At 47.1% G+C, this 61626-nt stretch overlaps 1 protein-coding gene and 1 long non-coding RNA gene across 4 annotated transcripts; one reads left to right on the plus strand and one right to left on the minus strand.

Annotated features, from left to right (window-relative positions):
* The first annotated feature begins 11582 nt into the window (after nt 1–11582).
* LOC120986311 lies at nt 11583–14408 on the plus strand. Its single transcript, XR_005775667.1, has 2 exons — nt 11583–11652; nt 11684–14408. It is a non-coding gene; the product is annotated as an uncharacterized LOC120986311 (long non-coding RNA).
* Nucleotides 14409–14688: 280 nt separating this feature from the next.
* KAT6A (lysine acetyltransferase 6A) lies at nt 14689–59985 on the minus strand. 3 transcript variants are annotated; one of them, XM_040414820.1, is made up of 17 exons: nt 59892–59985; nt 57636–58454; nt 34685–34793; nt 33430–33545; nt 33238–33319; nt 32960–33095; nt 31765–32054; nt 31525–31631; nt 29409–29524; nt 28788–28929; nt 26092–26253; nt 20676–20769; nt 20313–20544; nt 20006–20204; nt 18739–19260; nt 17547–17826; nt 14689–17464 (listed from the first exon to the last, which is right to left on the minus strand). In XM_040414820.1, the coding sequence occupies exons 2-17, from the start codon at nt 58227–58229 to the stop codon at nt 14937–14939; spliced, it is 5709 nt and encodes a 1902-aa protein (XP_040270754.1). In that variant the 5' UTR covers nt 58230–58454; nt 59892–59985; the 3' UTR covers nt 14689–14936. The 3 variants fall into 3 exon arrangements, with proteins under 3 accessions (XP_040270754.1, XP_040270753.1, XP_040270755.1); XM_040414819.1 differs by having other exon boundaries at nt 18739–19263; XM_040414821.1 differs by lacking the exon at nt 14689–17464 and having other exon boundaries at nt 17694–18463; nt 18739–19263.
* Between the last annotated feature and the right edge of the window lie 1641 nt (nt 59986–61626).

Raw genomic sequence — 61626 nt, forward strand, 5'->3', positions numbered from 1 at the left:
TCCAGGCACTATATAGTAGTATTATTTGGATATTGTATGGTATTGTTTTGAGAACACTATATAGTAGTATTAATTGTATACCTTATTGCAGTGGTATGAGAACACTATACAGTGGTTTTATTGGATACTGTATGGCAGTGTTATGCGAGCATTATATAATAGTATTATTTGGATACTGTATATGGCAGTGTTATGAGAAAACTATATAGTAGTAGTATTTGGATACTGTGTGGCAGTGTTATGAGGGCATTATATAAAAGTATTAGGGTCCATTCACACGTCCGTGGTGTGTTGCAGACCCACAACACACCCGGCCGGCACCCGCTATAGAAATGCCTATTCTTGTCCGCAGCTGCGGACAAGAATAGGACATGTTATATCTTTTGCGGAGCTGCGGACCGGAAGTTCGGGGCCGCGCTCCGCAGATGTGGAAGCGGAGAGCACATAGTGTGCTCTCCGCTTCACGTCCGGGACCATAGAGAATGAATGGGTCCGCACCCATTCGGCAAAATTGCGGAACGGGTGCGGACCCTTTTGCGGACGTGTGAATGGACCCTTATTTGGATACTGTGTGGCAGTGTTATGTGGACACTATATAATAGTATTATTTGGATACTGCGTGGCAGTGTTATGTGGACACTATATAATAGTATTATTTGGATACTGTGTGGCAGTGTTATGTGGGCATTATATAATAGTATTATTTGGATACTGCGTGGCACTTATGTGGACACTATATAATAGTATTATTTGGATACTGTGTGGCAGTGTTATGTGGGCATTATATAATAGTATTATTTGGATACTGTGTGGCAGTGTTATGTGGACACTATATGGTACCATTATTTGCATAATATATGGCAGTGTTCTGTGGGCAGTACATGGTAGAACTACTTTGATCCTTTACGGCAGTGTTTTGTGGCCATTGTATGGAAGTAGTATTTGGCATGTTTCTTAGTTTTTTTTTTTTAGATCTACAGATGTTTAAATCTGGATTTCAAAAGCAATAACTTATTTTTATTTTTCTGTCAGCGTAGCCATATGGCCAAAAGCTAGCTCTAATGTGTACATGACAGGCCTGGAGGCCATTGTTAGGTGCCTTGTCCTGGTGCCTGAGGGGGCCCAAGGCTCCTCTGACAAATATGAAGACAATGGTGTACAATGGACAATTTATTATCTGCTTTGTTCCATAGAGTAAAATTCTGTAGGCTCCATCTGAAATGATGATGCTTCTGAAGTGTAACCACAAGTGTACTTTTCTTTCCCTATGCCAAGAACAGCAGCAACCTCAGCCACCGGGGACTCTCGTCTAAGATTAGATCCCGTGAAGTCACAGGCACTTGTGAGAGCTGAGCCAGCACAATATGCCAGGAGCCGCACTGGAACCACAGACCGAACGGTAAGGACATTGACATACTGGAGACCTAGACTCGAAGACATCACCAGCTACTTGGTGACGTTAAAGGGGTTATCTAAGCAAACTGAAAAATTAATTATAGTAATGCGGCTGTATACAATAATTGTTAATAAAATAACATCCCTCATCTCCTCAATGTCCTGCTGTTCCTGCATATGTCACTCCTAAGGCCAGTGATTGGCACCAATCACCACTTTCTGGAAATGGTGGGGACTGGAGATATAGGTCCGAGAACGGCAGGTCTTCCATAAGGTCAGTAAAGGTGAATGATAATTTTTATTATTATTATTCATGACGGGTGTATTGGTTATGCATAGTTCGCCCCCTTCTTACCTCATTACACTTTCTTGTATCTCCCCACCACCCCCATTACATCTCTCCGTCACCATCCCCCGAACCCACATAAGACTCGGACCACTGACTGGAAATGTAATGGCCACAGCAGCCATTTATTAAATAACAAATACATAGATAACAATAATAATAATAATAATAATAAATAACCTAATAACTTAACCCAATGAGGGAAGGTCCTTGAAGCCCCCAAAACATCGAGCTGCCGAACCAGGGTGAGCCATTCTTGCCTCCAGCCATTACCCCCAGCTCAGAGGCACCACCGAATGACCCCCCCCCTCAATTCACCACAACCGCTCGGTCCACCTGGGAGGCCAGCCCCACTGTGGGCCCCCCCCTCAACTCCGGGCGTTCCTCCACAACCTCAGGGCAACCTCAATGCCTTCCTGCAACGGCAAATTCCACATATCTAGACCTACGGCATTCAAGTGCACCCCGTCCGACCTCCAAAAGGCCCCCACTCCACTCTCCAACTCCCTGTGCCTGACCACCACCACCCCGTTCCGAGCCATAAAGCACCCTATCGCCCTATTTACCTTCACCCAGGCCTTATTGACCGCCTCCACTGATCGAGCGTCCCTCCAAACCCGCCTCGGGACTATGTCCGACCACACGGTCACCATACCGGGGAACAATGACCATAGCCGCAGAAAATCCCACTTGATCTCCTTTATAAACTCCCGAATAGGCCTAGCTGCCAAATCAATGCCTCCCGCATGAACCACTAACACATCAGGCGCCCTGTCCATCCGCACAAACTGATGTACCTCTGGCGCCACCCCCTTCCAGACCATGCCCCTGCGCCCAATCCATCTTACCACCGTGGACTCTCTGCCAAATCCCAACTGCTGGCTGGCCGTCCGGCCGAACCGCTGCCCGGACGGCCCCCCATAAGACGTATGAGTGCCCCAAGATCTACACCAGAGCAGGTGCCGCATCTGCAATGAGAAGATTGCAAGAACAATACCACAGCTTTTTACATGCACAAAACACACAATCCCCCATCCTACAAACTTCCCATTCCCACGAAACTCCTATAAGCGATCTAATCGAACGTAAGACCGAAACTGAGCCCATGCCCAATCCGCTTGATAACCTTCTCCCAGGCCCAACCTTGCCGCTTCCGTTGCCGCCCCAATCCTAAAGGAGTGGCTGGAGTACCCCTCCCATTCCAACCCCACCCGGTTCAAACACTTATCAAATACCACTGAAAACGGGATAAAAAAGTGCCATCGGCGTGCACCAACAAAGGGGACGACGCCCCAACAATCTCCGCCCCATAGTCCTGGAGAAATTGAACAGGGCACATATCACAACCCTCAATCCTGAAAAGCACCACTCTCCGACCCCGACCCACCACATCCGTCTTTGACCAACGGATCACAAACTCCACTCTATCCGCAAACAAATCAACATCTTCCCTCAAAAGCCCCCCCACCCTGCTCACCGATGGACAAACCAGTTCACCCAACCGCATTGCTCCAAAAAACGCTAAAGAGAATGCCAAACGAAACAACGAAACAACCGGACTTCCCACTCTGAACTACAAACCCCCCGTAATTGACTCCCCAGCTGAACCAATAACGCGAACGACACTGGCCTCCTACCATCCACCCCTGTCCCCATCCTTCGCCACCCTTTCAGTGCCGGAACCACCAAAAAAAACTTTGTGATATCAACCATTGATAACCATTGATTGCCGTAACCTAAAACCAAACGCCAACACTGCCATATAACCGTTAATCTTACTCACCGACCAACCCTCCTCTTTACAGTGGCCCAAAAACATTAACAAAGAAAACTCCAACTCCTCATTCCCCCCTCAGAAACTGGTACACCAATCCTCCCAAGCACGCCAGGCCCTCAGATACATGGCCCACATATCCGGTGCCAAGGAAGTTTGGATGAGCCCCGTTACGGTTCCTCCAACAGATCTTACAGGCAAGCCGGACACTCCAATCCAACAGAGTCTGCCTCCGGAGCCAACCGCCGAAACTGATCCCACTGCGAACGAGAAAGGGCGTCAGCAATACAATTGTCCACCCCAGGCACATGCACCGCTACAACCCAAGCATTCAGCGACAAGCACTCCAACACCAAGCGCTGCAGCAGCCGCACCACTAACGGCGACGATGCTGACAAGCCATTGATTGCTTGAACCACCCCCATATTGTCGCAGTGAAAACGTATCTTCCTATCCCGAAAATGATCCCCCCATAACAAAACTGCCAGCACAATAGGAAATAACTCCAATAAGGCCAAATTCCTCACCCAGCCACGCTCTACCCACACAACCGGCCAGCACCCAGCACACTATTGACCCCCACAGAAGGCCCCAAAACCCGAACCCCCTGCCGCCTCAGTAAACAATTCAAAATCAAATGAATCAACAACTTCACCCATGAACAGCGAGCGACCGTTGTACTGGTCTAGAAATGAACTCCACACCTGCAAGTCCACTCGCAATTCCCTCCCCAACCGAATGTAATGATGCGGGGCGACCACCCCTGCGGTCGCCTGCGCCAAGCGTCTGCAGAACACCCGGCCCATGGGCATGATCCGACAAGCTTCCCCAGCAGCGATTGAAGCTCCCTCAACTGTTACTTCTTCACCCATCTAGCCCTGGCCACCAGCCCCTTCAAATCCTCCAGCTTATCCCCCGGCAATCTACACTCCATTCTCACCGAATCGATAACTATCCCCAGGAAGCTCAACTCCGTTACCGGACCCACCGTCTTTTCCTTGGCCAATGGGACGCCAAACATATCGAAAAGCGAACTCAACGTTTCCAACAAAAACGCACAAACCGGCGACCCCGGGGGGCCAATACACAGAAAATCGTCCAGATAATGAATCAGCGATTCACAACCTGACAAGTCCACGACTGCCCATTCCAAAAAAAAAAAAAACCATCCCAAAAACACCCTAACAAATGTTGACACTCAGGATGAACCGGCAGCAACCTAAACGCCGCCTCGATGTTGCCATCAGAGCACCGGTTCCAAAACGCTTTACCCAACCCACGGCCACATCAAATGACGTATAAACCACTAAACAAACCGCAGGGGTAATACAGTCGTTGACTGAGGAGCTGATGGATAAGGTGAAACTTATTCGCCTCTTTTTTTAGGGACAACTCCCAACGGTGACACCCGCAAACTAAAAATGGGCGGCTCCGGAAACGGGCCCGCCATCCGCCCCAGCGACACCTCCTTCCCCAGCTTCTCTCCCACCACTTCCGGATGCACCCTGGCTGACCGCAAATTCCTCCTGAGCAACACAGCCCCCCCTGGCACGAACGGAATCCTAAAGCCCTCCGAAAACCCTGACCCCAACAACCCCGCTGCCTCTCTATCGGGGTACCTATCTAGATAGGGCTGCATCTTTTCCAGCCGCACCGGCGTCACCCCCTTTTCCATTAACATCCGCCCCTCTTTGCTTCCCGCTTCTAAAACATCTCACCGCCCCATGATTTCCCCCACAACCCGAACATTCGTGTTTAAATTTACATTTAACCCCGAACCGACAATTTCCATCGTTAAAGGCGAAACACAAGCCCTTAGCTGAGGCTGCTGCTGTATTGAGCGTCCCCCCGCACTTCGCTCAAACCTCCACAGACCGCCCTATTACAGCCCATCCCAGACGGTCTGTGGAGGTTCGAGCGAAGTGTGCCGGCCGGCGCATGCGCACTTCGCTAAACAAGGCCGATGCCAGTAGTCCGCACGGGTGCATCAGGTTATACCTAGTGCGCACGCGCGGGATCTGGCTGAGGCGAGCGGAGGTTACAGAGGCGGCCACGAACTGATGTAGGCGGATATAATAAAAGGGAGGGCGGCGATTTCACTTGTGGCGGCAGCACTGGGCACATAAACGAGATGGCTGCAGCCGGGCACCTTTCACCATGAGACGTCCCCTTGGACACATTTTGAAGTGATTGACAGGTGATATAAACCTCTTTTTTATGATTATAGAGCTACAGGGGCATTTGATAAAGTCACCTTAGAATTCACTGAATTACTAGGGACATCGCCATATGTTTAGGTTATCGGAGTAATTTCTGATGACAGAATCCCTTTAAAGCACCAACACATATGGTAACCTTCGTATACATAATACTAATGAGGTACTACCAAAGCTGAATCAGCAGCAGGAGGTGCAGTCAGCACCTGAGGACACAGCTTTACTACATCATCCTGTCCTTAATATGGCAAGAATAATGCTTTATATCTTGATAAATTATTTGCATCTATAAATACACTGCTGACGGTACAGGCGGAGGTGGCGCTTGAAGCTTTCTGATCAGCGGTATGTGGTCCCACCACCCAACTACCATGCCAGACACTCTACACCAATGTCCCTCCAAAATGTTGGCAAAACCACAGCTCCCAGTTGTAAGATCTTAATCTTGCCAGGACTTCAATATTTCCAAGTAGGAAAAGTGATAAAATTTCCAATAGGTTTGAATTTTTTTTTGCAATGGTAATTTTTTCCTTCTCTCCTTACAGATGCAGTAATTCCACAAATTTGAAAGCAATGTTGCATCACTAAGGAACCTTAACCTCAAGTTCTCTGATCAAATTCAGTATCCCAGACCTGGGGGTACTACAGTTTTGTATCTAGTTATTGTATTATATTATTATGTATTTTATTGTATGAATTTGGCCATATCTTCCAGGTAGGATGAGGATGGCAAGGGTTAAACACCCTGTTACTCCCCTCGTGGTGGGAGTGGGCTGGAGAGGAAGCACAAGCCTGAGCTCCTGCTCCTAAGTAGGGTTCTCCAGAGAGATCAACTTACTCAAAGCCTCAAGTGAAGTCTTGAAAGAAACACTAGACAGCAGAGTGAACTGCTATAACCAGCATCTAAAGACACTGCTGCACCCATCTCTGGGGCCCACTTCTATCTCAAAAACAGCGCCCAGAAGTAAATAGAGAGCACACTGAGCATGTGCACCATACTCAACATTCGCTGCTATGGGACTTCTGAAAACAGACGAGGGCTCGATTATTTTAAGAAGTCACATAGCAGGGTATGGAGAGCAGGCTGCTGCCATACCTCCATTTCCATTAACCATGAGGCGTCTTCCGAAAATAGCTAAGTCCTATTCCTGTCCACATTACGGACAAGGATAGGACTGCGCTATTAGGGGCTGGCAGTTTCCATTCTGCAAAGTGCGGAATGCACACTGCCAGTATCCGTGTTTTGTGGATCTGCAATTTGCGGACCACAAAACAGGCAACGGTTGTGTGCATGAGCCTTAATGGAAAGACTGTGTTTTGGACTCACTCCTGGTTTTGTCTTACAAAAACGGATGCAAAATATTAACCAATGTGTGAACAATGCCTAATGTGACTGTCCGGCCAGTATTGGAAGAGCTCATGAGTACACAGGAGCTGCGAGACAGGGAGCGGTGAGTGTATTGCTTGGTCTTCTTCCGGCAGCTACACTGTGTCTTTATTAGAAAGAGGGTTCAGTTTGAATGGATTCGGTGGAAGGAGGTTGCAATTTGCCTGCTCTGCCTGGCGCACAAAAATACCTTGTCCTGACCCTGCTCATTAGTACAGCTTTAGGGGACAGAAGGACCTCTGCCAGCGGCTGCCAACCATCCTGCCCCAAAATATGGTCACCCTATCTAACAACATTTAACTGATGGGATCGATGTCCAGTCTTCCGTATTTAGAATCTATTAGTAACTGCATTGTGTATAAGTCCCAATCTAAGAAAGCATATAAATCACTAAAACAGGAGAGTAGCACGGAAGAGGACAGTATACTACTACAGAGGGATCTGGATAGATTGGAGGCTTGGGCAGATGAGGTTTAACACTGACAAATGTAAGGTTATGCACATGGGAAGGAATAATGCAAGTCACCCGTACATACTAAATGGTAAAGCACTCGGTAACACTGACATGGAAAAGGACCTAGGAATTTTAATAAACAGCAAACTAAGCTACAGAAACCAGTGTCAGGCAGCTGCTGCCAAGGCCAATAGGATAATGGGTTGCATCAAAAGGGGCATAGATGCCTGTGATGAGAACATAGTCCCACCACTTTACAAATCACTAGTCAGACCACACATGGAGTACTGTGTACAGTTCTGGGCTCCTGTGAACAAGGCAGACATAGCAGAGCTGGAGAGGGTCCAGAGGAGGGCAACTAAAGTAATAACTGGAATGGGGCAACTACAGTACCCTGAAAGATTATCAAAATTAGGGTTATTCACTTTAGAAAAAAGACGACTGAGGGGAGATCTAATTACTATGTATAAATATATCAGGGGTCAGTACAGAGATCTCTCCCATCATCTATTTATCCCCAGGACTGTGACGAGGGGACATCCTCTGCGTCTGGAAGAAAGAAGGTTGTACACAAACATAGAAGAGGATTCTTTACGGTAAGAGCAGTGAGACTATGGAACTCTCTGCCTGAGGAGGTGGTGATGGTGAGTACAATAAAGGAATTCAGGAGGGGCCTGGATGTATTTCTGGAGTGTAATAATATTACAGGCTATAGCTACTAGAGAGGGGTCGTTGATCCAGGGAGTTATTCTGATTGCCTGATTGGAGTCGGGAAGGAATTTTTTATTCCCCTAAAATGAGTAAAATTGGCTTCTACCTCACAGGGTTTTTTTTTTTGCCTTCCTCTGGATCAACCCGCAGGATAACAGGGCGAACTGGATGGACAAATGTCTTTTTTTCTGCCTTACGTACTATGTTACTATACATCACTCTATTAGGGTCCTATAGCTTTATGGGTACAGCCATGTGTAGGGGTCTGGGGGATCAATCCCATATGTTACACATACCCTGGGTATATTGCCACTGCCAGAATAGTAGATTTTACTCTGGATAATACAGGGGGTAGAAACTGCTGTCCGCAGCCTACACTACATCATATCCGCCGCTCTGTAAAGTGCTGCATATTAACCTGCTTATAGCAGTAACGCAGCGCGATCCATAACTTGCTCTTTGAATTCTCGCCAGCTTTTTATTCAGGTTCTAGCTCAGCCATTTCTACGGATATTTATAGCAGCCGATCAGTCACGGAGAGGGGGAGAAGAGGCATGCACACACTGCTGCAGCACCTCTCCCCTGCACCGTCACTTGTATCCAGCGCTCCTATAGCAGTACGGAGGCACACAGCGAGATTTACACGTACGACCGCCATTTATTCCATGCATTCGTCTCCATACATTACGCTGGGACATAATAGTCAATATTCCCCTGCTTGTTAAATGTAAATGTTTATGCCTGAAGTACAAGATGGAGCTCTGACCACAGCAGTACCTCTCGATGATGTGAAGCTCCACGTAACCGTCCACATGTAGGTCTGTCTTTAAGGAGGAGGGGGGGGGGGGTTACTGGTTCTAATTAAAGAGACCCAGTGGGTGAATGGAGACTCGATTTCAGGCAATGCTCCATGGGACAAAACTGTCTCATGCGCATGTCCATATACATTCTGCGGTCTGCAAAATACGGTTCACGTCCGTGTTGCATCCATTTTTGGGCGGAACCATTGACTTCAATGGTTCTATGGACAGCAATTTGCAGCCAAGTATAGGATACGTTCTAACTTTTTGCAGAAAGGACACGGACGAGTCGCTTGCCTTCTGAATCTATATGTCCGTTAGGGCTCATGCACAGTGTCACAGCCGGCCCATACTGCAGCCTGCAATATATACGGGCACCAGCCGTGTGCAATCCGGAAAGTGCACTACGTTGTGCTTCCCTCCGTACCACAAGAAAATAGAACATGTTCTATTTTTTTTTTGCGCTGCAGAGGACTCATGGACGCATTCAAGTTGAATGGGTCTGGATCCGTCTGCGGAAACCACATGGATAATGCCTACGCATTGGGGACCCAATGCACAGAACAGCCGGGCAACGGCTGCGTGCACAAGCCCTTACACAAATGCTAGAACATGCCATGTTCTTGTCCACAAAATGCAGTCCACGGACCCATTGAAGTCAATAGAAGTCTGCAAAAAATTAAACGGATGCAATGGTGCGGTCTGACAACCCCCGCAAAATATATACAGTCGTGTGGGTGAAGCCTTACCTGACATCAGCCAAACCAGAGAGTGACCATTTGCAGACAGCTGTTTCGGGGTTCTGGCCTCTCATCAGGGCAGAGTAAGGCAGTTCAGCCAAACGCTACCCCAGTGGCACAAACCCTGAACCAGCTGCCGGCAGATGGGTCGTTCTTCTTGGAGCCAATTTACATATTAGGTCCAAGAGTAAATGATTTCATAGCAGAAACTGCACCCAGGCCCTTGTGCCAGAGGGGTCCCACCGCACCAATGCTGCCCAAGACGACAACGGTATTGTAGACCAAAGATTTTGCATTGGGGCCCAGGAACTTTGGTACGCTTCTGCATGGTATGATATACTGTACATCTCAAGGCTGAGGGTTGTACACACAGAGGTACTAATGACCCAGCCCAGCAGCATCATCATCGGGATCTAGGACCTGCTGTTAGCTGTAGCTATAAGGCCTCATGCACACGACCATTATGTACTTTGTAGTCCGCAAAATAGGGATGACGTCCAAGCTGCATCCTACTTTTGGGGACCCATTGACTATAACGGGTCCGTATTTGGCAACCAAGTATAGGGCATGTTCTTTATTGCTAAATGGAGATCCGTCTGCTTTCCGCATCTGTATTTCCGTTCTGGAAAAGATAGAACGTGTCCTGTACTTGGCCACAAAAATACACGGATGCAACACAGATGTCATGTTGATTTTGCGGACCGCAAAATACATAATGGTCGTGAGCATGAGGCCTTATAGGGATGCTAAAATGTGGCCATCTGAATGAGACTCCATTCAGAGGATTTTTAATACTTGTTTTCATGACCTCTGCTTGCAGTCATTGAATTGGAAATCTCCTCATTGACCTCCAAAAGCTGATCTATTCAGGCACATTCGCCAAAGCTTGATTCTTCACCACTGTGTAAAGAAAAAAAATTCCGCCGCCAACAACGCTTAAAGGGGCTATCCCCGTGAACAATGTAAAAACTGAAAATCATACATAATCTAGCACATGATAACCTCTTTCAAATACAGCTAGGACCGGCCCCCGTACCTCACATGGATCCAGAGATCTCCCTATTCATTGCTCCAATTATTCTGCTAGATTTATTTCAAGCTTTCAGCTTAGGGGGCGTGTCTTTAATGCTGGAGCTGGCGGCAGTTGAAGGATGGAACTGAGCATGTGCGGCCATCTCGGGGAGCAGGACAGAGAAAATTAGAAAAGGAGCAAACAGCAGGTGGCGCTATACAGATAGTAAAATAACTCAGGGACTATACTACATTTTTAATTCCATGCAATTACAGAAGTATTCAGATCCAGGGGCAGGTTTGAAAATTGTAGAATATTTTTTGCGAAAAAACTTCCTTTAAAAGGTAGTCAGTCACTCACTCAATGGGATCGTCAGGGATCACATTCTGTCTCGGATAACTCCTGTTGCTACTAAACTGAAGGCAGAAGTGTGTAGATGCGGGGGTTTGGGTAGAACGGCGGGGGAGGCTCCTGCTGCAGCCATCTGTCTTACAGCCAGAGCAGAGTCAGTTGTACTCAAAGAAAATGGAGTGCCCGGCCCCAAGCCTAAAAGTCATTGCAGGAGCGTGATCATCAAGCCCGAAACGTGTTCCAGTTGTACAGAGTTTTAATAAAAGTAACAATTCTTCATAGAGCCAGTGTCATCTGGGATTCGCCTTGGTGGCCTTGATAATTATGGTCATGAGATTTAGATAACCAATAAAAACTCTTAACACCGCATTTCCAAAATGTCTCAACATAATTTATTTTTTTTTAACGTTAAAATGTACAGTTTTTTTTCTGAAAGCACTTACTAGAAAGGAGGGAGAGGGGGGGGGTGGGGGGGGGGGGGGGGGGGGGAGGGAGAGAACCGGGGACTTGGGGTGAAAGTCTTATTACATACAAACCAGACGGGGCCGTTCAAACCCCACAACGTCAAGAAAAGGCCGGAGGAAAGGAAAATAAAAAAATAATAATAATAATAATCATAATAATAATAATACAATTACAATATGAGGCAGGAGGAGAAACCCATTTAAGAAACAGCTGTTATTAAAACCCTAGAAATGTAGAGGAGAAGAGACACGAGTCTTATGGACTGACTGCCTTCCGTAAAGAGTGCTATCCAGCAGGGAGTCACAGTGTCGAGAAGTCACGGGAACGGAGAGCACTAGTATGCACGGGTGGAGGACGAATGCGTCACGGTGCCACACCACAGACGACCATCTCATGACTGCTGCATCCTTGACTCTATAAATACTGCTCCTTGTAGAACTTATGTACAAACCGATTGTGCCAAGGCGACCTCATCCTATGGTCGGGCACAAGTACTACTTCCTGCGGGCCGTCAGCTGGACACCATAACCATGCGTATAAGGAGATCAGTGGCTGCTAGATACATTTGAAGACACTTATCTCCCAGGAACTAAAACAAAAAAGTTGACATTTAGTATGCCTGATCTTACGTTTAGTTGGTGGATCCTGCTGGCACTGGTGGGCTCCACCAAAACGCATTGAATGGGTATCAGCTAGGCTAGGGAATGCCCTCACTTTTTGATGGTGCGGTCTGACAACAGACAACCCCACAGCCCCCTCAGAACAAAGGGTCCACAAAGGAATTCTGCAGGTGACCGAAGGGTGTCCCACAGGCTGGACCCTCACTGATCATGAAGTGATGGCATATCCTAGCCCCAATATGATGGCACTACTTCCTTTATGCTGGTGATCTTTGCTGCCCATTGAATCCACTGGCAATCTAACATCTATGGTGAGGGTAGCAAATCCTACTTCAAAAGACTGGCTGCAGGGAAAAGTAAGGACCCCCCATATAACCGATTCCCTGGAGATAAGCGGCACGTGTTACTCCATGCAAGTTAGACTGAAACTGAAAGAGCATATCAGAAGTGAAAACACCATCCTGCGTCCATGACCATCCTAATAGTCACAAAGGCAAATGCCAAACGATTGGATGGCAAATTTGGCCAATAACCTCCTCCAACCAAAGATTGGCAGAAATACCGCAGCGCGACCCATTATGCTGGCGCGCACAGATAAAATGTATCATTGTTTTTACATTTCAGCTGCCATGTAATACCTGTGGCGCCAATGTTACCCGGTCTTTACCACCAGTCTTAGTGCTTTTTCCCCGTCGAACCAGAAAAGTGACTGAGGTCTCTGTCTATGTCTTGATCTTCGCGCAGGCAAAAGAAAAACTGAACAATTTTTGAAAACGTGATCGTATTTTTATGTATTCCTACATAAGCCTGACGCATCTAAGACGGCATGCCAGGGATGAGAATGAGAGGGGGGGTAAAGAGAACAGAAGCGGAGGAGATGAGGATTACAGTGGGAACATAAAGCGTCTGTATGGAGGCACTGGTCGTGTGAGGACGTGGGTTCGGCCGGCCGCTGTCACGTCACATCTGCGGGCGTTACAGGGGGCAGGCACACATTATGGCTATGACAAGGCACAAATCAGCACCGATGTCAACAGCATCGCCATACTACATAGTAATAATCCCTCCTCCCTTTATCCTATATGGGAAAGGGAGATGGATTAAAATGTGAACCTTGCCCTTTGAAAAGAAACCGGCTCGAGAAAACAGTGACAATATATAAATCACAATATATACATGAAGGGGAGGGTCTCGCATCTAAACGATGGGAAGAAGAAAGAAAATTATATAAAAAGTATGAAAAAATAGTTTCTACCATTTCACACTAAGGTTATCTCTGTAGTGATCAACTTCCACCACGGTACACGAGGGCGTGCATGAACGGAATGACATAGTATCAGAGACTGAACAGCATCTATGGATCAAGGAACCACCAAACTGTACACCCAACCTAAAATCGTTCAAAAAAAATTATTTGCCGATATCTTAATGGTGGCCACAGCTTCAAAAACCCCTGCATAGATATAGCTGTGAATGACAAACCCCATGATGCCTGCAGTCACCACTAGAAGTAGCTTGTGAGCTCCACCTAGTGGTGACGGCAGGCAGAATTTTATCACTGAATTTCTGACAGAGCTCCAAATCAATCCTCTGCATAGACAAACTGCGCTCTGGCCACCATAAAGATATATTAAGCACAGGGTTTTGTACCTGAACACGATGCGATTAGCGCTGGCGGTAAGAGACAAATGGGAGGGGGGGGGGGGGGTGACGGATGTGGCGATTCTGGTGTCAACTCCTCAAGTTACACGGGCAGTCAAATGAAAATTGGTCTGATAACAATAGACAAATTTTTCCTATGCATCTGCGGCAATAAGTGCTTATTATAGGGATGAGAGGTAAATGAGCCCAAGTGGTACACAAAAGAGGGGGATTAGGCCAACAGAGGGTATACTGAAAAGTGTACAAGCTATACGGTGTAGCAGGTGTGTGGCACCGAGCAACTCCTTATGCTACGTACCATAGCTTGTATATGGCTCAATGGCCTCCTCTATCTGTACTCTACCATGGCAGGAGACAAGGAATCTCAATATTTCCGCTCAATACCCCCTTTATCAGCTCCAAAAAAAAAAACCTCCCTTCAACCCTCATCCTAGAGACTGGAAATTAATGCAAAAAAAACAAAAACAAAAAAAAAGTAGCGGACGCACGGTTAATGTGTACAGTTGCCGTGGCTCAGTGAAAGCCCGGCGGAATAAGGCTACAGGGTTACATTTTTTTTTGTCTTTGTATTTTTTTTTTTTATATTTTTTTTTTTACTTTTAAATTTGATTTCTAAAAATGAGATTTGTCATCTTCCTATTTCCGTGCGTTTTTTCCACTACAACCGTTTTGCCTGCAGTTTTTTTTTGTCTTTTCTTTGCATTATCTTAAAAAAAAAAAAAAAAAAAACGGAAGGAATTAAAATAAAAAATAAATAATCCACCGACACTTTCATATAAACTGGAGAGTGAACGAGAAAATGGAGAGAAAAACAGGAACAAAAACCCTCAAAATGATATTTTTTTTTGCAAGGGGGAAGGGGAAATAAAATAACAATAAAAAACATAATATTAAATCTACAGCAAAGGGATATAAGGAACAGGGGATAAAAGTCCTGTCAGTATAAAAGGCCGTATTTATAGTCTGCAAGAGGACAACTTTTGGGGTAGTTCCGGTGCCCCCCTCATCTCCTCATATAGGGGGAGTTAAGAGTCTGTTTGGGGACAGGAGGGGAATTCATATAGGAGTGGTGAGTAGGAGGTGTGTACATCATATTTCCATGGGGGTTCGGCTGCATAGGTTGTTGGGTATAGGCCTGGGCACCCATCATGCCCATGCCAACCTGCATGGGGTACTGTGTTGTCTGGTTCATATAGGCCGCGTTGCTATGATAAGAACTGTTGACCATAGGTTGGGACATGCGGTACCCACCCATGGCGTTCAATGTGTTCATGGTGTTGACATTATACGGTGAGGTGGGCATAAGATTGACTCCCATGTTCATGCTCCGCTGGACGGCGAGTGCCCGAGAGGCAGGCTGCATACCTGGCGTGCTACGCCCATACAACTGCTGCTGGTGAGGGGATGGGGCAGCAGGAAGTGGTGCAGATTTTGAGCGGATAGAGATATGCCCCTTGACAGGCATCTGACTCTGGATACGCTGGCTGTGGGAGATGCCAAGGTTGCCTGCCGACATATTACACGGTAGTAGGTTCATAGCAGGAGGTGGGGTCATGGTGGCTTGTGCTTGGGATGCCCCTGCCAAAGGGTGTGAAGAAGTGAGCTGGGACAGGCCCGAATTTGAAAGGGACACGCTGTTTGCATAGGAGGTGACGGCCTGAGCGTGGCTGTAAGGCATAGGATGAGTGTCCATGATGGTGTTGGTAAGCTGCTGCAACTTTGCCAGGCTAAAAGTGGCTGAGGGCTGCGAATAGCCACCAGCCCCAAAATCCCCTGGGTAGATGCTGAGATTGCTGCCATTGTTCTGGTCTGGTATTTCCATGATCATTTGCGAGGGGCCAAAGCTGTTGTTCATGCTGCATTGTGACATTGGGGGCTGTTGCTGTGGTGGCGGCTGAGGCTGCTGCGGGGGCAATGGTGGCGGTGGAGGGGGAGGTGGCGGCGGCTGGTTGTTACTGCTGCTGCTGCTAGGAGGACGTTCTGAGGCACAACTCTGGGGAGACTTTATGCTACAAGCCTGGGTTGTCTGCAACATGCTTGCCATTCCAGCCATTTGCTGGCTCACGGCACAACCGTTCTGCGCCAAGCTGGCAGAAGACTGCAGCCCCCCTGCTCCGCTGCCGTTTCCACTACTGGCATATGAACAGCTGCTTTGTGAGGAAATGCTGCCGCCCCCCATGCTGGAGTCATAACTGCTGGGATTTTCATAGTTTTCAGTTGTGCTCTCAATACTGCCCAAGTCACTAAAGCCGCTATCCACCACTTGCTGTGAATGGTCCGACACGGAGGGCACATCCATCATTGGACTGGTCGTTTCCAGATTCTGCATAGACGGAGCAGAGAGGGAGCCTGCATCTGGGCTGATTTGAGGGTACCCGCCTGTTCCATTAGTCTCCAGAGCTGGAGGCACACTTGGGCTGCTTGCTGACCGCACGGACTGGCTAGGGTGTGAGTGAACAGAGGAGATTGGACTGTCATGTGCTGAGGGATGGCACTCGTCGGACAAACCCAGCTGTGGCTCTTCCTCAGCCTGTGTAAAACTCTGCAAAGTCTGGCAAGCTGCATGAGTCTCATCCTCACAATCCCCATAGGTCCCATCATCACGCTCACTCCCTTCTTCCTGTGTCAGTGATTGCACTGCCTGCACAGTCTCTAAATCGAGCTCTGTGTGGGGGTTTTCTTCTTCACCGTACTCTTCCTCCTCTTCCTCTTCTTCTTTGGGTTCCTCTTCTATCTTTTCTGGGCTGTTCTCTTCCTCTTCTAGACATGAAGGCTGATCATTGCTCTCGGTTGGTTCCTGCTCACCATCCGCCTTCTCCTCTTCTTCACTACTTCCCAAACTAGGTTCTTGTTGTTCAGATTCCTCATGCACAGTGTCCTGTGGTAACGTTTCCCTTTCATCTGCCTCTTTTGTCCCTTCATCCTCATCATCTGCATCATGATCTTCCTGTTGGTTAGATGCTGGTACAACTATGGGTTCCTTTTCATCAACCACCCTCTCTTCCTCCTCTTCCGGCTCTGCTTCCTCAGCAATAGGTTGGGGCTCTTCAATAGTGTCCCTCTGTGGTTCTGGAGATGCCGGATGGTTTTCAGCTTCCCGGGAGGAAATATCACTGCCACTGGTACTGCTGCTGCTGCTTTCAGATGGCGATGCTGGCTGCACAGTAGCAATGGCTGGCTCCTCTTCTTCACTAGCTTTTTTATCTTCCACTGGTGCCTCTTCCTCCTCTTCAGGTTCCTTTACTTCAGGGATCTTATCTTCTGCAGGAGGTGGTTCTTCTTCCCTAATCCTGGGCTTGCGTCCTGGTCTGGAAGGAGCAGGTTGTGTAGGCTCTGGTTCTGGTGGTGGATCCCGCTTCAGCTTAAATCCTGGTTTACGTCCAGGTCGCTTCTTCCAGTGGAGAGGTTTCCTGCTCTTGCCCTTCGGCCATCCTTTCTTCTTTACAGGAGGAGGAGGAGGATTAGGATCCGGCAAAGTAACTGCTTCATCTACAGCCCTCAGGTTTGCAGCAGGCGGTTGTACTGACGACACTGAAATGACAGACAGGAGACATAAAGGAACTGCCATACAATTACACACTGGAGTTAAATAAGAATGATCCTAGAATCTCACATTGTAACTGTTGACTGATGGATCTCCTTTTGCCTAACGGGCGGTTTCGTCTTAGCAGAGTGTGTGGGGTGAGGTAGGGGAAGTAATCTGGTGGTAAAGAGCCACCACGGCCATTGCTTTCTTCTTCTGGCTCCAGTCTTGGCATCGGACGCTCTGAGTCAGAGTCATCAAATGGCTCATCCAAAACTTGGGTGGTCTCAGAAATGGTTTCTGTAACAACACTGCTGTTGTGATGGTGCTTGCGCCTCCTCACACGTCTCCTGCGATGAGGTCCAGGTTTCTGGAAGGAGAAGAGTGGAAAAAGTCACCATAAACAATAGCTCAGCTTGGAGGTTTCTTGGTAGCTACACTTAAAAGGGCTAGCAAGACTGCATTCCTGCCAGGTACTTCCCTATTTGAGAGGTCAGCGCCTCTATAGAGTAGAGCAGGGATCAGCAACCTTCAGCACTCCAGCTGCTGTGAAACTACAACTCCCAGCATGCACACTTACTCAGCTGTTCTTACAACTCCCATAGAGGTGAAAGGAGGATTCTGGAACCCCCTTCTCACATCACCAACAGCCTCCTCCCCCCCCTGCCAGCTGTAAATGTAACCCCCTGTGCATTTCCAGTCAGCCTCCTTCCCCCTCTGGCAGCTGTAAATGTAATCCCCAGTATATTTCCAGTCAGCCTCCTTACCCCTCTGGCAGCCATAAATATAGCCCCCAGTAAATTAAACTGCAGACTGTTCTATATTAACTAAACCAAACCGTCTGGGAGCAGTGAAAATAAATCACAAGTCTCTCCTCTGAAGCAGTCTTCTCCACTCTGCGGTACACTGCTGCGTTCCTTCCCTGATAAAATTCATATCAGCAAATGTCATAACCCTTCAACGGATTGTTGCACGTATATCGGCAAACATTGTCAATTTTCCATGATCTGCACAATAAACACAACAGTTACTCGTGGGACAACCCCTTGAAGATACAATAGCAGACAAGGCCTAAGGACAAGAGAGGTGGTGTTCCTGGAAAAAGGGGGGAAAAAAAAAAAAATATACAAAAAAAACCCCATACAATTTCTTTAACATGGAGGCCGATCCCAGCAAAACATATCGCAATTCTCTCCCCATCCTCCACCAGCCAAATACTGCAAATATTCTGGAAACGATTGCCTTTAGTAAGGCTATGTATCAAGCAAGTGTGCCTCCTCACCTTCCGTTTTAGTGTGGGTTTGGTCAGTATTGGTGGGGAGTCAGAACGTAGACTGTGAGTCTCTTCATCCTCATCCTCCTCTTCCTCGCTGCTCTCGCTGAACCGTCTGAGCTGAGGGCGCTCCGTCTCGTAGCGCTGGGAAAGCCTTTGCTGATGTTCCAAGAAGTCCCTTCGCAGCACAGAATCTGCCAGCCTTTTCAGCCTCCCCCTGCGAGAGCCGGAGCGGCCACGTTCACCAGTCCGTCTAGGAGGTCCCGGGGCTTCCCTCGCCAGTAACCGCAACAGGTCAGCGCTTCTGTTGGATGCTCGTCCCCTTCTTCCACGTCTCCCTCGTCGCCCTCTACCTGCTGGTCGAGTGTTAGCCGGCAAACTGCATATTAAGTCTTGGAACTGACGGGGATGTGGGAAGCAGGGCTCTGGAGATAACGGACTGAGAGGACAGCTTGGTGGGCTCTTCTCTTTCTCCAGCGTGTGACATGTTTCTCTTTCCTTGTATTCTAAGGTCATACTTCTCAACACTGGCTGCTGAAGAGAAAAGGACAGGTTTGTAACGCAAACCAAAATGTAAAAAGGCCATGGAGCCGGTAGTATAGGACATGGCCAGATATTAACATATTAAAGGGATTGTCCAGGATTAGATTAACATGGCTGCTTTCTTCCAAAAACAGCACCACCCCTGTCCATAGGTCGTGTCAGTGGAGTCAATGAGGCAGAGGTGCAATGCCGCACATAACCTTTGTACAGGGGTGGAGCTGCTGGAAGAAAGCAGTAGTGTTTTTCTAATCCTGGACAACCCCTTTAACAGCGAGCAGTCATATCCAGGGGGGGTGATCAAGAACTTAAGAGGTTCATAGAAATAACCAGTTTGGCTGAAACGTATCCTTATAGTCAGGTCACTTAAATGGAACTCATGGACAAGGGTGGGGCTGTTTCCGAATCTAATACAACCCCTAAGGGTACGTTCGCATTTGTGGCAACCCCTAAGGGTACGTTCGCATTTGTGGCATGCCCAGTAAAAATGACAGCTGTTTGACAAAACCCATTGCATGCAACTATTTGTGGCCAGCCGAAACCAATAATTTATGCCGGATCACTGCTGGATCCCATTATAGTCAATGGGCATCCGGCGGTGAATTGCATAATTCGGCAAAGCTGGATCTGGCAAACACCCTGCAGGATCTGCTGCCATAGATGAAAATGTACCCTACAGCCTAACTTCACTTCCAACTAGCTATCCAGAATTTGGCAGTCATACTGAGAAACGTACATTGTTGTTATTGATTGGTTGCCTTTCTGTCTCCTCTTCCTCCTCGTCGGATTCCACTTCAGCATCAGAAACGACAGAGTTGCTGACAATGACTGGGGTCCACCTCAGAGCTTCTGGATCTACCTCCACTTGCCGTGGCCGGGCTTGTAGTTTGTTCATATGTGCGTCGATCTGCTGATCTCGTCGCACCAGCACAATGCTATCCAGGGAAAAAATATATATATATATGTTAATATGTGCAAAGGACATGTGGGTTACTAAATGATCAAGGGAAGCAAAGGAAAAAAATTGTAATAATATAAAATACCGGTCCCCTCGCAATTCCAGCATGTGCAACTGCTGCAGCGTGGCAGCGATGTCCTGAGGACAAATGCCCGTCAGTTTGGTGAGTTTATTGATGCTCAGCTGCTGCTCCCGGTTGTGGTGCAAACACTCCAGCACCACGCTCTTCCAATAAGCCATATACGACAGTCGGCCAAGATCAGACAGTGGTTTCTCGGGAGACCCGGCTTGGCCTTCTCGTTTAGACAGAAGATAACCTTAAAGGGCAAACAAAAGAGACAAGAGATTAATGAGGGAGAAGCAGCCATACGCAGGTCAGCGGCATTGCCAACCACTTCCATGTTCTGGAGTAGACGCTGCTCCCTCCCTCCCCGTTGCCTCTCCTTACTGAAGTCTATGAGGAAGCGGCCGTATCCTTTTCTCTGGTATTGCGGAAGGATCATGATGCAGGACACGTTGTACTTTTGCTGGCAGTGCTTCTCCTGAGGAGAAAACGAGAGGGACAGTGTTACAGCAGACCTTCAGTTTACAGGCCCTACACAAAGACAGATGCTAAAAACATCCCCCGCACTAGAGGCAACTGGTACGTATAGTGGTTTCATGCTGCATTCTGCAGTATGTGCCAGGAAAGCTCCAGGAGCACATACATCAAATGTACCATGAGGTAGGGGACAAAAGTGTCTTTTTGACCTCCATCCACCTGGTATATTTTTTGCCGCACAGAATAGCTAATGTGTATGGCCAGCTTAAGAATAAGCAGAGAATGAATTAAGATGAAAGAAAAACATAGACTGGACCTTAAAGGGGGATAAAAGTCATCTCTGGGGCCCACAGCACTCCTGAGAACATGGAGCCCCAGAGGAGGACAAGAATAAATGTAGCTGAAGGAACAGGACAGCAAATGGGGTCCAGATGGTTGGAGCACCACATGTTCAACATACTCTACGGGAAGAAACATGTTCTGCTTGCTCTCCACATCTTCTCCTAGTAGATTTCCCACAAGTGTCTTTGGTTGGAATACCCCTTTACATTATCACCTACTGCAGACCTTCTCCGTCCTCTGTCAGCCAGTTTACGGCTGCAGCGTGCGGACTAATCCCTAAGAATGTTCTCCAGGAAAAGGGAGGAACTGCATGAGCAATTTCCTAATACATCATCTAATATGAGAGCTACTTGGCAGGGGCTCCAGGAACAGAAATTATTTAGATACGTTTTGTATCAAGGTCCAGTTCTTACGTGAAAACCCTCAATGGATGAGGCACTGATGAGCTAAGCCAGTCCGATCACGCCCCCCTGTGGTAAAAGACAAGCCTTTTTAGACTTCTATGACGGGAGAAGCCTATTGCAAGCCTGTGTCATCAGCACTTGCAAAAATCCCATCTTTCATTGACAAACATCAATGGGAGGGATAAATACCGAAGAGGCATCGACGCTCCGCTCTACATCTGATTAGCGGAGGTCCCAGGCACTGACTGGTTATACTGTGGATAGGGAATCCTTGTTCTTGTCCAGCAAAAGAAAGACGCCCTGAAGTATCTGCAGCAGCATCACTGCGGCGCTGTCAGAAGAGGACACCGACTAGGCTAGCTTTTATTTTTTTACAGCTTGGGAGGCATAAACCGCCATCTAAAGCCTCATGTACAGGACCATAGGAATGTAGCAGTCCACAAAATACAGATAACATGTGCATGCCGCATTTTCCTAACAGAATTGTTTCGCAAAACAGACAAGAATAGGATGTTCTATAATCTGCGGAACAGCTGCACAGATCTGGACAGCACACGGATGAAATCTTATCCGCACTTTTTTTGGGGGATCCATAGAAATGAATTGGTCAGTGTCCAATCAGCAGAAAATGCGGATTGGATATGAACCCAAAATACGGTTGTGTGCATAAGCCCTAAGAATTTTTTCCTACTTAATTGGACATTGGTGGCATATCGCTAGGATATGCCCCCAATATCTGATAAGTATATTTAGAACAGAGCCAGCACCACGCATGCGTGGCCGCCCTCAATTCCTCTGGGATGCGCCGGCATCAGTGTTTTCACTGCTGCAGTCAGCGCTGACTGCGGCACGTAAGGTATCCTGCCGGGACCCGATGGCAGCCCGATGCCTTCCTTAGGCATCGTGGCTGCTTTCCGTGAGAGCCTGTGAGATCCAGCCTCTTGGATCTCACAGGCAGGAAGCTGTAAGTGTATTACACTGTGTAATACACTTACAGCCAATGCATGACAATACAGAAGTATTGTCATGCATTGTAAGGGGGATCAGACCCCCAAAAGTTTGTAGTCCCAGAGTGGAACAAAAAAAAAAAAAAAAAAAGGAAAAATTAAATAAAATGTTTTCCATAATAAAAATAAAGTTTCAAGTAAAAAAAAAACACATGTTCGGTATCGCAGTGTCCGATATGAGGGCTCTATAAAAATATCACAAGACCTAACCCCTCAGGTGCACACCGTAAAAAATAAAATAAAAACTGTAAAAAAAAAAAAAAAAGCAATTTTTTTGTCACCTTAGACCACAAAAAGTTTAATACCAAGCAATCAAAAGTCATATGCACCCCAAAGTAGTGCCAAACAAACAGTCATCTCATCCTGCAAAAAAAAAAAAAAAAAAAAACCCTACCTAAGGGCTCTTTCACACCTGCGTTCTTTTCTTCCGGCATAGAGTTCCGTCGTCGGGGCTCTATGCCGGAAGAATCTGATCAGGATTATCCTAATGCATTCTGAATGGAGAGAAATCCGTTCAGGATGCATCAGGATGTCTTCAGTTCCGGACCGGAACGTTTTTTGGCTGGAGAAAATACCGCAGCATGCTGCGCTTTTTGCTCCAGCCAAAAATCCTGAACACTTGCCGCAAGGCCGGATCCGGAATTAATGCCCATTGAAATGCATTGATGCGGATCCGGCCTTAAGCTAAACGTCGTTTCAGTGCATTGCCGGACCCGACATTTAGCTTTTTCTGAATGGTTACCATGGCTGCCAGGACGCTAAAGTCCTGGCAGCCATGGTAAAGTGTAGCGGGGAGCGGGGGAGCAGTATACTTACCGTCCGTGCGGCTCCCGGGCGCTCCAGAGTGACGTCAGGGCGCCCCAAGCGCATGGATCACGTGATCGCATGGATCACGTCATCCATGCGCATGGGGCGCTCTGACGTCATTCTGGAGCGCCCCGGGAGCCGCACGGACGGTAAGTATGCTGCTCCCCCGCTCCCCGCTCCTACTATGGCAACCAGGACTTTAATAGCGTCCTGAGTGCCATAGTAACACTGAACGCATTTTGAAGACGGTTCAGTCTTCAAATGCTTTCAGTACACTTGCGTTTTTCCGGATCCGGAGTGTAATTCCGGCAAGTGGAGTACACGCCGGATCCGGACAACGCAAGTGTGAAAGAGGCCTAAGACAATCGCCCCCCAAAAAATTGAAAATAAATAAATAAAAATAATATGGCTCTCCGAATATGGAGACACTAAAAACATGATTTTTTTTGTATAAAAGATGCTGTTATTGTGCAAAACTTAAATAAATAAAAAAAAATGTATACATATTAGGTATTGCCGAGTCCGTAAGAACCTGCTGTATAAAAATATCACATGACCTAACCCCTCAGGTGAACACCATAAAAACAAATTTTAAAAGGTGTCAAAAATGCAATTTTTTGTCACCTTACATCACAAAAAAGTGTAATACCAAGGGATCAAAAAAAGTCATATGCACCCTAAAATAGTACCAAACAAACAGTCATCTCATACCAAAAAATGAGCCCCTACATAAGACAATCGCCCAAAAAATAAACTATGGCTTTCAGAATATGGGGACACAAAAAAAGTGTTATATTTGGTATTGTCTGCTCTATAAAAATACCACATGATCTAACCTGTCAGATAAACATTGTAAATAACAAAAAATAAAAACTGTGCCAAAACAGCTATTTTTTGTTACCTTGCCTCACAAAAAGTGTAATATAGAGCAACCAAAAATCATATGTACCCTAAAATAGTACCAACAAAACTGCCACCTTATCCCGTAGTTTCCAAAATGGGGTCTTTATTTTTGGAGTTTTTACTCTAGGGGTGCATCAGGGGGTCATCAAATGGGACATGGCAACTTAAAACTATCCCAGTGAAATCTGCCTTCTAAAAACCATATGGCGTTCCTTTCCTTCTGCGCCCTGCCGTGTGCCCGTACAGCAGTTTACGACCACATATGGGGGGTTTCTGTAAACTACAGAATCAGGGCAATAAATATTGAGTTTTGTTTGGCTGTTAACCCTTGCTTTGTAACTGGATTCAAATGGAAAATCTGCCAAAAATGTCATTTACAAAATGATCCAAACATGAAGTAGACATATGGGGAATGTAAAGAATAACTATATTAGGAGGTATCACTGTTTTAAAATCAGAGAAATAGAAATTTCGAAAATTTAGAATTTTTCTACATTTTTGGTAAATTTGGTATATTATTTTATAAATAAAAATGAAATATTTTGACTAAAATTTACCACGGTCATGAAGTACAATACACGACGAGAAAACAGTCTCAGAATGGCTTGGATAAGTAAAAGAGTTTTAAAGTTATCACCACGTAAACTGACATGTCATATTTGCAAAAAATGGCCTGGTCCTTACGGTTCATGCACACGACCGTATGCCCCCTGACACACACGGTCCGTGAGTGGGCCTATGATCATATGAGTGCAGGACAATAGTCCGCTGGGGGCCCGAAGCGCACAGTATCATAGTAACCTATGATGCTGTGCGCTCCCGTGTGCACGATGTATGCCGCTCTGGGACATATGGCTCGTGTGTCTCGGAGGGCATACGCTCGTGTGCATAAGCCCTTAAATGTGAAAAATGGCAGGGTCCTGAAGGGGTTAACAGCAGGCTATAGCTGTACATTTAAAGACACAGCAGTCCAACCTTGAAAGCCTGCATCCTTAGGGATAACTTGCTATATTCTTTCCATGCTGACAGATTAGAGCAGCAGTCACTATGCCCCTCCAGAGGTACAATACCTTTGGAGGATACATACATGCAAAAGCAACACCGACAATTTTAACGTGCACCTAAACTTTCAAATGCACTTCATTAAAACCTAATTATCTATAGTATACTTTTAAGTTTTCCTTACGAAATAGGGACCTGAAATTCTGATGTCTATAGTGCTTTGGAATTCATACACTCATACACAATGGATTCCATTGTAAAGGCGCAGTCAGCGATGTATGGGCAGGAGCACACCTCACCGCTCACTACTGATGTGCTATGCCAGGCTTTAGTGGAGCGGGCACAGGCAGAAGCTTCTGCCTGTGCTCGCTCTGCTAAAAGCCTGTGCCGATGTGGCATGCAATGTTTTCAGCAGAGCCGAGTAAGCGCAGGTGGGAGCAGCAATATGTGCTCCTTGCCTGCACGTCGCTTGCTGCGGCACCACAAGGGAAACTATACAGCCATACACTGCTGACAAGAATTTCTGGTGCCCATTTTGTAAGGAAAACATAAAAAAAAAAACATATATTACAAATATTCATTTTATGACATTTCGAATACGTTTTAATAAAGTATAAGTTTAGGTACACTTTCATCTAAAAATTAGAAAATTCCTATAAAACAATTTTGCAGACAGAGGTCCTTATCAGATCACGGTGTGCTACAGAACAGCACGTGAGGAGGTCAACGTGACACGAGCACATGTCACTCTTTTCGGTCGGTATGGCATCAGAAGAAAGCTACACACGTGTAATCTTTTACAAAACAGAAGCTACAACCCCGGAGAGAGGAGCTCAGCGGCCGGCATCTTCTACTCACTTTGGAGAAATAGCCGACCAGGTGACATCCTTTAGAGTCATTCTGTGTTAGCACGTAGAAGAGGAAGGGCTCGACGTCGTAATACAGGGTCTTGTGGTCCAGGAAGAGCTTGGCCAGAAGGCAGAGATTTTGGCAGTAGATGGTGCTCACTTTTCCATCCACCTGAAGACAAAAAGAATGAATTTAATCACACAACGCACTGCACCCAAAAATCACTCGCTCAACCAAACTGGGAATGCGCTCCATACAAGAATAGTATAGCGTCAAGGTCTCATTGAGACCCCCAATTATATTTAGAACAAAAGGCACGTTTGTCATTTTCTTGCAACATCAGGATCCCGACCTAGAAAACCTCAGTAACAAAGGGGTTCTCTGGGCACTTCAGCTAATCCGTACTTGGCATAAACCTGTGGAGGGAAGAGGTTTTACATAGTACTGCTCCAAGCATTTCAACTAATCCATAGTTGGTACTAACCTGTGGAAGGAAGATATTTTAGATCAGTGATGCCCAACCTACAGCCCGCGGGCTGACATGTCGCCTTCACAGTAGTAATGCTCACATGTGTCGCCTTCATAGTAAAAATGTCCAGATATTTGCCCCTTCACAGTAGTATTGCTAACGTGCCCCCTTTACAGTAGTAATGCTCACATGTGCCCCCTTCATAGTAAAAATGTCCAGATGTGCTCCCTTGACAGAAAAAAAAAGTCCAGATATTTGCCCCTTCACAGTAGTAATGCTCATATGTGCCCCCTCACAGTGTTTGCATTTCTTTCTGGCAAAGCTACCAGGTTCTGGCCCGCGAAATTTATACCATGTCTAGTGCGGCCCCCAGACGAAAAATGGTTGGGCACCACTGTTTTAGATAGTACTTATAGGACCCTTGCTCCACCATTTCTCTGCCGGTGGTCTTTCACCAGGGTGCCGGACGGATGGGACTCCTTTTACTGTTTAGTTACAAAGTAGTAAATGCAGCTGAACAGGAAAAGAGGCGTCCAATCCTGAGTCAGCACGGCGGAAATGGCAGCATCGGTGGAGCAAGGGACCTGTAAATACTACTATCTTCCTTCCACAGGTTAGCACCAACTACAGATTGGCTGAAATGCCCAGAGAACCCCTTTAAGTAGGCCATACACATTAGCTGAATGTCGGCAAGACCATCCATCGAATGTGTATGGGGGTATCCTGATCCTCCTATTCCCCCTAAAGGCATATGTCATATGCTGGATTTAAACATTTCCATTCAGAAAGATAAGCTGCCATCAAAAGGTGCCTGGCCGCAGCTTATTCCGTTCTCCCTATTGGAAACACATGCACGCTCAGGCAAGTGTGCAGATAAATGGGGAGTGGGGAGGAACAGCGGTCTGCTATATAAAGGTTCCTTTACACCGGACGATATTACAGCAGATAGTCGGGAAGGAAGTGTTCCATCCTGACAATCTGCTGATCGCCAGCGGAGGAGACCGATGTATTTACATGCAGTGACCTCCTCCACAGTATGGGGAGGATTGATTACTAATGCCATCGCTCTTCCCCATAAGGACTTGTTTGCCGGCAGCAGATAGTCTTTACATAGCGCGACCTGCTGCTGGTAAACGATCATTTTTGCGTGCACACAAACAATCAGATTACTCGAAGAACGAGTGCGATTGTTCATCAGGTAATCGGTGGTACATTTACACCGCCCGATCATCGCTAATGAGATTTACTATGAACTCTGTTTAGCAATAATCTCTGCGATTCTCAGCCCGTGTTAAGGGCCCTTAAGTTGTATTGCTAAAACCCAATATATATTCACAAGTTGTGCTCTTAATTGTGATTTCAGAAAACTGCTAAAAAAACTGCAACAGGAATCGGACATATGAACAAACCCTTATTACTCAGCGTTTACATTTAAAGGGAATCTGTCGTGCTGAACATGGTGTCTTAGCTGCAGGCAGCATGTCCTAGAGCAGGAGGAGCTGAGCAGATTGATATATAGTTCTATGGGAAAAGATTCAGTAAAACTTGTAATGTATACATTTATATTCCTGGTCATTCTGGGCTGTGAAGTCCAGGAGGCGGTCCTATGAGTGATTGACAGCCTTCCCTCTATGACTGTGTATACCAGGGATCAGCAACCTTCGGCACTCCAGCTGTTGTGAAACTACAGTTCCCAGCATGCTCCATTCATTTATATGAGAGTTCTTAGAAGAGCAGAGGAAGTATGCATGCTGGGAGTTGTAGTTTAGCAACAGCTGGAGTGCCGGAGGTTGCCTACCCCTTGGTGTATACAGAGAGAGCTGTCAGTCACTGATAGATCCGCCTCCTGGACTTCACAGCCAGGAATAAAACCCCTACAAACAACGCGTTTTTTTGTAAGGTCATTTTTATTTTGGGGTTTGATCCCTTGGCATTTTGTTTTTCCATATTACCACATGCTCTGAATGTGGTATTTTGTTTCAGGCATTTTCCCACTCAATACATTTTTTTTGTACGATTATGGCATCACAGTAACTTGCACGTTGCAACCCCATTTACTGTCATTATGTTGTAAGGCAGTCTATGGTCGTGCGACTCGCAAAGTCGCTAAAGAAATTATTATGGAGAGTGCACAGAACAGCCGTACCTCTGACTTGGGAGTTGAAAAGAGTGGCCTAATGTCAGATAAAGGATCATATGGCTGCAAATAACATGAGAGCTCCACAGGGCTACTTACCTCAAAGACAGAAAGGTGGTCCTTGCGGTAGATTTCGTTGGCAGGCGGATGGAACCAGCCACATTTTTTCTTGTGCTGTTGTAGCATGGTTTGACTTTTCATGTAACGGAGGCAAAATTCACATAGGTACAACTTGGGAAGCCTGAAAAGAGTATTGACGAGAGCGGTCACATAGTGCATGTCTTTACAGCTACTTATCACCATCTTCAAAATGTCATCTGGCATCAAAACCGAAAAGGCTTGAACCATTTTACAAATGTATCCCCTGTTTGGTGGGGGCAGGGGGTCCAAACATTCTAGGAATATAGCAGCAGGTTGTGCACATTCTTGGCTAGACAGTCATTTACCCATTCAGCTGCAGTCTCATAGAGAGCGAATGGGATGGTAAAGGACAGGCTCTAGGATCCCAGAAGGCAGGCTAGACTACACACTTAACTTGGCACAACTCCTTTAAATGAGGTGTAAAAGCGCAGAGGTTTTGAGGCTTCTTTTGAGTAGAATGGACCGGTTCCTGCTCCAGGAAAGAGCGATAAGACGCTTACTAGCAACCAAGGAGAGAGTTAAATCTCATTCCCAGAGGTAGATCCCATCGCCACCCATAACCGGCTAAGCTGCACTTACCTTGTGTACTCTTGTGGATATGGAGACGAGTACCATGTTTGAATTTCATATTTTCCAAATTCTATGACTGACGGGCAGCGAACCTGTGGGTCCGGGGGGCCGTTGACACCAACTTTCTGCAAAAGTAACCAGGGAAAAGACAAGTCAGAGAGACTAAAGACTAAAAGAAAAGCTCACAAGACACCGACATTCTAAGGTACTAAAAGTGTGTGGAATAAAACAAACAAACAAAAAACACCTTCCAAAGCGTATGTCACTGTGTCAAAGCTGGATGGTGAAAGAACTCCCTGCAAGCGTATGGGGTGTAAGGAGTCACACAAAAGCTGCGGCTATGGATTCTCTATCAGTTACTTGGCTTGTAATTTCATTTTGCCCATGAACGATGCCCGCTGAGCAGCACTGAGAATAGTCAGGAGTCGTCAGAAGACGAAAAGACTTCACTAACCTGAGTGATGACACACTGGGAACTGACTTCTATGCCCAAACCTTCCTCCAGCTGAATGCCCAGGGTCAAAGTGGTCCCAGGACTCCAATAGAGCTGCTTACACATAGCTCTGTAATAAGTGGACGTGGGGGCGAGGGCACCCAAGGTGCTTTCCCTTCCCTCCCCTTTTTAGTTCTCTGATCATTGCACTTGTTTGTCTCTTTCCTTCCCCTGGGCACTCTCCTCCCTGCTCCTTCCCCTTCCAGCCTGTGCCTAGGTGATAGCAGTACTCAGTTCTCCTGTGGGTATAAGCACAGCTGTGATCAGCCGCAGGGACACTGCAGTTAACCAACTGGATACCAGGAAACTGACCAAGTGCCCATAGTACTATGGCAGCCGACCACCTGACATGCTGGGAGTTATGGTAGCAGTGGATGAGGCGTCACAACTTGTCTGCCACTAGAGCTACACTTTAACAAGTAACATATTTTAACTTCTCCGTGCCAGCAACACACGTTATTAAGGGTACTTTCACACTAGCATTAGAAGAATCCGGCAGGCAGTTCCGTTGCCGGAACTGCCTGCCGGATCCGGAAATCCGTATGCAGACTGATATCTTTTTTTTTCCAGATCTGGATCCATTAGACTTATGCATTGAAATACCGGATCCTTCTTTCCGGTGTCAAACGGAATAACAGATCGGGTATTAAATATTTTCAAAGCTAGAAAGAACTGTGCATGCGCAGACCGGAAAGCAATTTCTGGAACACTTGGTAACGGATCTGGCATTAATACATTTCAATGGAAATAAATGCCGGTTCCGGCAAGTGCGCTAGTGTTCTGGGATTGTGGCCGGAAAAAAATACCGCAGCATGCTGCAGTATTTTGTCCGGTCAAATACCGTACAAGGGACGGAACGGAAGACACCCTGAACGGATTGCTTTCCATTCAGAATGCATTGGGACAAAATTGATGCGTTTTTTTTCCGGTATTGAGCCCCTTTACCGGATTTCAATACCGGAAAAGAATAGTGCTAGTGTGGAAGTACCCTTAACCATTTTTTTTTTTTTATAACCTATAAAAAGATTCCCAGGTGGCTGACCTGTCATGGCCATAGCAGGCTAGACATCAATAGTGTAAAATCTTCTTAAAGGGGGTTGACAAAGAGGATTACAAATCTCAGACATGACATACAATAGCCTCAAATAAATAAATCACGTAATAGTCACTCCTTCCTCCAGAGCCGGTTCGCTCCTCCTGACGCTGATTGTTTACTAAATGTGGGTCTAACACTGAGGACAGCAATTGGCTGCTTGCCAGATACCATATAGCGTCACGGCAGAAAGGGCGAGTATCACATGATTTTTTTACTATAGGCTACTGGAGGGTTTGTCCAAGATTTTTAATCATCTCGGACAACCCCTTTAAGCCAGTGAAGCTTTGGGGGCAAGTATCGCTCCACAACTCCTGTAAGAAGCAGAATATATACATGAAAGATAGCTGATGCATAGGGCAACGCAGAGGTTTAGTAAGTAGCACTGGTGTCCAGAGCATCATCTGCAAGGTGTGCGCATGCCTCCTGTATTGTACGGGTTTCCTCCCACACTCTAAAAGCATACTGACATCTACAGCCTGTGCGTCACCCTACACCACAGAGCATCAGAGAGGCGGCAGCGAAGAGGAAGCACTTACCTGCAGTGCCTGCTGCTGGATGTCTTCAAAGAGCTCTATTTCTTTATCTGAAACCATTGCTAAACGATCATCCCCATCCCCTCTGTTATCCCAACCGTCGTGATTGTCTGTTCAAAATGAAAGCAAAGGGTTAATGTTGAAGAGAAGCCAGTATCCAAGACTGTATATAATCTTGACCCACAAGTTATTGATTATGCCCCCCCCCACCCCAATCCGAGCAGACTTTCCCCAACTTCTTACCCCAATCCGACTGTCCAGACTTCCGCGGTCCCCTCTTGCGTGAACGCTGTAAGGAGTAGTCCAATGATTCTGGCCGTGCCTTGCGTCCATCAGGAGAGGGGGTGAAGAACTTTGTCAGCCCATCAATAAGACCTTTTGTCTTCTTGTTGAAAGGAACGGCAGAGGAGGAGCCATGTGAGGGGTCGGAGCTCCTGCCATCTTCCTCTGATGACGAGGACGTACAAGACGACATCTTGCGCTTCCTTCCTCTGCCTTGGCCGCCACGGCCTTTTCCAAAAGGGTTTTTAGTCCTGTAATAAAAAGGAGGGGGGCAATGACGTCAAGGCCTCATGTGCACTGCATTTTTCATGTGTTGTTCACATTTCTTTTGCAGATAGCACGCTGACCCGTTCGCTGATCGTTTTTTTCTGTGGATCTGTGTGGCTGCTCCGCCAATTATACAACATGTCCTATTCTGATCCGTATTGTGGATGAGAATAGCCTATTCTATTGATGGGCGCGAGACAAATGCTGAATGCACACAGAGGCCATCCGTATTCTGTGGATCCATAGATTATATTGTGTGCATTAGCGGAGAGCGCCACAGCCAGGGAGAAGGAGAGTTTTTTTTCTCCCTGGTTGTGACGTTCTCTGCTGTGATTGGATCTCGGCACAGCCATGGAGAAGGAGACGCCCATGGAGAAACCCTGGCGTCTCCTCCTCCCTGCGCTGATGCTCAGTATTAACATACTGAGCGAGAAAACTGCAGGGGGGCACAGCGGGCGTAGGAGCGATATTTAAAAAAAAAAAAAAAAAAAAAAAACACATGAAAGGTCCATTTAAAGTCACACTTTACTTGCTTCTTTTTCCGACTTTTTTCTTAAAGAGAAGTCTGTGGTAAACCTGAGGAAAAAAAATCCACACCCATTGCATGCTTTAAAAAAATGCTGAAGGAGCATTAAAAAATAACAAAAACCTGTTTGTAGGGACAGCGGGGCTGAGCCATGTGACCAATGTATAAAAAATAATAATTATTATAAATATATATATATATATATATATATATATATATATATATATATATATATATATATATATATATATATATATAAAAAAATAATAATAAAGTTATAATAACAAACATAATTTTATATGTGTGTGAAACCAATGGTTCACAAAGATCAATTACTTTGCCTCTGGTGTGCGCTGGACTTACGTTGCACTTTGTTTCTTTAAACGATTCTTAGGGCGCCCTATGGGGTTAGTGTAACGTCGGCGGATCTGCGCAGCCTTCTTGTGAAGTAACTTTCTACCTTTCTTCCGAGGTCGACAAATCTGACATATCCACATGCCTGCAGTAGAGAACAGGGTGACAGAACATAGTGAAGGTCTCCCGTTTTGTACTAGTCTTCTAATGTGGAGGAGGGGGTCAATCACAATGGGCCTGGGTACAGGTGGCTCCATCTGCACCCCTAACGCTCCAGGCGGTCCTACCTTTCGGCATTCTTGTAAGAGGCGGCTCACAGCATTCCATGTGAAACCCTCGGTCACACGAGTCACAGAATAGCATATTGTCCTAAGAAATATACAAAAAAAAAGTAAAAAGAAAATAATGCAGAACCGTGCCATTTTCCCCTCTGCCGGTTTCACGGCCCCAGCCCATATTTATAGTATAGACAGACTTACAGCATTTTTGCCCTGATCCCGGCACGAACTGCAGGTCTTGCATTCAATACACTGCCAGCGCAGGGCTTTAACACGTATTGTCAGCTCTGGAGAGAACTTGAGACAGGACGGGTGACCTAAGGGGAAAAAAAAAAAAGAAACACAAGGGTTAGATATACTGATTATAAAAGTGCTCCTATAGACTTGCACACAGTATCCTGTAACACTCAGGGATGTGGGATGGAAAGCATGGACAAACTGGACCTAATGATGGCAGAAACCTGACAGACCTGTCATGACATGCATGATACGGTTCTAGGCACACTACATGTGCAGTGCACGCTGGAAGCGTATATCGGAGCGACTTCCCTATACGAATCTCTGACAGATGCCAACGTATAGCCATTCTGTGGGTTAAAGAGCTATGACTTCTTGCTTTCCCTGAAGATCAAACTCTCCAGCATGAAGCTTCTTTCCCTACATCAGGGAGCCACCTAGTGGCAAAACAGGATACGACACTTCAGGATAGGATTTTAGGTTTTGAAGTTTTTGGCAAATATTTGACCACGGAAATACATATTAACACTACCCTACAACAGACGTCACCATTGAAGCAGTCAGCCCATGGAAAACATGCACCTGGCTTGCTATAGGGCAACTACAGGGTCAGTCCGGGGGCAATCTGAGATCTGTGACTGCTACACCTCTGCAATTTCGATGGTTGGCGACTGACTGCATTAGGCTACTTTCACACTAGCGTTTTTTTTTTTCCGGTATCGAGACCCGGGAGAGGGTCTCAATACCGGAGAAAAACGCTTCTGTTTTGTCCCCATTCATCGTCAATGGGGACAAAACGGAACTGAACAGAGTGCTCCAAAATGCATTCCGTTCCATTTGGTTGCGTTCCCAGACCGGAGAGCAAACCGCAGCAAGCTGTGGTCTCCTTTCAGTCATGGGATGCGGAGCAAAACGGCATGACCCACAATGCAAGTCAACGGGGATGGATGCAGTTTCTCTGACTTTGAATGCAGTTCATGACGGATCCGTCTTGGCTATGTTACAGATAATACAACCGGATCCGTTCATAACGGATGCAGACGGTTGTATTATCATGACGGAAGAGTTTTTGCTGATCCCTGCCGGATCAGGCAAAAACATGTGTGAAAGTAGCCTCAGCAGGAACAGAGCACCGGATTCGCTTAGGAAGGATCGGGAAAAGGTAGCAGGAGAAATTCACCAAGGACAGACACTTAGTGGTCCCGTATGAGGGACTTACCGCTGTTTCCGCAGTCCGCACATGATATGAGTTCCTCTGGTTTCTTTTCTCGATTATGCTCCTTTGTTCCTAGACAAAAACTGCATATTGGGATGGGCTCAGCGACCGGCTGCGGGAGACAAGAGAAGCAAAAAGAAGGTCAAAACATGCAGAAGTAACATTTTTTCCTTGGTCAAGCGCCACCTTATGGACATAAACGGGAACACAGCAGGGTATAATTTTGGCAACTGTAGTACATCCAGGCACCATACAGCTATATAGTTCAGCTTCTTCGCTGGCTTAAAAGATCACAAAAAAGGAGCGGCCTGAGAAGGTCAGACGATAGTGCCCATCACTGCACGCCACCTTCAGACCGGCGCCCCATTACAGCTAGGACAAGGACTCTACACAAAAGTCAACTGCACCTAAAATGACGTGTAAAGCAAACATCACATTATAATAAAAACTGTTTTGTGTATACAGCCTCCAGGCTCCCCATGGTTATATAATACTATGCAGATAATCTACTGTTAGGCTGCAGGCTTCTTTCAGAGCAGGTTAGGAATGGTTCTGCTGATTTAAAAGGGTTGGCCCATGAAAAATATTCTGCAGTTTTCAAACCAGCCCCTGGATCCGAATACTTTTGTAATTGCATGTAATTAAACATTTAGTATAGTCACTGAGTTATTCCATAAAATGCATGAGTATAGCGCCACCTGCTGTTTGGTCTTTTTCTTATTTCTCTGTCCGCCTCGCTGAGGTGGTCGCACATGCTCAGTCCCCAGCTGTGTTAGGAAGAGAGCTGCTGCGGAAAGGACACGTCCACTTATCTGCCGACTTGATATAAATCTGGCAGAACAATTGGAGCAATGAATAGGGAGATCTCTGGAGCCATGTGAGGTACAAGGCTGGTTCTGGCTGTGTTAGAAAGAGGTTGTCATGTACTGTATCAGGGATGGGCAAACTGCATCTCTCCAGCTGTTGTAAAACTACAACTCCCAGTATGCCCAGTCTGCCTACAGCTATCAACCTACAGCAGGGCATGATGGGATTTGTAGTTTTACAACAGCTGGAGAGCTGCAGTTTGCCCATCCCTGTACTATATGATGTCTGATTTAAATATTCAACATCATTAATGGAATAACCCCCTTTAAAGGATGGAGTTGGGGACCACAGATAATGAGATATGCAACATCTGCTTACTGGCTTTGTTCCACAGTATACAGGCAGGGAGTATAGGGGCTGACCCCTGAAGAAGACCCCTGTCCATCTGCGCACAGCTCTGGAGCAAGGATGGCCAAGTACTCGGGGTCCCCCATATATCAGAAGAATGGGGTCCCTTGACCCCCACTTGGCACTCCAGAAAGGAGTGATGAGTAACAGAGGTGGGCGTCTATGCATGCGGCTCTCTGCAATCCAGTTCATGTCAGGCTGTTACCACAGCGCCCACGCCTTGCCCACGAGTGAACCGCTCGTGGTTCATCAGGTGAAATGTTCACAGTTTCGGACTCTGACACCTCAATCCTCATTCGCGGGCAGGTTGTGGTGTCTAAACAGCGCTCCGCTGCCCAGGAGCAATGATTTTGTATGGGGAGGAGCGATGCATTAGTGATCCCTCAACTGCATACTGTGGAGGAGATTGCTCTATGTAAATACAGAGCTTCACCTCCACTTAATGAGCAGCCGACTTTCGGGAAGGAACGCTTCCTTCTCAATAATCGGCTGCTCCTTGCAGCGTCTAAATACGCCTTTAGATTAGGCTACTTTCACACTGGCGTTTTGGCTTTCCGTTTGTGAGATCCGTTCAGGGCTCTCACAAGCGGTCCAAAAACGGATCAGTTTTGCCCTAATGCATTCTGAATGAATAAGGATCCGCTCAGAATGCATCAGTTTGCATCAGTGCAGGCTCCATTCCGCTTTGGAGGCTGCCTGCAGCGTTTTGATGTCCGTCTGACGAAACTGAGCCAAACGTCCTGGCACATAATGTAAGTCAATGGGGACGAATCAGTTTTCACTGACACAATAGAAAACGGATTCGTCCTCCATTGACGTTCAATAATGTCCAAGACGGATCCGTCTTGGCTATGTTACAGATAATACAAACGGATCAGTTCTGAACGGATGCAGACGGATCCGCATCAAACCTGAGTGTGAAAGTAGCCTAAAGCGTCCTCTTATGTACCAGTCACACAAGGTGTCCGCTCCAGCGCGTCACACTACCATGATCAGCTCTCCCTACCCCATTACCAGTGATGTCTAGATGCAACGACCGCGGCTGGACGCCTTGCCGCGTTCTTGAACTGAACTTAGATGAGATTTCCGCTCGTATTTTAGGCTGAATACAGCACCGGCAAAGTGAATGAGATGACAAATCTCACGTACACTTTTAAAAAAAAATTCCCGTGCAGATTCTTAGTTTAGAGTTCACATTTTGCAATACAAAAGGGTAAGATTGGCGCAAAACTGCCCCAAAAGCCAGGCGTAACATGTGCAATATTTGGAGTGATTTTGGTGTTGAAACGTAGAGAAATCCGCAGGAAGATCAGAGCAGATATTCTGTCTCTAAGGGCTCATGCATGCGGCCCTAGTATTTGTCCGCCTCTGATACGCTTTTTTTGCAGGTCGGACTCATTCACTTTCACAGGGCCGCAAAAGATGCAGACAGCAAACAGTGTACGGTCTGCATCCGTACATCTGTTCCGTGGCCCCGCAGAAAAACAGAACATGTCCGCATTACGGACAAGGACAGAACTGCTCTATTATGGGGCGGACGTTCCGTTTCGCAAAAACAGCCGGCATCAGTGTTTTGTGGATCGCAAAAACGACAATGGCGGTGTACCCCAACCCTTTCATGTACCCAGGAGGACATTTTTGCACAAGCTGCGTTTTTCTGCCACCAAAAAAGGGGGTCGTGGCGAGGGTGTGGAGGAGGCAGGGCGGCACATTTATCTTCTTTTACACCATTTTTGTGGCTTAAAAAGACTGAAATCTAAGTCAGTCAGGGACTAGCGTAGACTTCAGTTAACGCGCACGGACTGCCGGAGGAGCGCCTTGTCATAAATGACGTGAATCTCCCGGCAGAGCAAGGGAGATCACAGACCAGAGTAAAAGGCCAGGCTATGAGAAATGCCCTCCAGTATGTTTTGCGCTCCTAGGAACAGTCTGACGGATACAGCTCACATGTAGAAGACGGTGACATATTACACGGCGGTGTGTTTCAGAGCACAAGCACTTGTTGATAAATAGGTTTGTGGAGGATATGAGATCTGCACACCTTAGGCCTCTTTCACACTTGCGTTGTTGGGATCCGGCATGCACTTCCGTTGCCGGAGGTGCCTGCCGGATCCGGAAAAACGCAAGTGTACTGAAAGCATTTGAAGACGGAACCGTCTTCCAAATGCGTTCAGTGTTACTATGGCACCCAGGACGCTATTAAAGTCCTGGTTGCCATAGTAGGAGCGGGGAGCGGGGGAGCGGTATACTTACAGTCCGTGCGGCTCCCGGGGCGCTCCAGAATGACGTCAGAGCGCCCCATGCGCATGGATGACGTGATCCATGCGATCACGTGATCCATGCGCTTGGGGCGCCCTGACGTCACTCTGGAGCGCCCCGGGAGCCGCACGGACGGTAAGTATACTGCTCCCCCGCTCCCCACTACACTTACCATGGCTGTCAGGACTTTAGCGTCCCGGCAGCCATGGTAACCACTCTGAAAAAGCTAAATGTCGGCTCCGGCAATGCGCCGAAACGACGTTTAGCTTAAGGCCGGATCCGGATCAATGCCTTCCAATGGGCATTAATTCCGGATCCGGCCTTGCGGCAAGTGTTCCGGATTTTTGGCCGGAGCAAAAAGCGCAGCATGCTGCGGTATTTTCTCCGGCCAACAAACGTTCCGTACCGGAACTGAAGACATCCTGATGCATCCTGAACGGATTTCTCTCCATTCAGAATGCATTAGGATAATCCTGATCAGGATTCTTCCAGCATAGAGCCCCGACGACGGAACTCTATGCCGGAAGACAATAACGCAGGTGTGAAAGAGCCCTTAATATACTAGATTTACGTTTTTATTTATTTTTTGGTGCAAAAGCTTGTATTGATGCATTTATTTATTTTTTAATAATTTGTTTGCCGCAAAGTTACATGAAGGTGGAGATGGTTGTCAACAATCTGCCATCATCAGGTCACCTGCTTTTAGGAAATATATATGTTTTGGAGCCCCCCCCCCCCCTTACTTTTCAAGGGTGGTAATTCCTGTATTTTAAAATTTCCATCCTAAAAGCACGGATAACCTGGATAACGGACGTGCAAAATGTCCAAAACATCCCAGAGTTAAACACTGGACCTAGCACAGCTCCACACAATGGCCACTTACCTGCAGAACGTTTCCCGGCCACTACACATTGCACCATCCTCTGACAGGTGGGGGTGTCGGGATTGGACCCCCACGGGTGTGATATTGATGAACCGTCCCAACGCTGGGCCATCAATGTTTTTCTGGGATGACTATAGTGATGGCCAGTCCTCAGGATAGCTCATCCTTTTCAGATCAGCGATCGGCTGTTCGGACCGATCTGAGAACGGAGCTGGAAGCAGACAGCTCCATCGACTGTGTAGTGGCCGTGCTGGGTTACTGCAGCTCCTAAGGAAAGCTCATCAACACCCATAACCTGGGACACTCGTTAAAAAACGGAATACCGCTTTAAAGAAGTTCTCCCATATTCAAAGAGGTGAGGACAACGATTAGACCAATGAAACGCCCACCAATCGTGAGAACAGAGACCCCGCGTCCCCCTCCCATTGAGGATGCACACTGCTGCTCCACTCCACCAGTCCCATAGAGAGGAATGGAGTGACAGTGCGCAGGCACGACCCGCAGCTCCATTCATTTCCGGAGGGACGGGTCACGCAGGGTAGGGGGTCCCCGTTCTCAAGCGCTGTGGATAGTGGATAACTTGTTACAACCGGAATACCCCTTTAACCCCCTTAGTGACCACAAATACGCCTTTTGACTGACGTAAACAAAGGGGGTTTTAGCTAAACAACTGGCTTTAACCCTTTCAGGACCAGAGTTAGTTTTTTTTTGCGTTTTCGTTTTGCGCTCCCTGCCTTACAAGAGCCATAACTTTTTTTATTTGTCTGTTCACATAGCCATATGAGGGCTTGTTTTTTGCGGGACAAGTTGTACTTTCCAACGCCACCATTTAATATTGCATATGATGTAGTGGGAAGCGGGAAATTTTTTTCCAAATGGGGTGAAATTGCAACAAAAAAAAAAAAAAAAAGCAATTCCACCAGTTTTATGTTTTTTTTTTTTATTACGACGTTCGATAAAAATGACCAGTTGCTTTTATTCTACAGGTCAGTACAAATCCGGCAATACCTTATATGTACAGTTTTTCTTGCATTTTGTTAGTGATAAAAAAATAAAAAATAAAATGGGAAAAAAAAATAATCAGTTTTATTTTTTGGTCTGCATATTTTGACCCCTATAACTTTTTGTAATTATGTGTACGGAGCTGAATGGGGGCTCATTTTTTGCAGGGCGATCGGAACTTTTCATTGATACCATTCTGGGGTGTGTATGACTTTTTGATCACTTTTTATTTAATTTTTGGTAGAAAATGAAGCGACCAAAAACGGCAAATCGGCTATTTGGGCGCTTTTTTGGCGTTTTCGCAGTTTGCCGTATGGGGAATATATTTTTTATTTTATGGGCGTTTTTGCACATTGCGAAACCCATGATGTGTATCTTTTTTATTTTTTTTGTTTTATTTTGGGAAAAGGGGGGTGATTTGAATATGTTTTTTTTTATTTTTAGTTTTTTTACTTTTTTTTTCCTTACACTTTTTTATAGTTCCCATAGGGAACTAGAACATGCAATCATCTAATTGTTATCATCATAGACACCAATGCACTTGCATTGGAATCTATGATGATTTCACTACTTTCCTGTGGAGCCCTATTACAGGCAAGGGCTCCATAGTACATACTATGCAGCGGCCTCCTGTCATTCATAAAGACAGGGGCTGCTGCATACACGCTCCGGCTCCTCCGATCGCCACATGGGGGAGTCGGAGCACAACTGTGCGCACTTTCGGTTTCAGCGCGCTGAGATGCCGTGGTCAACCACGGCATCTGAAAGGTTTAAATGTGCGTGATCAGCATTACTGCTGGTTGCGGACATGAGCCACGGGTGTCTGCTAAAAGAAGCAGGCGGCCACCTGTTGCTATGGCGCCCGCATCGGGCAGGAGCGGGCACCATCTTTAAACACCCGCTCAGCGCCGTACATGTTAATCAAGGGTTAATCAATCATGTACCCAAAATGGTGCATTAAAAACTATAACATCCTGCAAAAAATAAGACCTCATACAAGTACATTGATGAAAAAACAAAAAAAAGTTACAGCTCTTGGAATGCGATTTTTTATTTTTAAAGTGTGTGGTCACTAAGAGGTTAAGCAAGGGCTTCAAAACAACTAATAAAAATGTAAAACTCCACTCTGAGCCCTGATAGGACCAGTAAGCCAAGTCTTATCACATTCTGGGTTTCCTTACATTGATCCATTGTTCCCCGCTATCAGGCGGACTGCATAGCGCTGGACGGAATTCCTAACAGGAAGGTCAGAGACTTCCCCCGGTGCCGACACCCTCTCCTCCGTTCATACGCGGAGTACTATCGGGACGCGGCTCCGTAATTCCTCGCACAGACCACACAGCAGTCACTGCATTCCCATTAAAAATGGATGAACGGATATGAACATGTGGGAAAAAAAATAAAATAAATCTAGGATGAAACAGCACGTGACATCTACAGCAGTCATTAGCGGCCATGTCTTGCCAGGGTACAATGCCGCTTTAAGGTCTGGCCAGGCTCCCAGCTGTCCCCCGCTCCCTGGTTAAGTGTCACCACTCGCAGCAGATGTCCTCCATCTGCAGAGAGAAGAGGCGAGAACCTGAGCCAGGAATACGAGACGCTTGTTTATCAGCCGAGAGATCCCCGGCCGCCGGAGACATCACACTCTGAGCAGTGTCCTCTGTCTCACCGAGAGGGTTGATGTACACCCTCTACGAGGGACGTTAAGGGACTATAGACATACGATAAACGGGCAACACTGTTGTCAAAGAGTTGATGCTTGGCTGACAATTACACCTCTCGACCCCCCCCCCCCCCCCAATAAAAGCATACTGGACTCGGCCGAGCATGCATGTCCTGGCAACAACTTACCTCACCTGAGAACAAAAGTCAGGCATGTTGATATCTAAAAGCTCAAGTCTTTTATCCCTCACCATCTGTCATGAGGGGAATTTGGGTCAACCCCATATATACATAAGATAGCTGACCAGTCCCATCAATGGGCTCAGACATTAAGCAGGTTGTCCCCATTAAAAGGGGGATTTTTTTATTTCATGATTGCATTCTACTCATTTCGAGCTTAAAAAAAAAAAAAAGTTTTTCAATTGGTCTTCATTGAACATTGGCAGCAGTTTTTGTGATATAGGGGTTACATTTCGGTCTATTTGTAGACTGTCACTTTCTGTTGCTTCTAGTCCTGCAAGCTCTTATCTCCTGACCCCATTTAACACTCATTTAAAGCAATATTCTAATGAGTGGTCAGGAGATCAGAGCCATCAACTGACAGGACTCGGAGCAAACAGAAGGTGACAATCTGAAATTCGACCCTATATTACAAAAACTGCCAAAGACCAATTACAAAAATGATTTATACCCCAAAAGGAATTAGACACAACTGCCCTGAAGGTGTAGCCTTTAAGCGACGCCTTTTCCACGCGATAGAAGGAGTGCACCCCCACAATCAGCTGCCCTGTGTGGCCCCATGGTCCGAGCTATAGAGCACCATCAAAATTGTAGTGGACAGCCTATCTCCGTGGTACATAGATATAGCCAAGAGCAAAACCTGCACATTTTGAATGGGACTAGTGGACGGTGGAAATCTGAGAAGCCAGACTCCACGTTTAGGGTTTGGCTTCTTCTTTTTGATCTTGACAGAGAAGTGAAGGTTCCTGCCTCCCAGCCGGACAGGGAAAGGACCAGAACTCCTCACCACAACCCTAAATCTTCAACACCAAATCCTCAGGATAATAAACTGGCCACGGCCAGTTCAGCCTAGATACCTTCCATAGCCATCCAAATTGAGAAGGATCTTCCTACCATGCCCTCCCGTGCTTCCTGCACACAATACCATTGCCTACACCAGTGGGATCGCTCATCAGACACTGCATTCATTAACCCCTTAAGGACACAGCCTTTTTACACCTTAGGACCAGGCCATTTTTTGAAAATCTGACCAGAGTCCCTTTAAGTGCTGATAACTTTAAAACGGTTTGACTTATCCAGGCCGTTCTGAGATTGTTTTTTCGTCACATATTGTACTTCATGACACTGGTAAAATGGAGTCAAAAAAAAAATTTTTTTTGCACCAAAAAATACCTAATTTAACAAAAATTTGAAAAAAATTAGCAAATTTCAAAGTTTCAGTTTCTCTACTTCTGTAATACATAGTAATACCCCCAAAAATTGTGATGACTTTACATTCCCCATATGTCTACTTCATGTTTGAATTGTTTTGGGAATGATATTTTATTTTTTGGGGATGTTATAAGGCTTAGAAGTTTAGAAGCAAATCTTGAAATTTTTCCGAAATTTACAAAAACTCAATTTCTAGGGACCAGTTCAGGTCTCAAGTCACTTTGCGAGGCTTACATTATAGAAACCACCCAAAAATGACCCCATCTAAGAAACTACACCCCTCAAGGTATTCAAAACTGATTTTGCATACGTTGTTAACCCTTTAGGTGTTGCACAAGAGTTATTGGCAAATAGGGAGGAAATTTGAGAATTTCATTTTTTTGTCTAATTTTTCATTTTAACCCATTTTTTCCACTAACAAACCAAGGGTTAACAGCCAAACAAGACTGTATCTTTATTGCCCTGACTCTGCCATTTACAGAAACACCCAATATGTGGCCGTAAACTACTGTACGGCCACACAGCGGGGCGTAGAGTGAAAGGTGCGCCGTTTGGTTTTTGGAAGGCTGATTTTTATGGACTGGTTTATTTACACCATGTCCCATTTGAAGCCCCCTGATGCACCCCTAGAGGAGAAACTCCCTAAAAGTGACCCCATCTAAGAAACTACACCCCTCAAGGTATTCAAAACTGATTTTACATACGTCGTTAACCCTTTAGGTGTTGCACAAGAGTTATTGGCAAATGGCGATGAAATTTGAGAATTTCATTTTTTTGCCTAATTTTCCATTTTAACCCATTTTTTCCACTAACAAAGCAAGGGTTAACAGCCAAACAAGACTGTATCTTTATTGCCCTGACTCTGCTGTTTACAGAAACACCCCATATGTGGCCGTAAACTACTGTACGGGCACACAGCGGGGCGTAGAGTGAAAGGTGCGCCGTTTGGTTTTTGGAGGGCTGATTTTGCTGGACTGTTTTTTTGGCACCATGTCCCATTTGAAGCCCCCCTGATGCACCCCTAGATTATAAACTCCATAAAAGTGACCCCATCTAAGAAACTACACCCCTCAAGGTATTCAAAACTGATTTTACAAACTTTGTTAACCCTTTAGGTGTTGCACAAGATTTAATGGAAAATAGAGATACAATTTCAAAATTTCACTTTTTTGGCAGATTTTCCATTTTAATATTTTTTTTCCAGTTACAAAGCAAGGGTTAACAGCCAAACAAAACTCATTATTTATGGCCCTAATTCTGTAGTTTACAGAAACACCCCATATGTGGTCGTAAACAGCTGTACGGGCACACGGCAGGGCGCAGAAGGAAAGGAACACCATATGGTTTTTGGAAGGCATATTTTGCTGGACTGGTTTTTTTGACACCATGTCCCATTTGAAGCCCCCCTGATGCACCCCTAGAGTAGAAACTCCAAAAAAGTGACCCCATTTTAGAAACTACGGGATAGGGTGGCAGTTTTGTTGGTACTAGTTTAGGGTACATATGATTTTTGGTTGCTCTATATTACACTTTTTGTGCGGCAAGGTAACAAGAAATAGCTTTTTTGGCACCGTTTTTTTTTTGTTATTTACAACATTCATCTGACAGGTTAGATCATGTGGTAATTTTATAGAGCAGGTTGTCACGGACGCGGAGATACCTAATATGTATACAATTTTTTTTATTTATGTAAGTTTTACACAATGATTTCATTTTTAAAACCAAAAAAATGTTTTAGTGTCTCCATAGTCTAAGAGCCATAGTTTTTTCAGTTTTTGGGCGATTATCTTAAGTAGGGTCTCATTTTTTGCGGGATGAGATGACGGTTTGATTGGCATCTATTTTGGGGTGCATATGACTTTTTGATTGCTTGCTATTACACTTTTTGTGACGTAAGATGACAAAAAATGGCTTTTTTTACACCGTTTTTATTTTTATTTTTTTACGGTGGTCATCTGAGGGGTTAGATCATGTGATATTTTTATAGAGCCGGGCGATACGGACGCGGCGATACCTAATATGTATACTTTTTTTTTATTTATGTAAGTTTTACACAATGATTTCATTTTTGAAACAAAAAAAATCATGTTTTAGTGTTTCCATAGTCTGAGAGCCATAGTTTTTTCAGTTTTTGGGCGATTATCTTGGGTAGGGTATGATTTTTGCGGGATGAGATGACGGTTTGATTGTTACAATTTTGGCGTACATGCGACTTTTTTGATCACTTTTATTACCTTTTTTGGGAAGTAAGGTGGGCAAAATTTCAATTTCATCATAGTTTTTTATTTTTTATTTTTATGGTGTTCACCGTTCGGGTAAAGTAACATGACCGTTTTATAGATCAGGTCGTTACGGACGCGGCGATACCAAACATGTGTAGGGAATTTTATTTTTTTCATTTTTTATCAGTGATAAATGTGTTTTTTGATTTTTACTTTTTTTTCACTTTTATTCACTTTTTTTTGACCCAGACCCACTTGGTTCTTGAAGATCCAGTGGGTCTGATGTCTGAATAATACAGTACAGTACAATATATATTGTTCTGTACTGTATTTTACTTACACTGAACAGATCTATGCTTTCAGCACAGATCTGTTCAGCACCATGGACAGCAGGACGCCTGAGAGGCGTCCTGTTGCCATGGGAACCTTCCCCGTCTGCTCAGAACTTCGCAGACGGGGAAGGGTAAGGAGGGGATCTCTCGGGGGGCTCTCTGGGGGCTCTCTCCCTCCCCATCGGGGGGCTGCAAAGGCACAGCAGCCCCCCGATGGGAGAGGGAGGGAGCTCCCTGCGCTGTTAACCTTTTCCATACAGCGGTCCGTACGGACCGCTGTATGGAAAGGGTTAAATGGCTGACATCGCATCGCAGATGTCAGCCGTTTATACCAGGGTGCCAGCAATGTGCTGGCACCCTGGTATACCCACTAGACACCAACGATTATACAAGGGGAGGCGGGCGGGGGATCGCGATCCCGCCTGCCGCACCGCCCGCCTCCCGCACCGCCCACACCGCCCGCAACCCTCCCCCTGCACCTCCCGCCACCATAAAAATCATTCGGGGGTGCAGGGGGGGGTAAATAAAACTTTTTTTTTGGCATATAAAGTTTCTGATCCCTGCGGTCAGGGACTGCGGGGACCAGAAACTTCAGAAATCGCAGCAAACCGCAGGTCTGAATTGACCTGCGGTTTGCCGCGATCGCCGACATGGGGGGGTCACGGGACCCCCCCGCGCATTTAGCCTAGGTGCCTGCTCAATGATTTGAGCAGGCACCGGGTTCCGATCACTGCCAGCCGCACGGCAGTGATCGAAAATACACAGGGCGTACATGTACGCCCTGTGTCCTTAAGTACCAGGGCACAAGGGCGTACCTGTACGCCCTATGTCCTTAAGAGGTTAATGGAGTCCACTAACAATCTGGGAGACAAAACCAGACCGACCGGGTGGGATTTTACCGGTGTGAATGCGACCAAGCTGTAGTAGTCCTACCAAACACAAATGGCCTCGCCATACCGAAAGAGCTCTTCCACTGGAGGGCGCCAACCGAGAGCTCTCCATACACTGAAGCGCGACGATAAGGCAGTATATAGTAAGCTCCCTCTAGTGGTGGCTGCGGGGAGACAATTTTACCTTATTACAAATCTAGGTTGGTGCAAGACTCTACCATCTTAATCGTCAGCTGAATGAACACTAGACATTGACTTTTTTCTGTTTTCAGGAAGATCTCGAACCTGGAAGCTGCAGAGCTGACCCTGTGACCATGACACAGAGGAAGTCCCCTTTAAATAAAAGGAATGCTAGGAATTTGAAAGCCGCTGCTGTGTGGAGGTGGTCCAGCTACATAATGTCGCCATCCGCAGTGCGAAGCGTCACACACTGGAAACAGGAAGCGTTTGGCATGGCTTCTCTATGACACCCACACAGCAAGCAGAGGATATAAATATCCTCCGTAATGCTGGCACCTCCTGACTGCAAAGCTAGAAGTTAGCTTCTTGGAATAGCGCACAACCTTTACATTCCAGCGCCCGTGTGCCGCTGTAGGCAAGTCGCTAAACGCCACCGCTACACCCATTTCACTGCAACCCCATAGCCACACGAAACGTGCAGAAAACCTTTGGCTCAGTTCCAGTCACCGAATACATACATAATATTCCCATGGGGGCATATCTGCTGATCTCCAGTTATAACACCAGCAGGGGGCGTCACACTGCACTATGGAAAAGGTAGCGTTTACAACCAGACAAAAAGTTAATCCCCGAACATCATTTATCGGGTGACCTGATAAAGGTGCACGACAGCTGCGAAATTTAATACACCGACATTTAAGCTCTGCCCCCCCTCACTACAGATGCATACTCCGCTAGGCCAAGCATGCAGATGTATGGATCAGGAGAGATAGACGGACGGACGAGTGACAGCCGCCTCACGTACGGCCACCTTTACCGCCAGGGACAGAGAATCTCCGTACACTTGAAACAAAAGCAACCTGAACCCGATTTCTGCTGAATTGGCTAAGTAACTTATGTGCATTGGGACCTCCCAACTACCCCCTGCTGGTAGATGTCAGGAGAAGGAAGGAACGTGCAGTTAGATTTATTTATTTTCCCATGGGGATATGCTGCTTCCAGGAGTCTTGCAGCAGCACTCCCCCCGGTATAAACATGCATGCTCGGCTGAGTGTGCACAATTACAGCAGAGTTGGGACAGCCATCTTGAGTGTGCAGCGGGCTTTAAAGCGTCTCTGTACTTTGAAATACTTTTGATTGTTCACAGTGAGTCTTGATAGGTGGGGGTCCGGGTGCAGAGACCCCTGCCAGTCACTTAAACAAGGAGAGAGAAGCGCTTGCGTATCACACTGTCTGTCCTTGCTTTAGGAGAGAGGACTTTCTGGTTCACTCTATTTTTAAAGGGGCATTTATACAAAAGCCATATCCACTCGGTCCATCAAGAAACGGCAACCACATCGAGGCAGAAAGGTGACCAAGCAGGAATACCCCTTTAAGAGTGCTGAGGATTTACTTCTGGAGTGCAAAACCACATGGGGACCAGGGATACAATCTTCAGGAACCAACCATAAGCATCAACAGAAACATAACCCCGAGCTCTAGGTGCGTGCCACCTCCGACACCCTCACTTACTGGGAGAACCAGGCATCACGGGGTCTTTCAGTCGGCCACATACAACATGGCCGTGGTACTTGGCCTATGGAGACGGAGATATATCCGTGGGACCCAACGCAGGGAGTTTCATCTAGAATAGCTGCGATTCCTGCACCAGGTAAAGATCCTACGCTATGTGATTCTTACAGACCCACTTCCCTCCTGGGTGGGCAAAGGTGTCGGCCCATCGGGTGAATTCCATTAGGCCCCTTTCACACGGGCGAGTATTCCGCGCGGATGCGATGCGTGAGTTGAACGCATTGCACCCGCACTGAATCCGGACCCATTCATTTCTATGGGGCTGTGCACATGAGCGGTGATTTTCACCCATCACTTGTGCGTTGCGTGAAAATCGCAGCATGCTCTATTTTGTGCGTTTTTCACAGAAGTGAATGGGGCTGCGTGAAAATCGCAAGCTAGTGCAGATGCGGTGCGATTTTCACGCACGTTTGCTAGGAGACGATCGGGATGGGGACCCGATCATTATCATTTTCCCTTATAACATGGTTATAATGGAAAATAATAGCATTCTTAATACAGAATGCTTAGTACAAATATATATATATATATATATATATATATATATATATATATATATATATATACACACACACATACATACTCACCTTAAGGCTCCATTCACACGTCCGCAAAATGGGTCCGCATCCGTTACGCATTTTTGCAGAACGGGTGCGGACCCATTCATTCTCTATAGGGACGGAATAGATGCGGACAGCACACAGTGTGCTGTCCGCATCCGTATTTGCGGAGCGCGGTCCCGATCTTTGGGTCCGCAGCTCCGCAAAAAGATAGAGCATGTCCTATTCTTGTTCTTGTCCGCCGCTGCGGACAAGAATAAGCATTTCTATAGGGGTGCCGGGCGGGTGTGTTGCGGATCCGCAACACACCACGGACGTGTGAATGGAGCCTAATCCACTTGTTCGCGCAGCCCGGCTTCTCTTCCGTCTTCTTCTTTGAGGAAAAGGACCTTTGATGACATCACTACGCTCACCACATGATCCATCACCATGGTAAAAGATCATGTGATGGACCATGTGATGAGCGCAGTGACGTCATCAAAAGGTCCTATTCCTCAAAGAAGACAGAAGAGATGCTGGCTGCGCGAACAAGTGGATTAAGGAGAGTTAAATAATTTAATATTTTTTAACCCCTCCAGCGCTATTGTACTATGCATTCTGTATTCAGAATGCTATTATTTTCCCTTATAACCATGTTATAAGGGGAAATAAAACAAACTCTACACAACCTTGAACCCAAACTTCTGTGAAGAAGTTCGGGTCTGGGTACCACATTCAGTTTTTTATCACGTGCGTGCAAAACACATTGCACCCGCGCGACAAAAACTGAACAACGGAACGCAATCGCAGTCAAAACTGACTGCAATTGCGTACCTACTCACGCGGGTTTGCCGCAATGCATCCGTACACGCTCGTGTGAGAGAGGCCTTATACATCACGATCAAAGCGGTTTCATGCCGGGCAAGTCCACGGATCCGGGATTTGCAGACTACAAAATGGATATGGGCCTGTGCATGAGGCCTTAGGAAAAGCTCTGATCCAGTCGTCTCGTCAAACTGTGATAGTCGCTCACTTTGTGCCCAACTTATTCCCCTTTCACAGGTGTCGGCCCCGAGACAATCAGTCCCATTCACTTAACTCCTGCAGAAATCTTTGGTCCAGGGATGAGCGAATTGACTTAGGATGAAAACATCCAAAGTCGATTTGCATAAAACTTTGTTCTAAGGCCTCATGCACACGAACGTATTTTGTTTCCGTTCCGTTTTTTTGCGGATAGGATGCGGACCCATTCATTTCAACGGGTACGCAAAAAATGCAGACAGCACACCGTGTGCTATCCGCATCAGTATGTCCGTTCTGTAGAACATGTCCTATTCTTGTCCATTTTGCGGACAAGGATAGGCACTGTTACAATGGATCCGCAAAAAAATAAATAAAATGATGGCATATGGAGGTCATCCGTTTTTTTGGGCGGATCCGCAACTTGCGGACCGCAAAACACATACGGTCGTGTGCATGTAGCCTAAGGGCTCTTTCACACTTGTGTTGTCCGGATCCGGCATGTACTCCACTTGCCGGAATTACACTCCGGATCCGGAAAAACGCAAGTGTACTGAAAGCATTTGAAGACGGAACCGTCTTCAAAATGCTTTCAGTGTTACTATGGCACCCAGGACGCTATTAAAGTCCTGGTTGCCATAGTAGTAGTGGGGAGCGGGGGAGCAGTATACTTACAGTCCGTGCGGCTCCCGGGGCGCTCCAGAATGACGTCAGAGCGCCCCATGCGCATGGATGACGTGTCCAATGCGATCACATGATCCATGCGCTTGGGGCGCCCTGACGTCACTCTGGAGCGCCCCAGGAGCCGCACGGACGGTAAGTATACTGCTCCCCCGCTCCCCACTACACTTTACCATGGCAAACAGGACTTTAGCGTCCCGGCAGCCATGGTAACCATTCAGAAAAAGCTAAATGTCGGCTCCGGCAATGCGCCGAAACGACGTTTAGCTTAAGGCCGGATCCGGATCAATGCCTTTCAATGGGCATTAATTCCGGATCCGGCATTGCGGCAAGTGTTCAGGATTTTTGGCCAGAGCAAAAAGCGCAGCATGCTGCGGTATTTTCTCCGGCCAAAAAACGTTCCGTTCCGGAACTGAAGACATCCTGATGCATCCTGAACGGATTTCTCTCCATTCAGAATGCATTAGGATAATCCTGATCAGGATTCTTCCGGCATAGAGCCCCGACGACGGAACTCTATGCCGGAAGACAAGAACGCAGGTGTGAAAGAGCCCTAATACTGTACGGAGCAGGAGCTCCATACAGTATTACAATGTATTGGCTCCGATGAGCCGAAGTTATTGCTTTGCGAAGTCTCGCGAGACCTCACGTAATAACTTCATAAATTAATTTGCACTGTGATAAACCATTTCCCGAACTCGGGTTCGGTTCAAAAGGTACCACTTTGTTGTTCGGATGTTTCATCCGAAATCGATTTGCTCATTCCCAGTGCCGTCCTTGTCCGCGTGCATGAGGCCTCAGGCCGGGTTTCTACATTCAGGTTGATTTATGCAATTTTTAAAGCCAGGAGTAGGTTCCAATAGAGGAGAGGACTCTTCGTTTATGCGTCTTCCACTCATGATCCACCCCTGGTTTTGGCTTCAGAAACTCAAAAAACATCTGAACATGGAAAACCCAGCCTTAAAGTAAAATGCTGGCGCCTCAGTCTATAAAAATATTGGTGGGAAATTCATAGTAAACTGTTTGCCAAGAGAGAGAGGGGGGGAGGGGGCGGGGAAGAATCCAAATGCCAAAAAAACTCTGAGCAATATTCGATGCCCCACCCAAATCGTCATATGCCTCTCATTATCACATCTGTGGAGGAGACTGGAAGGAAGCAATGCACGAAGGAGGAGGAAGGAGGCCCGACCAGCACCCCAGCCCCAACTGTTTAGATTTCCAAAGCCTATTTACCCTCCTATCAGCTCCAAAATGCTGGAGATCTGTGCACACATCTGCCCGGGGGACGACTCCTCCGCAGAAATGGACAAGTCCCACTGAAGGCAAAAGTCAGGTCGACCCAGGCCTACTACATCTGGTAATTAGATAACAGACTAAAAGCCAGGAGGCCAAAGTGAAACGGACTTGTATATAGTGGTACTTACAGGGCATCAGTCCCCACTCTGTCAGCAGTTCTGAACATGCTAAACTGCTGTCAGCACTAGGTAAGGGCTGAGGTGAGCAGTAGAAACCTTTTGTGGAGCTTTTATTATCAGGAGTAGTGTGAATATAAAGTTTTATTCTGTCAGGTTCCCTCTATTCCAAATGATAGCAGAAACATCCAACCAGGAGAACAGCACAGCTTTCATTCAGAGTAGAGGGGCAGGGCTGAGACGCACCTCAATGCAGAGAGCACCTCACAGTGAAGCTCCGCCTCTTGGGGCAGAACAAAACTTTATATTCACACTACTCCTGATTATAAAAGCTCCACAAAAGGTATGTTTGTCCTGCTCACCTCAGCCCCTACCTAGTGCTGACAGCAGTTTAGCCTGGTCAATTAATTCTAGATCTACAAGATCACCTTATGTAAAGGTGTTTGTGGATATACTGTACGTCTACATCCCTTACAGTCCCACTCCACCCAGGCTTGTGGACCAGGACAGTCCTGTAGATGCTGGTCTAACAGAACCCATCAGAATCATCCTCAGCAACAAATAAAGGGGTTTTCCAAAAAGTGATGGCATATGCTTAGACTGCACTTTCTGTACCCCTACTGATCAGCTATTTGCAAGGGCTGTGGCCCTCCTAACAAATGCTGCATCCCCTTCATTATTTACCAGGCACAGCTCCGTACTTCTAAATATCGGCTGTACCTTATATTACCGCATTCCCGGGTACAGCTGACACTAAAAGTAGGTGCCTGGAAAACAGTGAAAAGGATGTGGACACAGCAGGGGAGCCGAAGGTGGGCTGTCCAACGTTATATTCAAGGACTATCAATCGAATTTAAAAGAGTTTGCCAGGATTTTGATCCTGGTGGTCTATCCTCAGGAAAGGTCATCAATATCTGATCGGTGGGGGTTTGATTCTCGGCAGCCCCGCCGATCAGCTGTTGGCCTCTTCTTCGGCCAGTGACGTCGCATTCATCGGTCACGGGGACTATGTGCAGATCACTCCCATTCAATGGAGTGAATGGAGTTAAGCTGCGATACCAGGCACAGCCACTACACAATGGAGGGCGCTGTGCTTGGTGAGCCGAGAAGGGGCCGCAGCATCATGGCCTTTACCAAGAGCTAATCTTCCAACAGCTATCCACAGGATGGGGATAAGTATTAGATCGGTGGAGGTCCTACCGCTGGGACAATCGCCCGTATCCAGTGGAGCCCCTCTGAAATACACTGAGCGGCTCGTTGGAGATGTGCACCGCCAATCCATTCATTTCTGACCAGCCGCTCCTTCAATTTCAGAGGGGCTCTACTGGGTATGGGGAAGGACCCGCACAGATCTACTAGTTATCCCCTATCTTGTGGACAGGGTATAACTTTCACTAACCAGACTACCCTTTTAAAGACCACTTCATACCCCTTTAAAAATACACTTTCAATAGCTGTCTGGCAGACCGCTGTCTCTCCTACCTACCCCGTATACATACACGCTCAGCAGAGGATGCATGTTTTTTCAGAGGGAAGAGAGGTAAAGCTGCTGCCAGAACAAAAGGACCGAGTGTTAAAATTCAACATCATCCTCCTCTTCCCAACATTACCCATCGGGGAGAGTCAGGAACCCCCCCATACACATTTGACAGTCAGCCGACCTCTCCAAAAACACGTTGGGCCACAGGAGTGGCCTAATATTTATTGGAGAAGAACCCGGCAGGAAGACGATCATGGGTGCGCACTGTAAGGATGTGCGTGAACGCCACCAGGAGGAACATGGACTCTCTGTAAGATGTTCCTCTGCTCCTTACTGGTGGATGACAGGAGAAGCGGCGCCGGCAGTTCACAGGAGATCAGCCCCACACGACACGTTCAGTGCACACCATGTACTCCATGTTTTGGTGGTGTACCGATAGAACCAGACTTTCTACGTTCCGTCACGAGTGAAACCCAAGTGCAAGATTAAGAGATATCCTACAACATGCTGCCTTCTGATACGTACAACCACAACGTCCCCTTATCACAGAGGGGGGCAGCGGCAAAGAACCGACCCATCACCCACATCCATGTACTGTGGGCAAAAACATTTAAAGGGGACCTAAACCTTCAGTACAGAGGGCTCTGCATCAGCTCGGCAGAGTACGGATCCTACATGCCATACTTTCTATGGATCCGTACAGCGCTCTGAAAACCGCCGCATCTTCTGCACTTAAAATTTCAATACAATTCCAAAAGGAATAACAGAGGAACGGCGTAACCCAGAGTTCTGAGAAAACGGCTACAGAGCGGTCACGTTGTAAGTGACATGCCAGGAGAGGCGACCGCTCCTCCTCAATCAGCTCCATTTGCCTTGGACTTGCCCAACAGCTGCATGTTCGGGTGCGTTCACATTTGCGTCGGAGGCTCGGTGAAGGACCTCTGTCGCAGATCCCATTAGAAGAGAAAAACAGTGCAGCGCGCTGAGCTATTCTGTCTAGTAAAATGCTGGGCTCCCTGACCGAAACCTGACGAACCCCATTATAGTCAGGCATCGGACGCAGCACGGCTCCATCACTTGACGGATCTGGCGCCGTCGGTTTCCTTTGTTTTTCTGTTCCTAGAACGGAGCAGAAAGGATGACTCGCGCGTGTCTGCGCACACGACATGAATACAGCCTTCCTTTACTGCCTGCTGCACTACTTCCCCGCTGAGAAATAACGCACGTGAGAGGCCAGGTGCACAGGCTCTCTCCGTGCTCCCCGCAGAACTCAATCTGGATGCACGCAGCCACCGGCCAATAGTTCTCCAAGCATCCAGAAATGGAGGACGAAACACTGATGGCTAGGAGTCCGCCTGATCACTTCAGTGGCAAATTTGACCATATATATATATAAAAAAAAAAAAAAAAAAAAAAAAAAAATACATCCTCTACCTCATGGCAAATACCCAGAGCTATAAAGCTGAGTAATTTCCCTTTTTTTTTTTTTTTTTTTTTTTTTAACAATTAAAGGGGCATTCCAGAACTTTATTACTGATGAGCTGGCCTCAGGATAGCCGATTGGCATTAGCTCTGATGCCAGAAGTCGGTGCCCAAACTACACAGCTGCGTCCACCGCTCAATGGATGGAGCTGTGTATTCCGGCCACGAAGTTACCAAACAGCTGAAGGGGCTGGGGTGCGGGTGTCAGACCCCTCGCTGATCACAAAGATCATCATGATCTAGCCTGAGGATAGGTCATCAACAATAAAACCCTGAAATGTCCCTTTAAACAAAAAAATAATACATTAAAGGGGTTTTCGGAGATTTTTATACTGATGACCTATCCTATGTATAGGTCATCATCAGTATCTGGTGAGGGTCCGACACCCAGGACCCCAATCGATCAGCTGGTTGAGCCCCTGTCTTCTCTCAGCTTTCCCTAGGCCAGTGACGTCACGTACATCAGTCACGTGGCCTAGGAGCATCTCAGCTCCATAGAAGTAAATGGGGCTGAGCGCAATACCAACCGCAGCCACCATAAAATGTACGGCGCTGTGCTTGGTGAGCTGTGAGAAGGCCGCAGCGCAGTGTCGGAACCCCACCAATCAGACACTAAGGAGCTGTCCAGAGGATAGGTCATCAGTTAAAAAAAAATCCTGGAAAACCCATTTAATGCTCCAGCTGCACATGATTGAAAATAAAAGCGTAAAAAAACTTTATTATTGTGTATTACAGGCAGCTTTTGCCGCGGATTTCGCCATCTGCGGTGGAGATCCGCGGCATAAATTGACATGGTGCTTATATTCACACGTCAATCTATGCCACGCTTAATTTTTTAAGCAGCTTGTGGATGAGATTTCTTAAAATACCCTCATTTTGCTGGTGTGGTACAATGCTGTGGATCTTCCGCATGAGAATCCTCACCGTTTCAGTCACATGTAGACATATGATTAAAAAAAATAAAAAAACCTGTGCAGGAGGACATAAGATCGCTCCCCTGCTCAGATGACCCCCAACAATAAGGGGATGTTCACAAGTGACTGAAAAGTGAGGATTTGCAAAAGGATGAAATCTGCATTACATCAGCATTTCCACACACATTCTTTTTATCCTGCTGCGGATTTCCAGGAGAAATACTACGTGTGCGGGTGCTTAAAGGGGCTATCCAATAGTACGAATACCCCCTTCAATGCCAGGGCCCCTCCTATAGACAATACTTACACATGCGTCGCTTCAGATCCTGCACGACCACCGCTGAATCTACCCAGCGTGTGGATCAAAACATCCGTGACCAGCCTTAATGGCAGCCATGATTGAATAACCAGATGTTTTTAACCATACGACGGGGAGATGCAGCGGTGGCCGTGCAGGGATCCAGAGGAACACGGGTGCCGTGGACCACGCAGGTATCAGCTATAGGAGGGACAGGTGGCATTTGTACTTAGATAACCCTTTTAAGAATAACTGCAGCATTTCAGTCCCACATGGACACACCCGGAACGTTCACCTTTGCCACCTTCGTGCTAACACATCTGCCAGCTGAAAATGAAGTGGGCAGATGGAAGGTGTTGGGAAGACTGAGGGATCAGACTACACAAGGTCTGTTTGTAGTCTGTTTCCATGGAGACACATATGGAGTTACTCTTTTTTCTTTTAAATTGCCCCTATTTCAGGAGTTGATTCATTACACATTTTCGAGGCAACGGAACCATAAAAACAGCTTGCAAAGATGGACTCGGCCTGCCAGTACTTGAAGGGCATGTCTAGATGTTGCAAGTTACCGGTGTTTTCTTTTAGGAATTATTATATATTTTTTTTTAAGTCACACAAATGCTTGTACTGAAAACTGCGTGTGCAATGCTGCATGATGAAAAGCACGCGCAGTCGTCTTTTCCTTGGGGCTTTCCTCGTGGAAGTCAATGAAGGAAAAGTGGCACAAACTTTAAGGCTAAGTGCACACGATCAGGATTGCGTGCAGATTTTCTGCGCGGATTTGCGTGCGGAAAATCCGCACCGTAGGTCATGTACATTGTATTCTATGAGAATTTGAAAATCTCAATGCACACGATGCAGATTTTTTTCCGTGCGGATTTTAAAATCTGCAGCATGTCAATTTATTTTATTTTTACTGGTCAGATTTTCTTCGTTCACTTAGTAAAATCTGCAAGCAAATCCGCACCAATTGATGCGGATTGACCGCACAGATTTGCCTGCGAACACCTGCGGACTTCAGTAAGGATTCTCCGCACATGAATCCTGAACGTGTGAATGTACCCTAAAGGGGCTGGTCATGGATGCAAAAAATATGGCGGCTTTCCTCCAAAAACGGAGCAGCACCTGTCCATGGGTTGTGTCTGGCATTGTAGCTCAGCTCTATTCAAGTGACCAGGGCTGAGCTGCACTGAAACCACACAACCGGTGGACTGGTGCGGTGGTGCGTTCGGAAGAAAGCAGCCATGTTTTTCTAGTCCTTAACAACCCCTTTAAGGACAGACCATATTAGAGTTTAGAAGAAGCACAGCTCCTGTTTACACACTGAACCAATGCAACCGGTGACTGGGAACTGATAGAGTCCCCTTCACCCCCACCGTAGACCTGGCCCCTGCGGTCACTCTGAACGGGTCCTACGACACCAGGCGTCCACAGGCTGGAGCCGACAAGTATCACTCACCTTGTCTTTTTCATGAGGCAGTAAACACACTGGTGGCAGCGAGGCCAAGCATTCCCATCCTAGTTTGACCTCCATCAGCTTGGAATTCAGCCTGTAAAAGGCGCCCTCCTTTATAATTCTCCCATGGCCCAGAGCCCGCTTGATAGAAAGCCGTAACTGCTGGTGGAAAGCTGAAGTTGGACTTGTATTGCCCCCATAGGTTGCCACCACATCCCTCTGACTACGCAAAAAGCGTTCAATGCTCTTCAGAGAAGAGCCCCCAGGCTCGGAGAGCCCCTCTAGTGCCTTCCTCAAGAGCCACTGCCAGTCCAAACCCTCTGGCCGCCCCGAGTTCCTGACAGTCTTAGGTAGTGCCAGGCGGCCTGGGTTATCAGGGTCTTTGTAGGAGTTCTGCCCCTTGTTGGTAACCTTAAGTACTGTTCCATCTTTTACACTGAGCTCCAGCTGCTCCAAGACAGTGTGGCGATCCAGGCCGTGCGAAGTGGACACGGCGTTGCAGACGCGCTCCTCCGAGGGGCGCTGCTTCTGTTTCTTCACCTTCCTGATGGCCTCCAGGATCCATTGCGTATACAAAGGATTAGCCAGCTTCACCATGATGACTGTATATCCATAGAGGTTTATCCTTGGTCCTGGAGGGATGAAAGGAGGCTGGCGCTGCCCGGAGGCTGGCTCACCATAGCACACACCAAGCTCCTCTCAAGCCAACCTCGCCAAAGTCCACCAGTCTTGGTATGGCGTGACGATAACCTTAGGAGAGTCCTAGCAGGAGACACAAGCGGCTGCAGGCGAAGAGCAGGAGCGACGTCGAGATGATCAAACCTACGAGGAGAAAACACAAGACGGTGAGACCAGACCGCATAGAGGGAGACGCAACAACACGGGCAGACTGCCGATACAAATGGTCAGCGACTACCTACCGCATCTGGCGCCATTCGTCTTGCTTAGGCTCAGCTCCCAGCTCCTATGTCAACTTTCACCTGACCGAGGCCTTTGTTCTTTGGTCTCAGTCAGGTTGGCATACCCTTACCCCCCTTTATTTTTGCATGGGTGCCTATGGGTGATGGATGGGTGCCTATAGAGACAACCGTCATGAAATCTTCCCAATGGAAACTGCAAACGTTAGTGTGAGAAGAACCGCGCACAGACAATGCACCAGGAGACAGGCGGACATTTGGGGTGCGATTTAATTCAAGTCGTGTCGTTGCCACAATGTATCCCATTATAAGGAGCAGAGGGCATCACTACTGCACACGAGGGGTCGGTAATGTGCAAACCGAGCCTACACAAGGGTAGACGGCGACCAAACCCTCCGACTACCTCACGTGTATGCGACAGCGAAAGAAGGTTACATGAACATGTATGGGGAGATGGCTCTCTCCGCAAACCCTGGACATTTTGCACGGTTTCCTGGTCCCATGACTGTACGTCAAAAAAAAATAAAAAATAAAACGCAGACAAAAACAATACGCAGACACCACAACCGAGGAGCGGGTGACAGAAAAGCAGGTGACCGCACCATCGCCAATAGCAGAGGGTTCAGCTTCCCTGTGATTGGCTGCTTCCCCCCACCAATCCTATACAGGTGCTGGCAGGTACCCACCGGTAAGTGACAGCGAGCAGCTGCCATAACAAATCTCAGGAGCCACATATCAGCCAAGACGTAAAAATTAATAAAAACCACCAGTGCGGTAGAAGGCGCCAAATATCACAACTAAAAAGGAGAAATGATACAAATACGCCATGTCCAAAACATTTCCTCTCCCTCCACCCCCAGACACAACAGCAGCAGGTGGTAAGGGGCACAGTACCAGTACCCACAGGACAGGCAGGTGGTAAGGGGCACAGTACCAGTACCCACAGGACAGGCAGGTGCAGGGTCTGACTGGCAGGGCATGCTGACACTTGTAGTGCCAGTCCTACATGGTCAGGTGTGTGCCACACAGTGCCCAGTGCCCTCAGTGGCTCCCTGCTGACAGCCGCACACTAACCGGCACCCGGGTGTCACCCAGCAATCCCCCATCCCCCCGTAGTCTGAAGCTGGAAACCACACCGGCCCCCCGAGCACCAGGCCGGCCGAGACTTCTACGCGAGTCCCCGGCTCGCTCAGGCGGCGTAGGCCTTAGGCCAGGGCCTGCCAAGAGGTCGGAAGGCGGCTCTGGGTGGAGTCGGGCGGTTACACGGAGATTTCCTGGGATACAGGGAGAAGCAACGGTCGGGGAGAAAGAGAAAGAAAACGAGATAGGGCTGTTCTCTTACCGGGAGTCCCAGGAGGCAGCAGCGACGGAGCGCGGAGACACCCCGGGCTGATGCGGCGGCCATCTTGAAAAGTGAAACCCGGGGAGGTAAGGCGAAACCTGGAACAGCGCGGAGGGAGGACGCTTCGGTGATTAGAGGAGCGCGGCGGGCGGGTTCAGAGGTGAATGGAAGAGCGCGGCGGGGCGCAGGGAAGAAGCCGGAAGAGCACAGAGGGAGAGAGGCGGGGGTGCGTGGAAGAGCCGGAACAAGGGGCGGAGATGTTGTGTGGATGTCACCCTGTGGGCGTTGCCTCAGACATGGAAACCGGGTCTCTGCAATTGGGTGGGAGGAGCCGCGAGTAGAGTAGGTCAGGGGGAGAACCAGTGAGGGAACAGCGGCCGAAGCCGGTGTCGGATTGGCTGCATGACGTCATTCGTAGGCGGGGCGGTACGGTTGTTGTTGGAGGGATTCAGTGAGTCAGAGAGGGAGGGGCGGACGTGAGTGGAATAGCGCAGAGAGTGCAGCCAGGGAAAAGGCGCTTGGGGTAGCGGGCGAAGACCACGTGACCGAGGAAGGGCAGCGCTGCCGAGACGCCATGCTGGTTGTGGGCATAACAAAGGACGTCCATCTTGTTAACCCTTCCCGTGCCCCGCGCTTTGTGGCGTTACCCTACATAACCCCTCCCTTCATGCATATGCATTGTTATTTATTAATATTAGGATGCATTTGCATATTTGTGCATGGAATAATCAGGAAGCCGTGGTTGACGGCTCGGCATGTTTACAGAAGCGGTCATCCATCTTCCAACGTTAGCTTCCATGACGGACTGAGCTGTGCTATCATGATTAGATTCCATTACAGGGATCCTGTGCGTGTTCAGGGGGCACTACAAGGAACAGAACCCCCTGTCAGCTATATAATGGCTGGCTATGCTTCTGGTTGTCAGTTGTCAGCAATTCCTGGCGCAGTCAGGCACCATCGATTGCAAGCTCTTGCGAACATATTAGCCTGTGATGTCCATGTTGGTTTCTACGTGCGCCGTGGAATATGGTGGCGCTATATAAATAAAGATTATTATTTCTCAGCTATAAGCGTTAATTAGATCTCCTATTAGCGCAAAACAACCGCTTGCACCTGCCTGACACCATTATTGCCGCAGCTTCTGGTTTATTTTGTCAGGCTCCTCCCCCCGGCGCTCTGCGTAGAACATCCGCCTTCCCTCTTCAGCCAATCAAGACGCAGCACAAGTGACGTGGATCATGTGCCACTCGTGCATAAGGGCGTGTTCACATCTGCATTGGAGGCTCAGTTCAGGGGCCTCCATCACCGATTCCGCCAAAAAGGGGTGCATGCGGGACTTTTTTGTCGCCCAAAAAAGGGACCTCATTATAGTCTGGAGAGCTTGTTATAGACCCCGTGCTTGTTATATCCCAGGGTGTATGGGGTTAGGTCACATTTACACGACCATTGGACGTCCGTGCCCGTTTTGCGGACCTCAAAACGGGGATCCACAAAACACGAACACTAGCCGTGTGCACTCCGCATCACGATATGCAAGATGCGGGTCCTCTATACGCAAGATGCGACTGAAGATAGGACATGTCTTATCTTTCTTTTGCGTTGCGGAGACACGGACTTGGAAACAAATGGAAGCCTATCTTTGGCCGCATCTTGCGGATCGTAGACCTATTGAAGTCAAAGGAATGCGGAGTGCATATGGCCGGTAGCTATGTCTTGGCGGTCCGCAAAGCAGGCA

The sequence above is a fragment of the Bufo bufo genome, chromosome 1 (genome assembly GCF_905171765.1).
Source record: "Bufo bufo chromosome 1, aBufBuf1.1, whole genome shotgun sequence".
Taxonomy (NCBI): domain Eukaryota; kingdom Metazoa; phylum Chordata; class Amphibia; order Anura; family Bufonidae; genus Bufo; species Bufo bufo.

Coding starts and splice junctions, on each gene's coding strand:
- KAT6A (XM_040414819.1), bottom strand. CDS start 58,229: ATGGTGAAGCTGGCTAATCCTTTGTATACGCAATGGATCCTGGAGGCC. Junction 33,096..33,237: donor TCTTACAAGAATGCCGAAAG/GTAGGACCGCCT, acceptor TCTCTACTGCAG/GCATGTGGATATGTCAGATT. Junction 17,465..17,546: donor CATCAGTCAACAGTTACAAT/GTGAGATTCTAG, acceptor CTGTCATTTCAG/TGTCGTCAGTACAACCGCCT.